We start from the raw sequence: 66,375 nt of genomic DNA on the forward strand, positions 1-66,375 counted from the left end.
ATGATTGAATCAACATTCTCTGTGTGTCATATTTAATTTTCCCCCTAACATACTGATGTTTACCATCCATTGAAGAAGTAGTAAACGTACACAGTTTGTGTTATTATGTTGATTTGATGGTAACACTTGATATGAAGGGTATCCATAAGGTATTCATAACATCTTTATAAAACCAGTCATGACACCTTTATGAATGTTGCAGTATCATTCATGCAACATTCATAGCACATTTATTAAACATAATTCATAAGCAGTCTTCAAAATAAAAAGTTCCTTTTCATTAGAGTACAACAACAAAAAACCTGGTTGATGGTGGTACAATAGATGGTGGCTAGGTTACTGACTAGGTGGGTTCAAGCTCAGGTCTTCTTTGTACCACAAGACTGTGTTAGCCTGCTGAGCTAGGGGCTAGGCATTCGTTTGTGGAGCTAATGCATGTCTTCAGGTCTCAGCTAAGGATGTATACTACCACATTACAATGGCAAATAATTGCTCTGTTGCCAACCAGACCTGGGTTCAAATGGTACTTGAAATCTTTCAAATACTTTGAGCGTTTGCTTGAGCCTGCCTGGATTGCCAGATGGGCGGGTGGGGTTTGCACTTTTGGGACTTATCAATTGATCCATTGTGCCAAGCAAGCTCAATCAAGCCCAACTAGCTTATGTATGTAAAAGATACTACACCCAGGGCTGGTGCCATTCCATACCACCATTGTGGCCTTGAGCAAGGAATTTAACACTTACACTGCTACAAGGGTTATGCTGTAAGGCCTACCCTGTGCTTCTCCCAGCCTGTCAAGAGGTTGGGTACTGTGACAGTAAATATACACATTTTTGTTGTACAAAGGATGAACACAATTTAATTAGAGGGAACTTAAAAATAAAAAAATATGAATGATGTTGAATAAATGTGTTGTGAAGGTTGTTATGAATGATACTGCAACACTCATAAAAGTGGTATGACAGGTATCATAAAGGTGTCATGTACAGTATACCCTTTTCATATAAAGTGTTACCAATTTGATATTGCGTAAAGATTTTTCCCTGAGGGATGTCTTTATGCTGCTGAAAATAGTGTCCATGTTGCCCTATTTGGTTTGATGTGAGAATACTTTAGGTGCATGATATATTTGGCCACTCCTGGGAGAAATGGAAGTCCTTCTTAATTAATAAAAATCATTATGTTGAGCTGAACCGTAAGTCAACAAGTCATCCGTCCAAGTGTTAAAACAGGATTTGATTTAGGGGTTTAACATATTCTGGTAGCCTACACGCAAACAAGAGAAGACATTTCAGAGATTCCACAGTGTGCTGAGAATTAAGCGCTTTCTGAAGCGTATGAATACAATTCTTGGTCAATAAAGGACCTCTAGTGTCCCTGCAGGATATTGCATTCCTTGCAGGATATTGCATCTACACTGAACAAAAATATAAATGCAAAATGTAAAGTGTTGGTCCCATGTTTCATGAGCTGAAATAAAAGATCCCAGAAATGTTCCATAAGCACAAAAAGCTTATTTCTCTAAAGTTTTGTGCACAAATTTGATTACATCCTTGTTAGTGAGCATTTTTTCCTTTGCCAAGATAATCCATCCACCTGACAGGTGTGGCAAATCAAGAAGCTGATTAATCAGCATGATCATTACACAGGTGCACCTTGTGCTGGGGACAATAAAAAGCCGCTCTAAGGTGCAGTTCTGTCACACAAAACAATGCCACAGATGTCTAATGTTTTGAGGGAGCGTGCAATTGGCATGCTGACTGCAGGAATGTCCACCAGAGCTATTGCCAGATAATTGAATGTTAATTTCTCTACCATAAGCCGCCTCCAACGTCGTTTTAGAACATTTGGCAGTACATACAACCGGCCTCACAACCGCAGACCACGTGTATGGCGTCGTGTGGACGAGCGGTTTGCTGATGTCAACGTTGTGAACAGAGTACCCCATGGTGGCGGTGGGGTTATGGTATGGGCAGGCATTTTATAAATGGCAATTTGAATGCACAAAAATACTGTGATGAGATCCTGAGGCCCATTGTGAGGTCCCTTTTTTAAAGGTATCTGTGACCAACAGATGCATATCTGTATTCCCAGTCATGTGAAATCCATAGATTAAGGCTTAATTCATTTATTTCAATTGACTGGTTTCCTCATATGAACTGTAACTCAGTAAAATCTTTGAAATTGTGGCGTTGCGTTTTATATTTTTGTTCAGTTTATTTCAAGGGCTTTTTTACATGCAGGCCAAAATGAGAGCAGACGGGGACGAACTGGGACCTGAAATCGGTCCAGACATTTCTAAGGGCATTTTCACACATAGTTCTGAGCTATAGTTCAAATCAGAGTTTGATTATTTGTTACATTGTATTGGTTTCACATTGCCAAAATGTCAAATGAACTAAAATGCCACGTGTTCATGCAACCCACTGGGCCCAGACGTCAGTTCAATTGGTTGAGATTACATTTGCTTGAGTTGTCAACTAACGTGAATTCAACGTGAAATCAACAAAAAAATGTCACCATGTCATTGGATTTAGGTTAAAGGTTGGGTGAAAAAAATACAAAATTCCCTTAGTTGATGACTTTTTTCAAATCCAATCGATTTTCCATTTTGATTAAATGTCATCACATTTACTTTTTTTGTTGAAATGACATGGAAATAACATTGATTCAACCAAAACCCCAACCCCACGCTACTTAGACACACAGGCAGTAATGCTACTGACACATAACATAGGCAGTACACTATAGTACAGCGTTTCTCAACTTTTACTGTACCAGTGACAGGTGAAACATAGCCCTCCTCCTTTTTTAACAACTTATTTTTAACCAGCTCCTGTTTAAGACAAATACAACAGGTAAAAACACAGCTGGAGATATAACTCACAACTATATCTGTGCCTCGGTTGCCTCCCTGTAGTGCAGTCTGTCTCTGCATCTTCTCTGCTGTCACTCTGTCTCGGTCTGTCTGTCTGTCTGTGCTTCTCCTTGTGTCACTCCTAAGTGTTCATTGCTAAGAGTGTGCCTCCACTGCACTCATCTCTGAGCTGTCTCTGCTAAGCCTAGCATCTTTTCCCACAGTACTGGTACCAGAAGACCAGGGACCACACTGCCTGTGCTGGGCCCAGCAAGATCCTAGTTGTGAATGAATAAACACATTTATTACATAAAGAAGAAAAAATACTGAATAAATGCCTAATAGATTACCATTGGCTCATAATACTGTATAAAAGCCTAACTACTTATTTTGCAAATACTGTATAAGTGCCTGGCTGTCATACATGTCTGTCTGTCGACAGCCTCAATTCGTCGGGGCATGGACTCTACAAGGTGTCGAAAGCGATCCACAGGGATGTGGCCCATTTTCACTCCAATGCTTCCGACAGTTATGTCAAGTTGGCTGGATGTCCTTTTGGTGGTGGACCTTTCTTGATACACACGGGAAACTGTTTAGCGTGAAAACCCCAACAATGTTGCAGTTCTTGACACAAACCGGTGGCACCTACTACCATACCCCGTTCAAAGGCACTTAAATATTTTTGTCTTGTCCATTCACCCTCTGAATGACACACATGCACAATCCATGTCTCAATTGTCTCAAGGCTTAAAAATACTTATTTAACCTGTCTCCTCCCCTTCATCTACACTGATTGAAGTGGATTTAGCAAGTGACATCAATAAGGGATCATAGCTTTCACCTAGATTCACCTGGTCAGTCTGTCATGGAATGAGCAGGTGTCCTTAATGTTTTGTATACTCAGTGTGTATTTCCTTAAACATCCTGTGTTGTGTGCTTATTCTTTTATCAGGTACTGCAGGAATGGCTACCAATGGCATGCCCATCTTTTTGTGAGAAATTAGACTGGTCACTCAAAATATTTATAAAGTATTTATAAAGTATAAATAGCACTCACTTTAGATTAGGGACTGCAAAAAGACTTACTAATCATTAGTAAATTGTTTATTAATGTGGGAGTAATGATTAATAAAAGGTGAACACACCTAAAATCCTTATAAATGGTTTATAACAGACCCTTAAAATAAAGTATTACCCATCCTAGTTAAGAATGAATAAACACATTGAAGAAAGAAGAACATCACTGAATGAATGGCTTATAGATGACTACTTGTTGTGTGTATGTACTGACATGTACAGTATGGGTAACTGATAGATGCACACACACACTACATGTTAATGTTTTTAAATGTATGTAAATTGTAAAGTATTTTGTCTGTAATGTATTTTTCGTTATATGTCGGACCCCAGTAAGACTAGCTGTCGCTAGTACATCAACATTTTGATGTCGCTAATACATCAAAATCACTGCCCACTTACAGTGCATTCGGAAAGTATTCAGACCCCTTGACTTTTTCCACATTGTGTTACGTTTTAGCCTTATTGTAAAATTGATTAAATTATTTTTTTCCCTCATAAATCTCCACACAATACCTTGTAATGACAAAGCGAAAACAGTTTTTTTGCAATGTTTGCAAATGTATTATAAATGAAAAACAGAAATACCTTATTTACATAAGTATTCAGACCCTTTACTCAGTACTTTGTTGAAGCACCTTTGGCAGCGACTTTCCAGCCTCCAGTTGCGGTGGAATGTAATGTAATCCGACACCAGACCGACTAAGACCTACTCGCTAGCTGAAGAGACAGATACAGAAGCAAATAAACATGGATACAAATTAAAATACACAGTCCCCGAATTTACCTTTAACAGAAGATAATTTAGTAATTATTCTGCATGAATTCAGTGTTTCATTGTACTAAACTATGACTTGTATTCAGTGGCGATTTTAGCATGTAAATCTTGTTGGGGCAAACTCCCCAAAAATGTTTTAGACGCATGCCAGCAAAGCCACTACACAACACTACACAACACTAAACAATACATTAACTGCACTATAACAGTGAAAAACGGTGCCCACAAACTGTTAGGGCCTACATAAAGCTGTCCCAACAGCAGAGCTTTCTTTTCAGCACCATGGAGTGAAGCCTTGTCTGGCAGCGAAACAGCTGATATGGCTGACTTGCTTAAACAAATGTGGGTTCTACTGACAACTGAGATGTACAAACTATGGCATAAGGGAACAACGAGCGGATAAGAGGCAATCCGTAATTTCAATTAAGACATTAATGAACGAGCTAGGACGGACGTAGGCAATATAACCATTTGTTCAGCACTTTTGAAATGTACAGCGACAGAATTCAGAACATGGGCCGTTCTTACAGTATTCTCCCAGTACACCAAGTCAGAACCATAGGATAAATAAAGGGGGCATATAAGCAGACAATGAACGCTCTTACAATACTCAATGATTACATTTCTCTGAAACAGGCTATAGGCTACATGTGCACCACCAAGTCAGAACAGTAGGCTAAGTTATGAGGGGGAAATGGACCAAATTATTAGGGTGAGGCACATGCCTACTAACAGCTTACTACATAACATACTGTACACTTAGTATTACTTCCTTAGCTACAGTATACATATCTCCCTGGCATATTACATCATTATGCAGCAGCATACAAGACATTTTTGGACTCACCTTGTTGTTCTGTGCTCACTTGAACGGGAAGGTGGCACGGCAGTCCTTCTTGTGGGTACACTTTGTCATCAAACTTTGTCATCAAAGTCTGGCATTCTCTGGATTTATGGTACTTTCAAGACAACTGGGAACTCTGAAAAAAACAAGGTTGAATCATGACGTCAGTGATCTTTAGGTCAGAGCTCTAGAAAGAGGCCCGAGTTCCCAGCTTGGAATTCCGAGTTGGATGGCCGTTCAAAACGTATTTTCCAAGTTGGAGCTAGTTTTTTTCAGAGTTCCCAGTTGTCTTGAACTCACTGAAGTCGGAGATTTCCCAGTTCTGAGTTTCCAGTTGTTTTGAACACGGCAGAAGTCATGCTGGATTGACAGCATGGCCAATGTATTCAACCTTTTCTGGCCCATGGTGTTGTATGTGAATGTTTATCCTTTTAAGCTTGGAAAAGAGACCCTTAAACCCAGACTTGGACCACACACCCACTCCACTGAATAGCAGGCTAGTGATTGCTTTGCAATGCTTGCAGTTAGCCACTGATTCATTCCAAACCACTCATTGTTGAATTTGCAACAATTTCCAACTTGTTGTGTAATGTTTATGTCCAACGGCCGATGAGCACTGATACATTTTATCTATAATTTCTCATCATATGACAAGGATTGAGAAGGATTTGCCAGTAGATTGTCGATTTGATTCATGATAATGACTGCTTGTCTAGCTTGCTAGCTACAATTTTGAATGTATGATGTTGACATGACCAGTCCAATCAAAGCTACGGTAGATATAACGTGATTTGACGTCATTTTATCTGTGGCCAATGACCTTGAGCCTTCTTGGATGGGCACTTCTAATATAAATCTATGGCAGCACCCAAGGGGCTGTAGATTTTGCAGTGACGTAGTGTCCCCATGAGTGACAGAACACTGACCCAATCACGGCGCAACTAGAGAACATTACCAACCCCTACGCTCCGTATTTTCCACTGGCTGCCCCACCACCACAGAAAGCACTGAGCTAGGCTGAAACACCTGCATTTTGGAGCTGCCTTACTCAAGAAGCAAAAAAAGAGACCATGTTTGTATTCGGCTTTATTAATTTTTTACATTGTTTGCAAACTGATATGTGAAACGTATTAATGCCAAAATAGCATGCAAAACAGGCAAAAAAAAACAGGTGGGGGCTCTGCCCCACCTGCCCTGAATGACGGGTCACCACTGCTTGTAGTTAAGAAAAAGCAGTAGCACTGTATTTAATGTCTCAAAGATGGCTATTGGTTTATGTGTTATAAAAGTAAATCTAACAACTTTTTAGGCTATTGCATGTTAGTGCCTGTCATATGTGTTCTCCCGAATCCCCTGTTCCCTAATTAGGCCTAAGTGTTAATTAGCCTACTATTTCATACAATATACAGCCAAAATATCAACTGGCAGCAGTAGGCTTAATCTGTGTCAGTGTGTGTGTCTTTCTCTGTTTTCTCCCTAGCAGCCACTGATCTGTCAGTGCTAAGCCTAGCATCATTTCTCAGCACAGACACAGTCACAGCACCTGGACCAGCAGAATCAGAACTTTTAGAAAATAAGTTGGTTAATTTCACACATTTAGCAGCGTTGGCCTCAAGATACTTTTTGTGTTCTCTCTAACTTTTTCAGCACCACCTTTCCGTGTTTTATGATCCATTATCTGGGCTGATGCGTGTTTGACTTTGAATGTGACTCAGCTCAGCCAATCAGAAAACCGAGCCAGCCCATCTTGGTAGAGGGGGCCGGCAGTTGCCCTCTGATCAGGCAAATGTTCAAAATATATATATATTATTATGACAGCAGAGAAAACCACTGAAAAATCATTTAAAAAATACCTTAACAGGCCTGTGTCCTCTTTTTGTTGTTTTTTGTCATTTTTTGCTAGAATTGCCAGATGGCCAATCCGCCCATGCAGTAGCCTATATCCCCGGTACAGTGCCCATCTCCCCTAATCTGCATCAGATGCGCTCATATATGCCCTGCTTGTTACAGTCTATGGCTGCTACTCACAGAACGTTTGGATGTCTATCCATGTCCCGAGGACGTCGGGAAATACCTTCAAAACCGGTCACTAGGGGCAACAGTGAGCGCAATTACCATCAAGTAGGCTTGACTCTGGATCTAAAGGTTGCATGTTCAATTCCACAGGTTGACACTTGTTTTTTTAGTTTTTTTAAACACTATCCAAAACCTTAACCCATAACCTTCTAAATTCGATGGTTGGAGCAACTTAAAAATTTGATGTTTGGAGAAACAGAATGATACTGAGAAGGAGTCAACCCACTGTGTTAAAAACACTTTGAGTTTCGACATTTGGAGCAACCTCGAAATTTCACATCCAATATATATATTTTTTCATTGAGACCACAATTATCAGCGAAATAATGATCAATCTGCGCAAAAACACCTATTTGGACATGCCCATTGTGCTAAAGATGGACCAGCCCATCCGGCATTTGCCCAAAATTCCAGTTTCTGAGATCAGTGAAAAGGGAAAACATAACATTTTAGTCATTTAGCAGACGCTCTTATCCAAAGCGACTTACAGTTAGTGAACACATACATATATATTTTTTTTTATACCGGCCCCCTGTGGGAATTGAACCCACAACCCTGGCGTTGCAAACACCATGCTCTATCAACTGAGCTACATCCCTGCCGGCCATTCCCTCCCCTACCCTGGACCAATTGTGCGCCGCCCATGAGTCTCCCGGTCGCGGCCGGCTGCAACAGAGCCTGGATTCGAACCAGGATCTCTAGTGGCACAGTTAGCACTGCGATGCAGTGCCTTAGACCACTGCGCCACTCAGGAGTACATAACGCATAAAACTGTGTAGTTTCCGCTTTTAATGACAGTTGAAATGAAGACTCAAGCTGCAAATGTCTGCTGAAGGCAAGGCACTGCCTGGTACTGTAACAATTACAATATTCATCCTTGTTTTTATTCTGGCTGGTGGCTTCCAGTCATTCATATAATTTAATTGACAAAAGGCTAGCGGGACACTTAAAACTTCTGCATACTAGGTTTGGTTTGCTCCTAGCCGAACTCAGCTAGGCGACGTGAACGTGTCACGCGCATACTCCATTAAAAGACCTTCGCTTGAAAAACGAGAAAGAAGCTGCAATGGTACTCTTTGTCCCTCGAGGCGCCGTAGCCAGTATACACTTCCTCAAAACTTTCTCAATCAATCTAAAATAACTAAAGAAATCTGGAATTATTTTTGCTGTTTTTGCCGAGGTCTTAGTCGCGCAATTTTACATCTAACTAAGATGTTTGTTGTAGTATTTCTCGTTTTTTTTTTTTGCATGAAAACGAGTTGTCTCTCGATGACTGACAACAAACACTTCATTGAAGAATCCCTACCATTAACCAATCGTAGATGAAGGGGCATAGACTTCGGTTACCGAACTTCAGCTTGCCTCAAGAAAAGACAATTGTGTGCATGAACAGCCGAAACAAACCTTGCCGAAGACCAAAATGTCACAAAATGTCGTCATAATATATGCACAAACTGTTTCGGACGGGAAGCATGCGGACAACTTAACATTTCATAAGACATCCATCTTTTTACACATCATAACTTGTTTTATTGAAAAATCCAAATTACAAAATAAATCCTTCAAGGCAGGCCTTAGAATCATATTGCTTCAAATGCCATATAATAAAAGATTTAGCAAAAGATTGATATGCAAAAAGAAACTCCTAATCATGGTAGCTACTAGTGTGCATGGCTATATGTCATAGCAGATACACTTGGTCTATAAAGAGTCATTCAGAGGTATGTGTCTCTCTGAAAAAGGAAAATGTGATATTCCAGCGCTTATTTCATATGGACTTAATAAAATCTTATGTAAAAGTAATACTGTACTATAGAAAGACAACAATCTCTCTAAATGCCTAAAATTAGAATAGAATAAAAAACAAAAATCTAATTACAGTTTGATGTTTTCTCTTCATTTGTGGAAAATAATTACAGTAAACGGTCCACTTCAAAAACAAACAAACCTACTCTGAAACAATGACACCTAAAATGTGGCCAACCATAACGTAACTAAAATTGCAGCTGTCCTGAATTGAGTTGTTTTGTTCATTTTTAGTTTAAAACAGTGTGAGGGATGAATCACTTAAAAATAACTTGTAAATTATAATCAATAAAAACACCTTCCTCCATCTATAACCAAAATTAAAAGGCTGGAAAAATGTATTATCAAATTTTATTCACTTTAAACCGTTCTTCTATAAAATATGTCCCTGATGCATCCACTTATTTCATAATTCTGAATTACATCACTTGTAATGTGATTTGTGCACCATTATTCATATACATTTTGCTGTACTTTGTTTTTGCTCTTTGATATGTATTATGGTCTTGTTTGGGTAAAAGGCACTGTAGCTTGTGTAAGGCAGATCTGCAGTCTAGAATGAATGGACCAAGTATGGCACCGCTGTGGGGGGCTATAGCAGTTGCAAACAAGATACATCACATACACTCAAACTCGTCTATACGCTGCTTGGTGTTGCCCGACCGAATCTGCCGGAGGGTCTTGTACTTGTCCCGTCCTGCTTTCACGTTATCTGCATGGATGATGTCATTTGCGGTTTTCTTGGTCTCATCCCGAGCGATTGCCAACTCCGAGCTCAAAGCCTGGTAGAGGAAACATAACATTACTGCCAAGTCCCACTACGGCTCACACAACAACACAGGCATAACAGGACATGTTTATAGGCCCCATTCTTGTAATCTCCACAATATCATAAACAGTGATGCAACCCCTATAAACAGCTGTTTCTCTAGTGCTGGAGGTGTTTGATGTGGACAGCAGCCACAGTCAGTCACTCACCAGCAGGTGTTGCTGCACGCGCTCATTCTTATCGGCTTCGGTCATGCGCTCCTCCTCGCTGCGGTCTTTGTAGGAGATGCCGCCCGTGAACTCAGCGCTGGCCTGGTCGCTGCTCTCGTCGTTTTCGTCATGCTCATTCTCGGCCTGCATAGGCTCCTGTATGTGGGACGCCATGATTTTGCTGTTCAGCTCCTCTTTGGTCTTCTCCAGGTCCTCCTGCACCATGCAGGCCTAAGGGGAATAGCCACTAATGTTAATGACTCATGGTATTTGTATTTATTATGGATCCCCAGCTAGCTTTATTATGGATCCCCATTTATTTTACTTTTCCTTTAAAAAACGGCATTGTTGGTTAAGGGCTTGTAAGGAAGCATTTCACTGTAATGTCTACACCTGTTGTATTCGGCGCATGTGGCAAATAAAAGGTGATTTGATTTGATTTGCTGCTAAGGCAGCAGCTACTCTTCCTGGGGTCCGGCAAAATTAAGGCAGATATACAATTTTAAAAACATTACAATACATTCATTACAGAATTCACAACACACTAAGTGTGTGCCCTCAGGCAGTATGAACTGATTCAGGAGAAGGAATTTTGTGTCACCACAGCACAGTATTAGCCAATCTTTCACCTGTCTGATTCTGTTGCCCCCTGGCAGAAGAAATATGACGTCCGTAAGATTCTACAGTCCTAATGGACCCAAAATATACATTCATTTCCTGGGTGACAGGTGCACCAATCAGTGACAGTCTAAGCTCATAAATCCATCGCATGAAAATGGGGGGTTTGTTCTAGACAGCACAATCACAGGACATTTGGGTCCTGCCATTTAGATTTGCATTCTTTCAAATGCTAAAATAGGGAAAATATCACAATGGGGTGAAAAAGATCATCCCAGGCAAACAGGATTTCCCTAGTGTAGACAGAGAAACCTCCCCTTACAGCCAGGCCCACAGCATGAGTCACCATGCCCACATGGGGGAGAGGAGGGGCCCTTCCTATGGAGCAATGCCCTGCACCAGAGGGAGTCTAAGTATGGCCTCTTAAAACAAACAGTGCCCAACTGCTATAACTTCAGAAAAAGCAAATCAGGGCTAAGCTTTAATGTTAGGCTATGGTTCATCCTATTTTTTTCTAATGGATGAATTACTGTAACATTGACTATAGTTTAATGACACATGGGACTAATCCATTTGAGAAGGTGGTGGAGGTCAGAGTAAATGAAGAGAGCAGTAGCTGAGACCACACCTTCTGTTGCCACTGCGTTGCCTCATCCTCCTTCCTCTGCTTGGCGTCCTCCAGTAGGGAGATCTTTGAGGTCAGCTCAGCCAGTTCCGTGGCCTGTGGAAACATATTTTTATTTTCACTTTCTTGCCATGAATTTGGATTTGAAAGGTTCAACAGATGTTTGCTTATTTTCATTTCCAAACCATGTGAAGACTACCACAGTTAGAAAACTTACAAAGTTAAACAATGATTTTCATACATTTATAGAATTTGAATATTAACTATCATGATAATACATGTTTCTGTACAATGAAAATAATAATTGATGTGTTATATTCCAATAAATGAACAACAGTAATTAACAAGCATCACTTTACTCAGTAGCTCATCACTCTGTAGCACAATACTACATGCTAATGCTGCATGTGCTGTTCATTAATGTGTGTAATGTGTGTGTGTAACTCACCAAGTGTTCCTGGTTCTTCATCTGGTTCTCAGACTGCTGGAGCAGGGCGGTCTTGGCCTCCTCAGCCATCCTGCGCTCCTTCTCCAGACGCTCCGCCTCCTCCTGAGCACGCTTCCTCTCCTGCTCCAACTCCAGGGCCCTCCGTGTCTGCTCCTCCAACTCTGCACACACAGGAATTATGATAATAGACAGAATGGATTACTTGTATTGTAGCTAGGGCTTTCATTAATCTCTCTTGCAAAACCTATTTTACCTCAACAAGACTAAGTTGCATAAATAAAGGTTAAATTAGGTCTGACAGTGCTTTACATTGTATGGGGTGAACACACACAACTTATGTGTATTTAGACAACAATCAATAATAAGCAATGAACAACCACACTTCTAAGACTCCCAGCTTTAAGAGTAAAGATAATAGATCGGTTTTCTCTTGTTTATTCATACTACAGAAATAGGGGTTTCCAACCTTGCTGAGCTTTTTTCGTCTGTTCCTCAATCTGTTTCAGTCTCTCCATAAGCTCCTCCTTTTCCTTTTCAATCTTTTCCTTTTCTTTTTCAGCAAGTTCCCTCTTCTTCTTTTCGTTCTCCAGCAGTGCCCTGGTTGACAGAGGCCGTAGAGTAAACAGGGAGATAGAAGGGAGGGAACATGGACAACTTCCTAACATTGTCAAGCCTTTATCAGACAATAGGCCAACCTAAACATTAGCTAAATAGATCTGTCATTGTTCTGATGGCTACTGAAGTTAGAGGGAATTTATTAAGAAAAATCCACTCATAACAAAGACCCTCATGTCTGGCCAGTGGCCACCAGTTGACACCCACAACAGTCTGCTGTGATGTTAATGTTAGAAATTATTAAATGCCCTTCATGTTCAGATTTCTTTTTGAGCATTGCTGTTGGGCCTGTACAAGGACGATACAAATACAGAGGCAGGAGTAGGTCTGATGTCTTGAAATAGACTCATGTTAGCAGTAGCTTGAGTGTGGTGGTGGTGACACTGACCTCTCCATCTTCTTGTGGTTCTTCTCCTCTCTGGCCTGGGCCTTCATCTGCTGTACCTCGATAGTGTCTGGTTTGCGGCGACGCATATACAGCTCATGGTTGCCCATGCAAAGTGCCAGGATGCGCTTATTGATACGCAGTCGTGGAGCATAGAATACAAAGTCCTAGGAGAGAAAGCATGTGTGACTACCCAACATGGTCTCAGAGCATTTCGTATTATTTTATACATAAATCTCCATTTAGTATGAAATGTTAAGTTTCGTATGGTATGTATTAAATTGTGGATGTCCATCATCCATTTTTTATAATATGAATTTCCAAAACGTACAATATGTTACAAATTTGCAAAACGTATGATATGTTAAGAATTCCAATTTGTTGTGGCCAATGTTAGCTAGGTGGCTAACACTAACATTAGCTAGGTCTAGGGGTTAGGGGTAGGAGTTAGGTTAAGGTTAGGGGAAGGGTTAGCTAAAAGGGTTAAGGTTAGGGTTAGGGAAGGTTTAGCTAAAAGGGTTAAGGTTAGGGGAATGGTTAGCTAACATGCTAAGTAGTTGTAAAGTAGCCAAAAAGTAGTAGCTAAGTAGTTGCAAAGTTGCTAATTAGTTAAAATGCTAAAGTTGTCTGTGATGAGATTCGAACATGCAACCTTTGAGTTGCTAAACATTCATTTTTGCCTCAAGTAACCTTCTATCTTATGTAACCATACCATATGTGACATATCATACTAATTTCAGTGTCCCAGATCTACATTTACTATGTTATGTCTAGTCTATGAGACCAGTCTATACCAGCAATCTCTCAAAAAATAATTATGGCAACAACAATTATTTTTCTCCCTAGGAGATACTGTATAACCTTATAAATTATGGATAAGTACAGAGAGGGCATTGGTGGTTACATACTGGAGCTTTCTTGTCAATGGGTTTGATGACAAACTTCTTGTCGTTGAAGGAAATATTCCTGATTTCACTCCATGGGAATCCAATTTTAGGTGTCATCCTGTTGAGGCAAAAATAAGATATCAACACAGTGATATTTGCACTCTTTTGCACTTAGTCACAATCAGAAAACAACCATTGGACCTGTGTTTGTACAGCATATGTTTAACACATTTCAGTCCCATATGTGTGAGTACCCCTGTGGTGTATATTTCGACATGAGTCACTCACTTATCATTCTGTTCGTAAATGTTGAGTCCCAGGGCGTCTACTCCTAACCACAGCTCTGATCCTTTCTTGTTCTTGATGCTGAAGTAGTTGACACCGTACATCTCCAGGTCCTGAGCGATCTTCAAGTACTCCATCATTGAATCCTCTCTGTGCAAGTATTACAAATTACATTAAATCCTTCTGTTTTTTTTCAATCACTTTGGTGCAATGTTCACAAGTATATGGTACATTTTCACAACTGTAAGCACAAAAATCAAAACAGATGTTTCAAAAATTCTGAGTACATTTTCAATTGACTGAGTACAAAAAAACTAAGTCACAAAGTAATTTGTTCACTGCACCAAATCACTCTTCCAATTTGCATACATATTACATCTAGGTATCTGCTTTTCAAAATGTAATATTCACATTACTTTAGATAACAATACATTTAACTATCCCTTAATCAAACAGTTCAAAACTGATAACTACTGAACCAAAATTATGTAGGGCCTAGTTTACATACATGTATATAGTTTGATAACTGCTAAACACTGTAAAATAAATGTATCAATTTGACATCAATTTATGTTGGAAGGTAAAACCAAATAATATATTGACGTGGCTGTAAATACTACATCATCAATTGTCACGGGACTCGTCTGAAGGTAAACGGTACCGGTTTTTAAAAAATGAATGGAAGTATAGTGCCTTCGGAAAGTATTCAGACCCCTTGACTTTTTCCACATTTTGTTACGTTACAGCCTTATTCTAAAATGGATTAAATTTAAAAAAATCCTCATCAATCTACACACAATACCCCATAATGACAAAGCAAAAACATGTTTTTAGAAATGTAGTGCAGATTTATATATAGATATATATTTAAAAAAAGAAATACCTAATTTACATAGGTATTTAGACCCTTTGCTATGAGACTCGAAATGGAGCTCAGGTGAATCCTGTTTCCATTGATCATCCTTGAGATGTTTCTACAACTTGATTTGAGTCCACCTGTGGTAAATTCAATTGATTGGAAATGATTTGGAAAGGCACACACCTGTCTATATAAGGTCCCACAGTTGATAGTGCATGTCAGAGCAAAAACCAAGCCATGAGGTCGAAGGAATTATCCGTAGAGTTCCGTGACAGGATTGTCTCGAGGCACAGATCTGGGGAAGGGTACCAAAAAATGTGTGCAGCATTGAATGTCCCCAAGAACACAGTGGCCTCCATCATTCTTAAATGTTGTTTTGTCGTGTTGTTTATTACTTTAATAAACATGTACGCATATCACACTGCGCCTTGGTCTGACCCGTCAATCAACGAGCGTGACAGAAGATCCCACCAAACAAGGACCAAGCAGCGTGCCGAGAAGGAGCAAACGCCTGGGACTCAACAGGAGGTTACGTTAGTAGATGTCCTCCTCGGTTGGGGGAGAATTACGGAGGAGGAGGCCGTCCGTTATCGGAGGGCGATGAAGGAGGATGCCCAGGTAGGAGAGGAGAAACGGCGCCAACAGTGCCGACGATGGAGACCCGAGAGGCAACCCCAAGAAAATGTTGGTGGGGGGCACACGGTGTGGACGACGAGGCAGCAGGAGGCCGTTAAAGGGCGGATCTGCAGGTTAGGAGAGGAGGCCACCATGTTACGGGGGCTATTGGTTCAGAGGGAGCAGGAGTTATTCGGTCAGAGGGAGGCGCTAAAGGAGGCTAAAAGGGAGAAGAAAAGAGTAGAGGCACGGCGAGAGGAGCTGGTTAGGCAGCAGAAGGAGCGGGGGTTAATAAAGGAACCCAGTCCTGCTCCTCGCACCAAGCCAGTGGTGCGCGTCGCCAATCCGGCCCGGCCTGTTCCTGCTCCTCGCACCAAGCAAGTGGTGCGTGTCGCCAGTCCAGCCCGGCCCGTTCCTGCTCCTCGCACCAAGCCAGTGGTGCGCGTCGCCAGTCCGGCCCGGCCCGTTCCTGCCCCTCGCACCAAGCCAGTGGTGCGCGTCGCCAGTCCGGCCCGGCCCGTTCCTGCCCCTCGCACCAAGCCAGTGGTGCGCGTCGCCAGTCCGGCCCGGCCCGTTCCTGCCCCTCGCACCAAGCCAGTGGTGCGCGTCGCCAGTCCGGCCCGGCCCGTTCCTGCCCCTCGCACCAAGCCAGTGGTGCGCGTCGCCAGTCCGGCCCGGCCCGTTCCTGCCCCTCGCACCAAGCCAGTGGTGCGCGTCGCCAGCCCGGCCCGTTCCTGCCCCTCGCACCAAGCCAGTGGTGCGCGTCGCCAGCCCGGCCCGTTCCTGCCCCTCGCACCAAGCCAGTGGTGTGCGTCACCAGCCCGGCCCGGCCCGTTCCTGCCCCTCGCACCAAGCCAGTGGTGCGCGTCGCCAGTCCGAGTGGGGAAGCAACGCGCCGAGGTCTAGACCAGACCAGGGGCGCAACAGGGAGGCGGAGAGTGAGAGGTCGTCACGCCCTGAGCCGGATCCGCCTCCGAGGCGGAATGCCCACCTGGCCCCTACCCTGTTATGTTTATGTTGTGCGGTCGGAGTCCGCACCTTTGGGGGGGGGGGGTACTGTCACGCCCTGACTCAGGGGACGCATATATGTTGAGTCAGGGTGTGTATATTTCTTGTTGTGCCTTTTCTATGTATAGGATCTAGTATGTCTAGTTCTATGTTGGCCGGTGTGGGTCCCAATCAGAGGCAGCTGTCGCTCGTTGTCTCTGATTGGGGACAATACTTAGGCAGCCTATTGGCACTGTCTTGTTGTGGGGATCTTGTTCCGTGTGAGGTATGTTGTGTGTTCTACCTTGGACTTCACGTTTCGTTTCCTTTGTTGTTTTGTCGTGTTGTTTAATACTTTAATAAACATGTACGCATATCACGCTGCGCCTTGGTCTGACCCGTCATTCAACGAGCGTGACACCAAGAACCCGATGGTCACTCGGACAGAGCTCCAGAGTTCCTCTATGGAGATGGGAGACCCTTCCAGAAGGACAACCATCTCTGCAGCACTCCACCAATTAAGCTTTTATGGTAGAGTGGCCAAACGGAAGCCACTCCTCAGTAAAAGGCACATAACAGCCCGCTTGGAGTTTGCCAAAAGGCACCTAAAGACTTTCAGACCATGAGAAACAAGGTTCTCTGGTCTGATCAAACCAAGATTGAACTCTTTGGCCTGAATGCCAAGCGTCACGTCTGGAGGAAACCTGGCACCATCCCTACGGTAAAGCATGGCGTGGCAGCATCATGCTGTGGGGACGTTTTTCAGCAGCAGGGACTGGAAGTCTAGTCTGGATCGAGGAAAAGATGAACGGTCCTTGATGAAAACCTGCTCCAGAGTGCTCAGGACCTCAGACTGCGGCGAAGGTTCACCTTCCAACAGGACAACGACCCTAAGCACACAGCCAAGACAGCGCATGAGTGGCTTCGGGACAAGTCTCTGAATGTCCTTGAGTGGCCCAGCCAGAGCCCGGACATGAACCCGATCGAACATCTCTGGAGAGACCTGGAAATAGCTGTGCAGCAACGCTCCCCATCCAACCTGACAGAGATTGAGAAGATCTGCAGTGAAAAATGGGAGAAACTCCCCAAATACAGGTGTGCCAAGCGTGTAGCGTCATACTCAAGAAGACTCGAGGCTGTAATCGCTGCCAAAGGTGCTTCAAAGTACTGAGTAAAGGGTCTGAATACTTCTGTAAATCTGATATTTCCGTTTTTTATTTTAAATAAATTAGCAAAAATTTCTAAATAACTATTTTTGTTTTGTCATTATGGGGTATTGTGTGTAGATTGAAGAGGACGAAAAAAACAATTAGAATAAGGCTGTAACCTAATAAAATTTGGAAAAAGTCAAGGGGTCTGAATACTTTCATTTAATCTTTAATTTCTATATGGATGAGAGGTTTAGAAAGCTCATCACCCATCCAAACTCCTTCTGTTTTTACCATAGCCAACTGCTTAACAATACCCCTAGTAGGATCATGAAACTGTATTGCTCAACATGCTCACAACCTGCCATTGGATACAAATTATTTTGCAAACAAATAAATGTGCATGTCAAGTTATGGTAAAATGTTCTCATGTTATTTCACTAAAAAAATCACGAAATACCTAGATTTTGCATGAATGACTCAGGGGTGAAAGATGTGTTAAACCCCAATGAATACACAATGAAATGTTCTGAACATAACATAGGGGGCATTACAAGTGTTATCAGTTTAGAGTAGTGATTGGACGATTGATACCAGAGCTTCGACGCGCCAATGCAGTTTTCAACGGACTACTGATTCGACACAATGTGGCGATGCTTGTTTCAAAGTAACAATACCACGTGATGATGGCGTTCTAAGCATCTGACAGGTGTCGGAACTGAGAGCACCGACCTCTGCTGGAAGCTTTTGTTTTTATCGAGATATTTCACCTTCTTAGGAGGTGGAAAGATAGCTCAGGGCGTAGAGCCACACGGCAGAGGAATCTATGCTGAAATTGTAGCACACTAGTATCAAACCTTGAGAGAGCTTCTGCAAAACATGACTTAGTACTTGGTGGCAAAATCCTTGTTGGCAATCACAGAGGTCAGACGTTTCTTGTAGTTGGCAACCAGGTTTGCACACATCTCAGGAGGGATTTTGTCCCACTCCTCTTTGCAGATCTTCTCCAAGTCATTAAGGTTTCGAGCCTGACGTTTGGCAACTCGAACCTTCAGCTCCCTCCACAGATTTTCTATGGGATTAAGGTCTGGAGACTGGCTAGGCCACTCCAGACCTTAATGTGCCTCTTCTTGAGCCACTCCTTTGTTGCCTTGGCAGTGTGTTTTGGGTCATTGTCATGCTGGAATACCCATCCACGACCCATTTTCAATGCCCTGGCTGAGGGAAGGAGGTTCTCACCCAAGATTTGACGGTACATGGCCCTGTCCATCGTCCCTTTGATGCGGTGAAGTTGTCATGTTCCCTTAGCAGAAAAACACCCCCAAAGCATAATGTTTCCACCTCCATGTTTGACGGTGGGGATGGTGTTCTTGGGGTCATAGGCAGCATTCCTCCTCCTCCAAACACGGCGAGTTGAGTTGATGCCAAAGAGCTCCATTTTGGTCTCATCTGACCTCACCCAGTTCTCCTCTGAATCATTCAGATGTTCATTGGCAAACTTCAGACGGGCCTGTATATGTGCTTTCTTGAGCAGCGGGACCTTGCGGGCGCTGCAGGATTTCAGTCCTTCACGGCGTAGTGTGTTACCAATTGTTTTCTTGGTGACTATGATCCCAGCTGCCTTGAGATCATTGACAAGATCCTCCCGTGTAGTTCTGGGCTGATTCCTCACCGTTCTCATGATCATTGCAACTCCACGAGGTGAGATCTTGCATGCAGCCCCAGGCAGAGGGAGATTGACAGTTATTTTGTGTTTCTTCCATTTGCGAATAATGGTCTTGTAGCACATTCCAGCCTTGTGTAGGTCTACAATCTTGTCCCTGACATCATTGGAGAGCTCTTTGGTCTTGGCCATGGTTGAGAGTTTGGAATCTGATTGATTGATTGCTTCTGTGGACAGGTGTCTTTTATACAGGTAACAAGCTGAGATTAGGAGCACTCCCTTTAAGAGTGTGCTCCTAATCTCAGCTCGTTACCTGTATAAAAGACACCTGGGAGCCAGAAATCTTTCTGATTGAGAGGGGGTCAAATACTTATTTCCCTCATTAAAATGCAAATCAATTTATAACATTTTTGACATGCGTTTTTCTGGATTTGTTTGTTGTTATTCTGTCTCTCACTGTTCAAATAAACCTACCATTAAAATTATAGACTGATCATTTCTTTGTCAGTGGGCAAACATACAAAATCAGCAGGGGATCAAATACTATTTTCCCTCACTGTAAAAGTGAGTTCAAACCCAAAGCAATGTTGACAAGCAGTTACCGCTTGATAAATTATGTACAAAGCTTTGTTTGATCCCTCAGTCAGTAGATCCCACTGTGGTTATCAAAACATCAACCTCTGCTAGACACTACATACAGACTTAGTCTAAATATTCTTCTCCATTTCTCACCTGACAGGTGAGTCTCTTGTCTTGTGGAGGCACAGCAAATCGCTGTATAGATAACTATTTTCAACAAAAAATGTTTCTTTAAAACACTGGCTACATTGTATTTCTAACAGCATAGGCTGTTCAGTTTTTTATTTAACATCTTAAATTATGCAATGGAGCCACCGTCTTTTGTAAATGTTTTTTTTTTGTAAAAAAAAAAAAACTAGGTTGCTCGTTTCAAAGCATAGACCAATGACGGATAGATTCAAAGTAACATTACCACATGATCAATGGTGTCCGAAGCTTCGTTTGATCACATGCTTTATTTTCTTCCGTATGTTGCAAAATGCGAGATCCCACTGATTTCACCGTGGTGCTGGTGCTTTCTTTGATGCAAAGTTGCTTTCAAACACGACCTCTACTGGACACCTTATTTACTTAGATGTTTTTCAGTTTATAGCACCTAAACGGTAGCTCAGCAGGTAGGGATGGGGATTTGGGATAAGACACCAGCATAGGCACAAGATCGAATCATGGCTATGGTTAAAAAAGTATTTCCTGTGAAACCAGACTATCTTCCCATTGTTGTTCAAATAATTGGTTTTATTTAGTGTAGCCTATGATCATCTTCTGTCTTCAGCATCGTAAATAATACCACGGATGCACAGTTTTGGAAAAAATAGTGTACTTGGAGGCAAAAAGGGTAAGTAGAATGTGCTACGCAAACCGCACATTCTAACAAAATGTTATTTACCAATGCTCACACCTATCCATTGCGGCACAAAGTTTTGATAGATGCAATGGGAAAAGAAGTCTATATAAACATTTTAAAAAGCTCATATTTATTCCTGTTCAGCAGATGTCAATAATTTGTTAAAAGATCAGTGTAATAAAACAATTGTCACCACAATTTGGTGAAAGCCCCAAAGGGTTTAGAAAGCCTTGGTTTCCCATCACTAGTTTAGATTTTTGTACTTAAAAGGTCCAATGCAGCCATTTCCATTCCAATGCACTCAATATCAAATAATTTCTGGGTAACAATTAAGTACATTGTTTTCAATTAAAATTGTAAAAATAACTAAATAAATCTGGGAGTGGTCTGAGCGGGGAGGGGAAAACTGAAATCTAACTGTTTTTGGCAGAGAGGTTTGGAACACTCTTTCTTATTGGTCTATTAACTAATTTACCTCCTGGTGATGTCACCAGGCAGGCCAAAACATCCCACCAAAACAAGCTGAAATTTCAGCTGGTCTTTTCAAACAGCTCTTACACTAAAGGGCATTATCATTATTTTCACAATTTCAGAACCTCATAGTGTGGAAATATACATAGAAATCAGGAAAATCACATTATTGACTGCACTGGGCCTTCAAGAGTTTTGAAAATATACCACTTACATCTAAGAAAAGCACCAAAGTGAATGAAAAAAACTGTAAGCACAGAAGGAACACAAGCAGTTAAGTTATTTGAAGACTACCAGCTAGGTAGCTGCCATAGTTGTCAATAATAGTTGATGGTCAAGATGCTTCAAAACATCACAGCATATGCTTTCACATAATCAAGCTCTCAGAGTGCAAATCTATTCACTCTATGAGAGAAGCTTAAGCAATTTTCACCATGATGTGGTATGTCCTACTGTGCAGAGATATTCAACTTTCAATTGAAACCAATAGAGATGTTTCTCAGGCCAGGGACAACAGAGCTAGGAGGGGTAAGTAAGTAATGTGTGTGTGTTTGTGTGTGATTCAGTACCTGAGCATGCCCTTGTGTTCCTCATGCCACACCTGGATTCTCTCCTCCCACTGCTCCTTGTTGAGCTTGTGCTGGTCCAGGACCCTAAAAACACAAAGACAACATTATATGACACCATAAAAACATGAGAATATTCAGAGGTGCAATCAAAAGGTGTTATGTAGACTCTAGAGATGGTGGCGGCCTCACCTCTGAGGGAGCAGTTTTTCACTGGACAGGTATCCTGGCAAGTGAATATCCTTGTTGTAGTCGGCGTACTTGGCCTGCACGGCGTAGGAGGCCAGCAGCACAGCCGTCTCCGGGGGGCAGTAGATGTCATCGTTGAGGATCCCCTCCTTTACCTGCAGGAAGAAAAGTCTCTGGGTGGCCTCCTGGATCAGCTCCTCTGACACATCCTCAGGGAAGAACTTGGCCCGGAACTTGAACAGCAGTGGGCTCTCCTTCCTTACATCCTGGGCTGTCACCTAGGGTCAGGGGTCATAAAGATGAGTGGAGGCGCCAGGAGCAGTTTCTCTTTTACTTAAGGTGGCATGTAAGATTTGTTCACTATATCCTTGTTTAAATGGAGGTGCTCACCTTCTTATTGAGCTTGAGCCATGTCGAGAAACCCTTTGTATCCTGGTACTGCAGACCGAAGAACCACACCTCCCGCAGTCCGATTGTCTTCACAACCTTAGGACACACAATTTTTAAAAATCTAATCCAACTCTTAACAGGAGTTAACTGTGTTAAATTGTTTGAGAAAACAGTGTTACATGACATTCTTGTTTCAGGTCAGGTTTTAATTTAGGTAACAGTGCATGATGGTTGAGTCATTAATTGAAAATAATCTGAAGATTTTTCTATACAGTTACAGTGGGGAGAACAAGTATTTAATACACTGCCGATTTTGCAGGTTTTCCTACTTACAAAGCATGTAGAGGTCTGTAATTTTTATCATAGGTACACTTCAACTGTGTGAGACGGAATCTAAAACAAAAATCCAGAAAATCACATTGTATTTTTTTAAAGTAATTAATTTGCATTTTATTGCATGACATAAGTATTTGATATATCAGAAAAGCAGAACTTAATATTTGGTACAGAAACCTTTGTTTGCAATTACAGAGATCATACGTTTCCTGTAGGTCTTGACCAGGTTTGCACACACTGCAGCAGGGATTTTGGCCCAGATCCTTCAGGTTTCGGGGCTGTCGCTGGGCAATACGGACTTTCAGCTCCCTCCAAAGATGTTCTATTGGGTTCAGGTCTGGAGACTGACTAGGCCACTCCAGGACCTTGAGATGCTTCTTACGGAGCCACTCCTTAGTTGCCCTGGCTGTGTGTTTCGGGTCGTTGTCATGCTGGAAGACCCAGCCACGACCCATCTTCAATGCTCTTACTGAGGGAAGGAGGTTGTTGGCCAAGATCTCGCGATACATGGCCCCATCCATCCTCCCCTCAATACAGTGCAGTCGTCCTGTCCCCTTTGCAGAAAAGCATCCCCAAAGAATGATGTTTCCACCTCCATGCTTCACGGTTGGGATGGTGTTCTTGGGGTTGTACTCATCCTTCTTCTTCCTCTAAACACGGCGAGTGGAGTTTAGACCAAAAAGCTATATTTTTGTCTCATCAGACCACATGACCTTCTCCCATTCCTCCTCTGGATCATCCAGATGGTCATTGGCAAACTTCAGACGGGCCTGGACATGCGCTGGCTTGAGCAGGGGGACCTTGCGTACGCTGCAGGATTTTAATCCATGATGGTGTAGTGTGTTACTAATGGTTTTCTTTGAGACTGTTGTCCCAGCTCTCTTCAGGTCATTGACCAGGTCCTGCCGTGTAGTTCTGGGCTGATCCCTCACCTTCCTCATGATCATTGATGCCCTACGAGGTGAGATCTTGCATGGAGCCCCAGACCGAGGGTGATTGACCGATGATTCTTCCATTTTCTACTAATTGCGCCAACAGTTGTTGCCTTCTCACCAAGCTGCTTGCCTATTGTCCTGTAGCCCATCCCAGCGTTGTGCAGGTCTACAATTTTATCCCTGATGTCCTTACACAGCTCTCTGGTCTTGGCCATTGTGGAGAGGTTGGAGTCTGTTTGATTGAGTGTGTGGACAGGTGTCTTTTATACAGGTAACGAGTTCAAACAGGTGCAGTTAATACAGGTAATGAGTGGAGAACAGGAGGGCTTCTTAAAGAAAAACTAACAGGTCTGTGAGAGCCGGAATTCTTACTGGTTGGTAGGTGATCAAATACTTATGTCATGCAATAAAATGCAAATTAATTACTTAAAAATCATACAATGTGATTTTCTGGATTTTTGTTTTAGTTTCCATTTCTCACAGTTGAAGTGTACCTATGATAAAAATTACAGACCTCTACATGCTTTGTAAGTAGGAAAACCTGCAAAATCGGCAGTGTATCAAATACTTGTTCTCCCCACTGTATATAAAATAACTTCTACTGAGCTATGAATACAGAAGCATCTTAGCTTAGTACTTAGATATTCTACATATCTTTTCAATGAATACCTTGCTTGATTTAATTTTCAGCTTCAAAATAATACTGTATCAAATACCCATTTCAAAGCTAAAACTATCGACAATGCTAAAATAGTAGGCTAACTGTTTGAATTTTTAAACACACTGAACTCATTCACAAAATTGGATATAAATGCATAAATGCTGGCCTGAGGGATAATGCAGTTGCCAGCCATTTCCTAAGAGTAATTGCTTGGACCTACATGGTGAACAGCAGTTTAAACTTGCTCAACATAACTTAACTCCTCATGTTCTACCCTAGACATTGGTATTCTTTTTTGTTATATCAGTAGATAATTTCTCTCTCTCACACACACAAACAAACAGAAGATTTGGATCCATTAGGCTAACTAGTGAAAGACACCCATTTTATGTATTATCAAAATGTTTACTACATTGAAATAAGAATTGAGTCACACGTTAAACTTTGTGCTCCAGCATTTCTGCCCCATACAGCTCTCTATCTGATTGCCTGAGTAAAAATACAGTGGAAACTCTTATCTAATGGCTGTGGAGGGAGTCATCCAGTCCCCTGCCCAGACTGCCCACTACACCAACTGCCACTTATAGGGAGAGGTCTGTGGGCCATCCTGACACAGATATGTCAGGACAGCAAAGTCTACACTTCGTTTAAAAATCGATCATAATAAAAGTAATAGAAACAAAAAATCAATGTGATTATAAGCATTAAGTGAAATAGGGATGACAGGACAGCCATAATAACATTGGTGATGGATGCCTTGGGGGTGATTCAAAGAGTGTCTGGCCCCTCTGCTAAAACAATAGAGACATTCTCTGAGGCCAGGCTGGCCTGCCATACAGCCATGACATATTTGTGTCTGAGAGAGCCACCGTAAAACTGGTGGGACCACAACCTCTCCTCTCCTCACACAAACAGGCATGGCAGAAAAGCTTACGACGGCTAGGGACTGATGACCACTCATGCATTAAATTCCTTGGAGAAGACACATCTGCTGTGTTTACATTGGCTGTGTAAACAGCCTTGGGGAGGTGCTGTTAGGGGTGTTTCCCATTAAGAAGACAGTGTTTAAACACACCACCACTGCCTGCACATCACACCATCACCAAACTTCAGTTAAGGCAGTTTAGAATCATGATGTACACTATATATACAAAAGTATGTGGACACCCCTTCAAATTAGTGGATTCGGCTATTTCAGCCACACCCGTTGCTGGAAGGTTTATAAAATCGAGCACAAAGCCATGCAATCTCCATAAACAAACACTGGCAGTAGAATGGCCTTACTGAAGAGCTCAGTGACTTTCAACGTGGCACCGTCATAGGATGCCACCTTTCCAAGTCAGTTCGTCTAATTTCTGCCCTGCTAGAGCTGCCCCGGTCAACTGTAAGTGCTGTTATTGTGAAGTAGAAACGTCTAGGAGCAACAACGGCTCAGCTGCGAAGTGGTAGGCCACACAAGCTTACAGAACGGGACCACTGAGTGCTGAAGCGCGTAAAAAATGTCTGTCCTCGGTTGCAACACTCACTACCAAGTTCCAAACTGCCTCTGGAAGCAACGTCAGCACAAGAACTGTTAGTCGGGAGCTTCATGAAATGGGTTACCATGGCTGAGCAGCCACACACAAGTCTAAGATCACCATGCGCAATGCCAAGCGTCGGCTAGAGTGGTGTAAAGCCCACCGCCTTTGGACTCTGGAGCAGTGGAAACGCATTCTCTGGAGTGATGAATCACGCTTCACCATCTGGCAGTCCGACGGACAAATCTGGGTTTGGCGGATGCCAGGAGAACGCTACCTGCCCCAATGCATAGTGCCAACTGTAAAGTTTGGTGGAGGAGGAATAAAGGTCTGGGGCTGTTTTCATGGTTCAGGCCCCTTAGTTCCAGTGAAGAGAAATCTTAACGCTAAAGCATACAATGACATTCTAGACGATTCTGTGCTTCCAACTTTGTGGCAACACTTTGGGGAAGGCCCTTTCCTGTTTCAGCATGACAATGCCCCCGTGCACAAAGCGAGGTCCATACAGAAATGGTTTGTCGAGATCGGTGCGGAAGAACTTGACTGGCCTGCACAGAGCCCTGACATCAACCCCATTGAATACCTTTGGGATGAATTGGAACGCCGACTGTGAGCCAGGCCTAATCGCCCAACAACAGTGCCTGACCTCACTAATGCTCTTGTGGCTCAAATGGAAGCAAGTCCTCGCAGCAACGTTCCAACGTATGTGGCAGGGTCTACAGACAATCACGGACTACAAAAGGAAAACCAGCCACGTCGCCGACACCGACGTCTCACTTCCAGACAAGCTAAACACCTTCTTCGCCCGCTTTGAGGATAACACAGTGCCACCGACGAGGCCCACTACCAAGGACTGCGGCCGACGTGAGTAAGACATTTAAGCATGTTAACACCCGCAAGGCTGCCAGCCCAGACGGCATCCCTAGCCGCATCCTCGGAGCATGCGCAGACCAGCTGGCTGGTGTGTTTATGGACATATTCAATCTCTCCCTTTCCCAGTCTGCTGTTCCCACATGCTTCAAGATGGCCACCATTGTTCCTGTACCCAAGAAAGCAAAGGTAACTGAACTAAATGACTATCTTCCCGTAGCACTCACCTCTGTCATCATGAAGTGCTTTGAGAGACTAGTCAAGGATCATATCACCTCTACCTTACCTGTCACCCTAGACCCACTTCAATTTGCTTACCGCCCCAATAGATCCACAGACAATGCAATCGCCATCACACTGCCCTATCCCATCTGGAGAAGAGGAATACCTATATAAGAATGCTGTTCCTTTTATTTCACCTTTATTTAACCAGGTAAGCCAGCATTTACAACTGCGACCTGGCCAAGATAGAGCAAAGCAGTGCGATAAAAACAGTGTGTGCAAATGTAGTAAGTTATGGAGGTAAGGCAATAAATAGGCCATCGTGCAAAATAATTACAATTTTGTATTAACACTGGAGTGATAGATGTGCAGAAGATGATGTGCAACTAGAGATACTGGGGTGAAAATGAGCAAAATAAATAACAATGTAAATAACAATATGGGGATTGTCACGATCGTTGTAAGAGGCAGACCAAGGCGCAGCGTGATAGGCGTACATCTTTTAATGAGTACTTTACACCAACAACAAAACAACAAAACGATACGTGAAGTCTAAAGGTTCACCAACACAAACCTAATCAGAACAAGATCCCACAATCAACTGTGCAAAACAGGCTGCCTAAGTATGGTTCCCAATCAGAGACAACGAGCTACAGCTGCCTCTGATTGGGAACCACCCTGGCCAACATAGATCTAAACGATCTAGAATAAACACATAGAACAACTAAACATAGGAACTAACACCCTGGCTCAACATTAAAGAGTCCCCAGAGCCAGGGCGTGACAGGGATGAGGTAGTTGGGTGAGCTAATTACAGATGGGCTGTGTACAGGTGCAGTGATCGGTAAGCTGCTCTGACAACTGATGCTAAAAGATAGTGAGGGAGATAAGTGTCTCCAGCTTCAGAGATTTTTGCAGTTCGTTCCAGTCATTTGCAGCAGAGAACTGGAAGTAATGGCGGCCAAAGGAGGTGTTGGCATTGGGGATGACCAGTGAGATATACCTGCTGGAACGCATACTACGGGTGGGTGTTGCTATGGTGACCAATGAGCTAAGATAAGGCGGGGATTTGCCTAGAAGTGATTTATAGATGACCTGGAGCCAGTGGGTTTGGTGACGAATATGTAGTGAGGGCCAGCCAACGAGAGCGTACAGGTCACAATGGTGGGTAGTATTTGGGGCTTTGGTGACAAAACGGATGGCACTATAGCTATAGCATTCAACACCATAGTACCCTCCAAGCTCATCATTAAGCTTGAGGCCCTGGGTCTGAACCCCGCCCTGTGCAACTGGGTCCTGGACTTCCTGACGGGCCGCCCACAGGTGGTGAAGGTAGGAAACAACATCTCCACTTCGCTGATCCTCAACACTGGGGCCCCACAAGGGTGCGTGCTCAGCCCCCTCCTGTACTCCCTGTTCACCCATGACTGCGTGGCCAAGCACGCCTCCAACTCAACCCTCAAGTTTACAGACGACACAACAGTAGTAGGCTTGATTACCAACAATGACGAGACCACCTACAGGGAGGAGGTGAGGGCTCTGGGAGTGTGGTGCCAGGAAAATAACCTCTCACTCAACGTCAACAAAACAAAGGAGATGATCGTGGACTTCAGGAAACAGCAGAGGGTGCACCCCCCTATCCACATCGACGGACCCGCAGTGGAGAAGGTGGAAAGCTTCAAGTTCCTTGGTGTACACATCACTGACAAACTGAAATGGTCCACCCACGCAGACAGTGTGGTGAAGAAGGCGCAACAGAGCCTCTTCTGTTATGATTTAACTGGATAGAACCCAAATGCAGACAAGTACACCAAGCCAGAGAAGTTTTAACAGGTTTATTATAATGTTCAATAGTCCAGGTTTCCAATAAATGGGGAAGAGCAAGTCCAGGTTACAGGGAGGGTACAGATCCAGGTCAGGGCAGGTGTGGTACCGTAATGTCCTAGTGTCCGTGGTGAGTCCAAAGGAGAGGCCCGATAGTGGAGAGCAGGATGGTGGTGGCAGGAGTGAAGCGGAGGCAGGAGTCAGGTTCCAAATATATGGTTGTCTTGACTATGATCTGACGATGAGTGGAAAGTTTGACCGGGTCTTAAAGGCTGAGGTGATTATGGTGAATGAGCTGCAGCTGGAACCCTGACTCCCGCACACCAGACTTCACTCCTGCAATCAAGGACAGACAGAGGGGAGGGGGAGAGCAGAGAGAGAGCTACCTAGCAGCAGTAGGCCTAACAGTACCCCCCTCTACGGACGCCACCTGGCGGCCGACAGGGTTTATCAGGATGTAACCTATGAAACTCACGAACCAGAGCAGGATCCACAATGAAGCTCCTGGGCACCCAGGAACGTTCCTCAGGACCATAACCCTCCCAATCCACCAGGTACTGGAAACCACGACCCCGGCGGCGAACATCCAGAAGTCGCCGGACAGAGTAGACCGGACCCCCACCCACGATCTTGGGCGGAGGAGGGGGGACGAGAGGCGGGCCCAAAGGGCTAACCGACACAGGCTTAATCTGGGAAACATGAAAGGTGGAATGAACCCGTAGGGGAGGCAGGAAGCTGTAGCTTAACCGCGCAGGGGTTAACAATAGACAGTATCTTGAACGGTCCTATAAAACGAGGCGCCATCTTCTTCGACTCCACCTTCAATGGAAGGTCCCGTGACTTCAGCCATACCTCTTGACCAGGAGAGTAACCGGGAGCCTGGGACCGGTGACGGTTGGCTTGCCTCTGCATGTACGCCGAAGCTCGGGACAGAGCTACCCTGGCCTTCCTCCAGACCTTGCAGCAGCGGCGCATGTGGGACTGCACCGAGGGTACCGCAAGTTCCCTCTCTTGGGAAGGGAACAGGGGAGGTTGATAACCCAGAGCACACAGAAAAGGAGACAAACCAGAGGAAGCGTTAGTCAAGGTGTTATGAGCATATTCCACCCAGGGGAGCATGGAGCTCCATGACCCAGGGTTAGACCCAGTGACACAGCGAAGTGCGGTCTCCATCTCCTGGTTCGCTCTCTCGGCTTGCCCGTTGGTCTGGGGGTGATATCCAGAGGACAGGCTGGATGTAATGCCCAAAGCTTTACAGAAAGCTTTCCACACCTGGGAGACAAACTGGGGACCCCTGTCAGAGACAATATCCGTGGGTAGACCATGAGAGCGGAACACATGTTCAACCAAAATATCAGCCGTCTCTCTGGCAGTGGGCAGTTTAGGTAGGGCCAAAAAATGAGCGAACTTAGAAAAACGATCAATCACCGTAAGAATGACAGTCTTACCAGATGAGGGGGGAAGTCCAGTGACAAAATCCATAGCGATATGCGACCAGGGCCGGCTGGGTATAGGTAGAGGTCGTAGATGACCAGCGCTGGCCTGGGTGGAGTTTTTACTCGTGCACATACCGTACAAGCAGCAATGAAGGCTCGAGTGTCCGCCTCCATCGTGGCCCACCAGAACTTCCGTCGCACAAAGTCAAGGGTCCGCGAAACTCCAGGGTGACAGGTAAGGGGAGACGAGTGAGCCCACTGAAGTACCTGGGAGCGAGCAGACTCAGGGACAAACATCCGGTTAGGAGGACCCCTCCCAGGGTCAGCTTGATGATGTTGAGCCTGTCTAACAATCCCCTCGATGTCACATGTGATGACTGCAATACTGCAGGTAGGAGGCAAAATGGGTTCAGGGTTACTACCAGTATCAACAGCCGAATGAACACGAGACAGGGCGTCAGGCTTGACGTTGCGTGACCCAGGACGGTAAGACAGAGAAAAATTGAATCTCCCAAAAAATAGTGCCCACCTGGCTTGACGGGGGGTTGAGCTGCTTCGCTGACTGGAGGTAAGCCAGATTCTTATGATCCGTCCAAACGATGAAGGGTTGTTCCGCCCCCTCCAACCAATGTCGCCACTCCTCGAGAGCCAGCTTAACGGCGAGCAGTTCACGATTTCCAACATCATAATTCCTCTCTGCCTGAGAAAGTTTCCTTGAGAGAAAAGCACAGGGATGCAGTTTGTTATCTTCAGGAGAACGTTGTGACAACACTGCACCTACCCCAGTGTCGGATGCATCCACCTCCACGACAAACTGGCGGTCGGGGTCCGGCTGCATCAGAATGGGAGCCGAGGCGAAGCGATGTTTCAGTTCTTCGAACGCTGATTCGGCCCCTTCATTCCAAGCGAACGGTCGTGAGATGGAGGTGAGAGCGGTGAGTGGCGCCGCAATGCGGCTGTAGTCCTTGATGAACCTCCTATAGAAGTTCGCAAACCCCAGGAATCGTTGAAGATGTTTGCGGGTAGAGGGAGCTGGCCAGTCCGTGACAGCAGAGATCTTAGCTGGGTCCATCCGCAGCTCCCCCTGAGCTATGATGTAACCCAAAAAAGAGGTCTCAGACACATGAAATTCACATTTCTCCATCTTCACAAACAGTTTGTTCTCCAACAACCTTTGCAACACCTGGCGCACATGCAGTTCATGTTCCTGGGAGGACTCAGAGAAAATCAAGATATCATCCAGATAGACAAAAACAAACCGATTCAACATGTCCCGAAGGACATCATTGACTAGTGCCTGAAAAACAGCAGGGGCATTAGACAACCCAAAAGGCATAACCCGATACTCAAAATGTCCCAAGGGTGTGTTGAAGGCAGTCTTCCATTCATCGCCCTTACGAATGCGCACCAGGTGATACGCATTTCGTAGATCCAGTTTCGTAAAGATGGTAGCACCATGAAGGAGGGGAAAAGCAGAATTAATCAAAGGCAGAGAATACTTGTTCTTAATGGTGATGTTGTTAAGTCCACGGTAATCAATACAGGGTCTGAGGGTCTTATCCTTCTTAGCAACAAAAAAGAATCCCGCTCCTACAGGTGACGAGGAAGGACGCATAATACCTGCCGCCAAGGAGTCCCGAATGTAGTTCTCCATAGCCTCCGTCTCCGGCCGGGAGAGATTGTACAGGCGACTGCTGGGGAGCGGGGCTCCTGGCTGGAGGTCAATGGCGCAGTCGTAAGGCCGGTGAGGAGGAAGAGAAGTAGCTCTGTGTTTGCAGAAAACGGATGCCAGGTCATGATACACGTCAGGAACAGCAGAAAGATCCATGGACTCCAGTGGAGGTTGAGGCACAGTACTGGCAGGAGTCTGAGCAGAACACAAACAATTCACATGACAAAATGTGCTCCATGAAACAATGCTACCTGTCACCCAATCAATGTGTGGATTGTGTTTTATGAGCCAGGGGATACCAAGGACCAGGGGAGTCTGTGGGCAGTCGATAATATGGAATTGAATGTTCTCCTGATGATTTCCCGACACTCTAAGACAAACAGGAACAGTCTGATGGGTAATGCGGGTCAACAATTGTCCATTTAGACCCTTAGCCTGCAGCGGACAGTCCATAGGAACAGTCTCCAAATCCATTTGTTGAGCCCACTCTCTATCCAAAAAGCTTTGCGTCGGCACCAGAGTCAATCAGCGCACTAACAGAGAAATTCTGGGACAGCCACTGGAGGGATGCCTGAAGCAGAATGCGGGGAGAAGAGGAAGAATCCGCTGCTCGGCTCACCAAAACTTCTCCCATAAATGATGAGCCGGCCCTTTTCCCCGGACGAACTGGGCAGGAAGGAACGAAATGACCAGCTTCTCCACAATACAGGCAGACCCGAGCCTGAATACGACGTGCACGCTCCTCTGAGGACAACCGTGCACGACCCACCTCCATTGCTTCGGGTTCAGTGCTCCTCGTATCGACTCGGGAAGACACGGCTCTCTCCGTAGGGACGATGCAGGGAGGAGTTTGTTGATGACAGACAGGTTGCTTGGAACTAACACTCCTCTCCCGGCGGCGCTCCCGAATCCGATTATCCAACCTGATAGTGAGTGAAATAAGATTATCCAGCGTAGGCGATTCATCATATGACACCAATTCATCTTTTAAAGTCTCAGACAAAGCATTGATGAACACCCCTTGTAATGCCTCGTCATTCCAACCACTCACTGCTGCTAAAGTCCGAAACTCCACTGCCATCTCCGCCACACTGCGAGCCCCCTGCCGAAGAGAAAACAACCGTTTCGCAGCCTCCTTGCCTCGTACGGGGTGGTCAAAAACCTTCCTCATCTCAGTGGTGAAGGCAACGTAAGCGTTGCAAATGTCCGACTGACTCTCCCAGACCGCGGATCCCCAGGCACGAGCGGAACCGCTAGTAGAGTTGATAAGGTAGGCAATACGGGCTCTTTCTGAGGCGTAGGTGAGGGGCTGTTGTTCAAACACTAACGAGCATTGAGTCAAAAAATCGCCACAGGTTCCCATGTTCCCGTCATAGCGCTCTGGAGCAGGAACAAAAGGCTCTCTGATCTGGGCTGAAGGGGTAGTAAGGGCAGACACTTGATTGGTGAGTAATTGAACCTGATTAAGCAGCACCTGACTGTCCTCAGCAATCGTCTTAAACAGGGTATCATGTTGGCCAAGTAGAATGCCCTGATTGGCTATGGCAGTCCAAATTTGAGTGCACTCTGGGGTGGTATCCGAGCTACTGTCTGCTGGGTTCATGTTGGTCAGATCATACTGTTATGATTTAACTGGATAGAACCCAAATGCAGACAAGTACACCAAGCCAGAGAAGTTTTAACAGGTTTATTATAATGTTCAATAGTCCAGGTTTCCAATAAATGGGGAAGAGCAAGTCCAGGTTACAGGGAGGGTACAGATCCAGGTCAGGGCAGGTGTGGTACCGTAATGTCCTAGTGTCCGTGGTGAGTCCAAAGGAGAGGCCCGATAGTGGAGAGCAGGATGGTGGTGGCAGGAGTGAAGCGGAGGCAGGAGTCAGGTTCCAAATATATGGTTGTCTTGACTATGATCTGACGATGAGTGGAAAGTTTGACCGGGTCTTAAAGGCTGAGGTGATTATGGTGAATGAGCTGCAGCTGGAACCCTGACTCCCGCACACCAGACTTCACTCCTGCAATCAAGGACAGACAGAGGGGAGGGGGAGAGCAGAGAGAGAGCTACCTAGCAGCAGTAGGCCTAACACTCTTCAACCTCAGGAGGCTGAAGAAATTTGGCTTGGCACCTAAAACCCTCACAAACTTTTACAGATGCACAATTGACAGCATCCTATCGGGCTATATCACCACTTGGTACGGCAACTGCACCGCCCGCAACCGCAGGGCTCTCTAGAGGGTGGTGCAGTCTGCCGAACGCATTACCGGGGACAAACTACCCACCCTCCAAGACACATACAGCACCCAATGTCACAGGAAGGCCAAAAAGATCATCAAGGACATCAACCACCCGAGCCACTGCCTGTTCACCCCGCTATCATCCAGAAGGCGAGGTCAGTACAGGTGCATCAAAGCTGGGACCGAGAGAATGAAAAACAGCTTCTATCTCAAGGCCATCAGACTGTTAAATAGCCATCACTAGCACATTAGAGGCTGCTGCTGCCTATTGAAATCACTGGCCACTTTAAGAAATGGAACACTAGTCACTTTAAAAATGTTTACATATCTTGCACTACTCATCTCATATGTATATACTGTAATCTATAATATTCTACTGTATCTTAGTCCATGCCGCTCTGTCATTGCTTATCCATATATGTATATATTATTAAATTCCCTTCCTTTATAGATTTGTGTGTATTGGGTATATGTTGTGAAATTGTTAGATATTACTTGTTAGATATTACTGCACTGTCGGCGCTAGAAGCACAAGCATTTCGCTACACCTGCAATAACATCTGCTAAACACGTGTATGTGACAAATACAATTTGATTTGATTTGATCTAGTGGAAAGCCTTCCCAGAAGATTGGAGGCTGTTATACCAGCAAAGAGGGGACCATATTAATGCCCATGATTTTGGAATGAGGTGTTCGACGAGCAGGTGTCCACATACTTTTGGTAATGTAGTCTATTTCTAATGGTGTAATGTCAACGAGCGAGCACATGTTCACCAGGGGAAATTACTCTGCCCACTTGGAAAGCAAGTGCAAATGAAAAGTTAGCAGGACAAAGCGTGCCTTTATTGTCTTGGAAATGGAGTTCCTTTGTGCTGCCAGTGGATTCTATGACTAACATTCTGTCTGCAGCTGAGGAGAGACTAGAGACTACGCCATAGAGCACAGCTTGACTCAATGAGGAGAACAGTGAGAGAGTGAGAGTTCCTCTTAAAATAGACCCTCCACTCCTGTCCCACAACTGGGCTTCCATTTCCCTGCTTGCAATTTACACTGGTTGGCATTGGAAGAAAGCACAGCAAGAACATGTCATTTGCCATGTTTCAGTAGAGCAAGCAAGGTTCTTACCTGGTCGAAGAGTTGCTTTCCCGTTGTGTTGGGCTGGATGGCAAACTCCAACTCTGCATCCATTGTGGTAACTCGCACACTAATCTGTTGAGGAAACCAAAATGATAGAGTTAGTACGCTGTGACTGACAACCAATTAATTCCATCGAAATAGAAGTTACATGTGATGGTATAACTGATTTACAACATATTTGCTAATCAAATTAGATGCCTCTGATTGAGAATTTGAGATTGATTTGAGATTGAGAATCAATCTACATTATAGAGACAGTTATAGAGTTACTTAGAGTGATTTATGCTAATACAAATGTAATTTTTGGATTGATCAATGGGGAATAGGCCTTATAGGCATTAGCATGAACCATGATCTGCCTATGACCCCAGGCAGTAGGGTTTCACAGCAGGTCAGGAGTGCACCTACAAGACAATACAGAGCCAGGCATATAAGCACACTAACTTCGCAAAAACTATTTTTGATTAAACATTTTGGCAGAGTAACTTATAAATCAGAAACATCTCTTGAAATATTTATAGTTATAGCAGGGTGGACACACATACCTTCAGAATAAATGGTGTCCAGAATATCACAGTGGTTTGTAAACTGATAACTACGGAACAGATTAACGAGCAGGCAGCCAATGCATCATAGTACATCAGTTAGGTTCCAAATACTCCTTCGACGGCGGTAACCAAAAGCCATAATACAACAATTTTGACTGATACTCAACCACGACTTTTATCAAAGCAGTGTGAAACATTGTCTTCATTTGAGATACTTTTTGCATGTTCATACTATTCCATTAAATAATCTTTGGCTATACTCCTTTGAGACATAATTAATTTGCATGTTCATTTAAACTCCGTTACTCACTAGAGAGGGGAGGGTGGGACAGACAATAACAGTGTTTCAAAGGCATAGGAGAGAGGTACAGGCAATTGCACAAGGGGAATAAAAATATTGATCAGCCTCAAACCCTGAAAAAATTTAAATTAAAATAATGGCAGGAAACCTAATGAGGGAGGTATTATCACCTTATATTAGAAAAAGAGGCACACTGACTTTACAGAAACCAAAGGGAAAATATTTTCTCTTCATGATGCAATAAAACTTGTCCACTAACAGAAATTTGATAACAGAACTTTGAACAGAATTTATTGGGAGAAGATTTTACACAGAAGTAAAAACTCTCTCTATATAGCTACTATACTGACACCATGTCAAATGAAAGAGTTTAGCAACTGGACAATAGTGATAAGAATGAGTATACCTCTCTGAAAGAGTAGCTGCAGCAGAAATACTTTTTTGGTTTTAGCGTACCAAGGGAACATGTTTTCCCCCAGCTCTCTTTCTCTACCGAGCTGCTCCACTACAGGAAGTAACCACATCCTCTGGTAGCTGGGCCTCGCAAGGCGAGGGTGAGCCACCCAACATGAAGCTCGCTGAGACTACATCCTGTAATTCATCACATTGCTGCTTGCCTGCCTGCCTGCCTCTCAGAGATCCCTTCTGCTCAGTGATTACACCAGCACAATTTCTCTTTTAGATTTTTTAACACCCACACACACGTACATGCATGCAAAGAGGATAGCTCTCTATCTCACGGTTCTGCCCTCATTCGACATTTACAGTAGGCTAATATGTGATTATGATAAAACATTGCTCTTATACCTGTGCAGTAACACAGTAAAAACATTACCATTTAATAATAGCAAGCTCTGCCATTTTTGTAATTACACAAGTGGTATAAGGAATAGTAGCCTATTTAAAGACTGTGTTTTTACCTCAGGAATGTTGAAACATGATTAAAGACTATCTACAGATTCATATACAGTGGAGAGAAAAAGTATTTGATACACTGCCGATTTTGCAGGTTTTCCTACTTACAAAGCATGTAGAGGGCTGTAATTTTTATCATAGGTACACTTCAACTGTGAGAAATGGAAACTAAAACAAAAATCCAGAAAATCACATTGTATGATTTTTAAGTAATTAATTTGCATTTTATTGCATGACATAAGTATTTGATCACCTACCAACCATTAAGAATTCCGTCTCTCACAGACCTGTTAGTTTTTCTTTAAGAAGCCCTCCTGTTCTCCACTCAATACCTGTATTAACTGCACCTGTTTGAACTCGTTACCTGTATAAAAGACACCTGTCCACACACTCAATCAAACAGACTCCAACCTCTCCACAATGGCCAAGACCAGAGAGCTGTGTAAGGACATCAGGGATAAAATTGTAGACCTGCACAAGGTTGGGATGGGCTACAGGACAATAGGCAAGCAGCTTGGTGAGAAGGCAACAACTGTTGGCGCAATTAGTAGAAAATGGAAGAAGTTCAAGATGACGGTCAATCACCCTCGGTCTGGGGCTCCATGCAAGATCTCACCTCGTGGGGAATCAATGATCATGAGGAAGGTGAGGGATCAGCCCAGAACTACACGGCAGGACCTGGTCAATGACCTGAAGAGAGCTGGGACCACAGTCTCAAAGAAAACCATTAGTAACACACTACGCCGTCATGGATTAAAATCCTGCAGTGCACGCAAGGTCCCCCTGCTCAAGCCAGCGCATGTCCAGGCCCGTCTGAAGTTTGCCAATGACCATCTGGATGATCCAGAGGAGGAATGGGAGAAGGTCATGTGGTCTGATGAGACAAAAATATAGCTTTTTGGTCTAAACTCCACTCGCCGTGTTTGGAGGAAGAAGAAGGATGAGTACAACCCCAAGAACACCATCCCAACCGTGAAGCATGGAGGTGGAAACATCATTCTTTGGGGATGCTTTTCTGCAAAGGGGACAGGACGACTGCACCGTATTGAGAGGAGGATGTATCGCGAGATCTTGGCCAACAACCTCCTTCCCTCAGTAAGAGCATTGAAGATGGGTCGTGGCTGGGTCTTCCAGCATGACAACGACCCGAAACACACAGCCAGGGCAACTAAGGAGTGGCTCCGTAAGAAGCATCTCAAGGTCCTGGAGTGGCCTAGCCAGTCTCCAGACCTGAACCCAATAGAAAATCTTTGGAGGGAGCTAAAAGTCTGTATTGCCCAGCGACAGCCCCGAAACCTGAAGGATCTGGAGAAGATCTGTATGAAGGAGTGGGCCAAAATCCCTACTGCAGTGTGTGCAAACCTGGTCAAGACCTACAGGAAACGTATGATCTCTGTAATTGCAAACAAAGGTTTCTGTACCAAATATTAAGTTCTGATTTTCTGATGTATCAAATACTTATGTCATGCAATAAAATGCAAAATAATTACTTAAAAATCATACAATGTGATTTTCTGGAATTTTGTTTTAGATTCCGTCTCTCACAGTTGAAGTGTACCTATGATAAAAATTACAGACCTCTACATGCTTTGTAAGTAGGAAAACCTGCAAAATCGGCAGTGTATCAAATACTTGTTCTCCCCACTGTAAATGAGCAAAGTAACTGTTCATGTACAGAAAAACACTTGCAATACTAGCTTTGGGTTATTCAACATATACTAGTATTGGGTTATCTTAATCGTGATACCAAAACTGGAATTTGAAAAATCAACAATATTTGACTATATTTCTAGAAATTATTTATATAACAGCAGGCATCCAAAACCTGATGAGCTAGCCATCATGGATACCTCCGTCTAGACTACTACAGTGCATTCGGAAAGTATTCAGACCCTTTGACTTTTCCCAAATTTTGTTACTTTACAGCCTTATTCTAAAATGGATCTACACACAATACCCCATAATGACAAAGCAAAGATAGTTGTTTTGACATATTGAAAAATCACATTTACATAAGAATTCAGACCCTTTACTCAGTACTTTGTTGAAGCACCTTTGGCATTGATTACAGCCTTGAGTCTTCTTGGGTATGACACTACAAGCTTGGCAAACTTGTATTTGGGGAGTTCCTCCCATTCTTCTCTGCAGATCCTCTCAAGCTCTGTCAGGTTGGATGGGGAGCGTCGCTGCACAGCTATTTTCAGGTCTCTCCAGAGATGTTAGATCGGGTTCAAGTCCGGGCTTTGGCTGGGCCACTCAGAGACATTCAGAGACTTGTCCCGAAGCCACTCCTGCATTGTCTCAGCTGTGTGCTTAGGGTCGTTGTCCTGTTGGAAGGTGAACCTTTGCCCCAGTCTGAGGTCCTGAGTGCTCTGGAGCAGGTTTTCATCAAGGATCTCTCTGTATTTGCTCCGTTCATCTTTCCTCGATCCTGACTAGTCTCCCAGTCCCTGCCGCTGAAAATCATCCCCACAGCATGATGCTGCCACCACCATGCTTCACCGTTGGGATGGTGCCAGGTTTCCTCCAGATGTGACGTTTGGCATTCAGGCCAAAGAGTTCAATCTTGGTTTCATCAGACCAGAGAATCTTGTTTCTCATGGTCTGAGAGTCCTTTAGGTGCCTTTTGGCAAACTCCAAGCGGGTTGTCATGTGCCTTTTACTGAGGAGTGGCCTCCGTCTGGCCACTCTACCATAAAGGCCTGATTGGTGGAGTGCTGCAGAGATGGTTGTCCTTCTGGAAGGTTCTCCCATCTCCACAGAGGAACTCTGGAGCTCTGTCAGAGTGACCATCGGGTTCTTGGTCACCTCCTTGACCAAGGCCCTTCTACCCCGATTTCTCAGTCTTGGTTGTTCCAAACATTTTCCATTTAAGAATGATGGAGGCCACTGTGTTCTTGGGGACCTTTAATGCTGCAGAAATTTTTTGGTACCCCTTCCCCAGAACTGTGCCTTGACACAATTCCTTCAACCTCATGGCTTGGTTTTTTCTCTGACTTGCACTGTCAACTGTGGGACCTTATATAGACAGGTGTGTGCCTTTCCAAAGCATGACCAATCAATTGAATTTACCAAAGGTGGACTCCAATCAAGTTGTAGAAACATCAAGGATGATCAATGGAAACAGGATGCACCTGAGCTCAATTTCGAGTCTCATAGCAAAGGGTCTGAATACTTATGTAAATAAGGTATTTCTGTTTTTATTTTTAATACATTTGCAAAAATGTCTAAAAACCTGTTTTTGCTTTGACATTATGGGGTATTGTGTGTAGATTGATGAGATTGTTTTATTTTATCCACTTACGGCTGTAACGTAACAAAATGTGGAAAAAGTCAAAGGGTCTGAATACTTCCCGAATGCACTGTACATCATGGCCCAACAATCACAGCAGTCTTATAGCCAGTATGAACATAAAAGGAATGCAACAAAAGTGTGTATGCTGCCTGTCTTATATACTGTATGTTTTATGGTATACAAGCTTTCTCCTGTTGTGTACCCTAAACATATGTTCATCCTACGCTGTGAGAGTGATTAATACAGCTATATTGACAAGGCTCCATGTTCTCTTTCCTCTCAAAACTGTAAATGCACAATCAGCCAGCCTGTGTTTCAGTGTGTGTGTGTGTGTGTGTGGGGGGGGTGTAACTGAGCAGAGCTGAGGCCCACGCCTGAGCTGAGCCACAATAGCATGCATTATGTTCCAGCTGTGTGGCTGATTAGGGCTGCGTTCTTTCCCCTCTGTGTCAGCAGGCCCCGATTCGCTGGTCAGGCCACTTGTCACCCTGTCACTTCCTGTCATCACCGGCGGGCCGGTGGGACAGGGCAGAGGGCTGGAGAGGGTAAAGCTTTAGCTGGAATGAGGCCTGGCGGCGGCACACAGAGAAGAGGGCTGTATAGTAGAGCTGTGACTGGGCCAAGGTCTGTAGGAGCAGGAACAAACTAGGACCCAGACACATTCAGCCATCTATCTACAAGTGAATGGTACAAACCTTCGACATTGTTGGTTCCCAAACAAATACAACTTAACTTCAACAGTGCATATTTTAATTCCTTGTTTTCTTGATTTAACAATATCTGGGACACATTTCTCATAAAGGTTTTTACCTAAGCAATTGTGTATTTCTGAAAAAGGTAGAGCCCAGTTTTCTATGGAGTGGTTAGCTGGATGATGTTTAATAATTTCCCCTATCCATGTTTTGGCAACATGAACATAAACATTTGCCAGTGAAATTAAGCGTTAAGTGCATTTGCAGAGCATTGGGAAAGATTTCACTATGATTAAGATACAAGGCTATTCCATGAGTGATAACTTATATTTGTATACAAGTTAGGGCCTATAACTGTCTATTACATAGCTATTTATTTTATGGTATAAACTATGCACTGAGCCACACCACAAATGTGAGTTGAATCTAACTTCAGTGACTCTTTGTACTTTGTAAATTGTCACTACAAGATCCAGTAAGACATTAATGCAAGTAGATTTGCATGTAAGGCCCACATTGTGTCTGTCACCATGTTAAAAATGGATTTGTATTAATGATTTGATTAATCACCTAAATCATACACTATACTGTATATTTTCCCAGCCAACCAGACAGACTGCTTAACATGACATAGCCTACAGATTAGACATAATTTAATTGTGTAGTTCAGGCCAACAGGTCCTTGGCCGCCAGTCGTTGTTAAGAAGTGACTTTCCTGGGTAAAAATAGTTCATCTCTCACATGAAAAAGGAACTAAGAATGTGCAGTTCTGCTTGGTAAGGGTGGGTCTCGCATGGCCAGAGCTCGGAAAACTTCTCACACACTATTATTAGAACAGCAGCAAAACATCACTCATCATAACAGGACCAAGGATACATGTTAATGTTTCCATTTTGCCTTCTGAACATTCAATGCTTTTTCTGTCTTGTAAAGGGAATTTGGTCATACTGAGCAGCAAACAAAGCTATAACAAATCTTAGCTATAGACTGTATTTCAGTAAAGTATGCACACTTTACGTCAGCAAATTATTATAAACTGGGACACCAATCACTAGGAAAAAAAGACTTTTTTCTTTCCAACATTTCGGAATGCCACCTCCTTTAACTGTAACCCCTCAAGACATCGGTCTTTTCAATACAACAAAGCCAAAAAGCCAAATCTTTCACTGATATAATGATTGAAATACAAACAAATAAACTTTGAAGGGGAAGTGATGGATAATCCCTATACAGTACTATGTGGTTAGATTCTTGGTCACATATACTTTTATCTGTTTTGGAGGTGAATTTTAACCATTCACAAGCAAATTCCCATATACAAATGGAATACAATCAATTAGAAAAGTAATTATAGAATGTTTGAAGGTCAATAACATGAACAGGAAGATTAGAGGCACAAGCACTAACATAGAAGCTAAAAGCTCTCTCTTAATTCCACGAAATTCTGAGATTTAGGTTAGCCTCAAACTATTACCTCTCTTCTCCATAGAGCCAACATGTTCTAAAGTACCACTAAAGTCTGTTTTACAGAATCAATACAAAATGTTCAATTATGTAGATATCTTTTCAGATTGAATGTGTGAGTCTTCTATTAGATTCAAGTTAGTTAAACTCGCTGTACTATGACTTACCCTTTTTTCAAAACAGGTTCATGAATCACAGATAATGCCTCCTCTGTGTTCAAACATCTTAAAGCAACTACTTCAGTACATATTGATAAGGTCATTATCAGAATCATTATTGTTCATTACTAAGTAATACTGCAGTGCTTTATGCTAACCTAGAGTGAGATCCTATGTAAAAAAAAATGTAGTTTTGTTTCTAACAAACCTAATCTAAATCAACTCAAAAACACACAAAAAAACAACAAAAGACAACTCACTGGTTGGTTTTCTGCAGCCAGGGAGAGATGTTTCAGACCTGCCGCACAGTTATCCTCCATTTACGGGCTGAAGCCCCCAAAGGTTTGCATAATTTCTGCCTTTCACACACTCTACCGCCTGTAGTTTAGTTTATTACAAATTGTTCATCTCAGCTCTGCATTTACAGAGCTGCTTAATCCCCTTCTTACATACCACTGGTCTTTCCAATTCACTTGTTTCTGTTTCTTGTTGTTTGTGAAGAACTAAGGCTTTTCAGCTAACACAATTATACTCAAGCCAATATACTAGTTCACTTTATGGACGTTAAGAAGTAGAAATGGCTCTTGATTAGAATATTATATTTCTGAAGGAAAGCAACCTCACAGAATACCAACACATTTCTCAGTGATGTGTATAGTTATAGAGTCTAAAGGTACATCAAAAGGAATGTTAACCAGAGTGCAAGTAACTTTCCATTGATGAAAGGGTCTTATGAATGTAATAAGATGTTTTATTTGATGTAAAATAGCATATTATAACATATGTACTATAACATTATCTGAGTAATCTGTTAACGAGACAGGAGTCAATTTGGTTTCTGACATGGGGAGACCTGTAGAAGTGCTTAAAAACCTCAAGGGTCGTTTCACCTCAAAGCACAAGAAAGAGGATTTTGACACCCACCATCTCAGATTGTGCTGAAATAATTTCTGTAGTTAGAGACAGATAAGATTAGCATTCCTGAAACATTATTTTGTTGAAATATAATTTGATCTCTGAGAAATTAAGCTAATTGATTTGCACCCAAATTGGCCCATTTAATTTATAGGATTCATTTCATCTTAAATAAATATAGTACCTAACATCCGATTTGGACCATAAGTCTTCCCAACAATGAGTAAGACTTGAGGAATCCAATAAAATTACCAAAAAACACCCATGGACCCCCCACACCCCATGCCAAACCCACCCCAACAACCAGTATACAGTATCAGTTCTCTATGTCTGACAAATAGTATGGAGCTGCGGCTTGGAGGATTGGTTCTTCAGTTTATGTAATGTATTCCCTGTGAATCTGGTGATGGTTTCATGGAGGAACTGAATTGCTTTCATGGAGGACTGGCTTGACTTGTGAGGATGACCACACAATGTATTTTCATCATGAGCAAAAGCTGTTGGTTTTCTACCCAAAGTTGCAAAGAAAATGTTGTGGTCAATTTAATAAACACAAAAGACCAGCAACATTGATAAAAGGATGTAGCAGGAACAGCGGCACCTAGTGGGCAAAAACGGGTACTTTCACACTAATTTATGGTAAATAATGCAAGTGACTTCAATGGCTAATTTCTCTTAGCAGGGGGAAAAAACAACACCAGATTCACAGGAAATACATTACATAGGATGAAGAAGTAATACTCCAAGCCGCAGCTCCATACTACTTGTCAGACATAGAGACCTGATACTGTATACTGGTTGTTGGGGTGGGATTGGCGTGGGGTGTGGGGGGTCTGTGGGTGGCTTTTGATCATTTTATTGGATTCCTCATGTCTTACTCAATAGTAGGAAGAAGTTTGGTCCAAATCGGATGTTGGGTACTATAATTATTAAATATTATGTGAATCCCAATGAATCCCACCGTCACGTGAGCGTGATTTAAGACGTCTAACCCCTTTTAAACATTGTGTGTTTGACCTACAGACTTATTGGTTGTACCATTGGATTTGTCTATTTCTTCTGTATCGGTTGAGCGCTGAGGTAGAGAGGTGTTTGTGAGACAACGGCAGATCACGAAGGGGCCCAGGGCTGGGTCTTTTTTTACAAAAACGTCTGTAGAGTCAGAATGGTTTGAGCTAAAAACTATTAAGCTATCTATGATAAGCTGAGACACTCACGAACACGCACGTGTAACGTTTGCTCTATGACGCTCACAAGCTACACAATAATTGTTACAAGGTAAGGGGTTCTTCTACATAGAAATCATAGGAAATCTCAGGGCATAGTGTCATAATACTGTAATAAGCTCACATAGATGCTGTCAAACTCCAAACACAATTGTCACTGACTAGTTGGATATTAATTTCCCACTGAGCAAACAATTTATGTACTTACAGCATTCATATAAATTACTTTTTATCCGGTTTTTGCTTTGGCAGACCATGACTGCAACTGTTTATGTCAAATTGTTTTGTGTTCTACTTGTAACCCTGGCTGTCCTAAAAAGAAAATTGTAAAACACTTAATTGTGAGGCTAAATATAAGCGCTGAACATGCAGATAAATGAAAAGCCTGGGTTTTTCTGGGGTCTCTGGACTGATACGGTTAAAAGGGGCCAATTTGGTGGTAATCAATTACCTTAAAGTTATGGTACATAATGCAATTATTTCAATAAATAATGTTGCAGGAATGCTAATCTTATCTGTTTCTAACTACAGAAGCAATTTCAGAACAATCTGAGTGGTGGGTGTCATGGCTTGCTGAAATGACATAAAAAGACTCTCAAGTGCTGAAACGATGGCTGAGGACCATGCAGTTGCAGTTGTGCAGGGTGGAGAAGGGGGAGTCTGTGCTGTGAAACACCAAATAAGGCTTTCAGTGGCAGTGTCAAGAGACTGCAAGCCAGGAAATGGCTAAAAAGGAACTGACGTAATCTCAGAAACCTTGAGTCACTAGATTACAGTTCCTTGGGAAACTGTAACAATGCCAAAAGAAGCAAAGCCTACACTAATGGTAGGGGGACACAAGGATGACTTGTGTGAAAAGACATGTTAATACATATACAAAGATAACAAATAAATACAACTAAAAACTATAATATTCTCATGAGTTAAACGTCTTAAAGCTAAATGTCACAATACCACACTTTATTTTACTGTCATTACCTGAGGCGCATTTGATCGCAATGATTTTTTATGATATGTCTTACTTTTCTGTCTTCTGAATCATGTAGTAGGCCTTTGCTATGATGCTATACAGAGTGGCATATTCAATGTTCCTAATTTGATGTAAATACTTGATAAAGATAATGTAGAAATCAAATCAATTACAGATGCAATGCAATATAACATCAATAGAACTGATTCAGTGGATTCTACATTGAACTAAATTTCCCTGGGCTGGGCTATGTAGGAAATATCTAATCACACAGGCCTGGTAAACTTAGCCAAGGTTTGCCATAGATCAAACTAAGTACTATTAGATCCTGTATCTCCTTGTATAGACTACATTTTGATAGAGCAGATTGCAAGTGACCTGACCTGCATCATTCAATAGTAATCCTATAGGACAGACTCCCATAGGAGTCCACTGTTGAAGAGAGCATCTGTCAGGCTAGCTGTTGTACTACGGGGTAACACAAAGACAAACAACGTCAACGAATGGGCCATGGGAACATCAGGTAAACCTACTGCCAACGAAATCCGAACTAATAGGCCGCATTTATATGAATAATAACGTTTAAAATGTCTGACGTAATTGTTCATAAATTGGGATCGAGTTGATCTTAACACAACGCAGGCCCATTCAACTTCTTTTAAAGTTCATTCGGAAGCCAATCACGTTCCAGGAAGGGGGGATTGTCGATAGCTCATAGGTTGACACAAAATAACGGTTCATTGAATTGACACAAACCTAGGGTAACAAAAAAGAACGTTGGGCAACATTGTAAGCTATCTATCAATTCATTGAAATCGTTAATAAAACAAGTTTTGGAGATGCTTGAGACAATAAACGTTTCATTCATTTGATGCGCGCGAAACCTTTTCTGAACCTATACCCATAGGCTACTGTAGGATACAAAGTCAGACAAATTCAGTAGCTTCATTTAGTTTATTGTTTGGAATAGATCCTTATGAAAAAATATAGGGTAGTCAATCCAAACATTTTACCTTCTCCTATCATAGGCTAAATTATCTTTCTCGACCTAACAAGACCGGAATACATTTTGACCAGAGATGGCGTTTTAAATAACGTCTATGTATATGTGAATATTAGAAATAAGCTGTTCCCACACACTAAAAAATGCTACTCACCGTCTTTGGCATTTTTGCAGTTCTCTGTCTTTAGTCACTGATGTCAGGAATTGGACGATAATAACAATGGAGTCAACTAAAACTTTTGTCCATTAGATAAAGTGCGCAATCTGAAAAATCGTCCGTCACGTTTAGTTAATCTTTGATTTCAAACTTTTCCCACAACCTAAAGAAGGCTACTCGTATTTTACTATGTTCTTTGTTTCGCCTCAAAGTCGTGGTCCAGAGCTTGATTTCCTGCTAATGGCACTGTGACTGAAAAACCACACCCAACGCAATGAAGACATACTAAAATGAGTTTTCAGCAGACTCCGCCTGTATTCTCAATGACCCGTTATGCCTTTGTAAAACTCCAGTTAAACGTGAGCAGTTGAACTATACTGAACAAAAATATAAGCGCAACTTGCAACAATTTCAACGATTTTACTGAGTTACAGTTCATATAAGGAAATAGGTCAATTGAAATAAATAAATTAGGCCCTAATCTATGGATTTCACATAACTGGGCAGGAGCACAGCCATGGGTGTGTCTGGGAGGGCATAGGCCCACCCACAGGGGAGCCAGGCCCAGCTAATCAGAATGAGTATTTCCCCACAAAAGGGCTTCATTACCGACAGAAATACTCCTCAGTTTCATCAGCTGTCCAGGTGGTTGGTCTCAGACAATCCTGCAGGTGAAGAAGCCGGATGTGGAGGTCCTGGGCTAGCGTGGTTACACATGGTCTGCCGGTTGGACATACTGCCAAATTCTCTAAAATGATGTTGGAGGTGGCATATGGTAGAGAAATAAACATTACATTCTCTGGCAACAGCTCTGGTGGACATTCCTGCAGTCAGCATGCCAATTGAACCCTCTCTCAACACTTGAGACATCTGCAGCATTGTGTTGTGTGACAAAACTGCACATTTTAGAGTGGACTTTTATTGTCCCCAGCACAGGGTGTGCCTGTGTAATGATCATGCTGTTTATTCAGCTTCTTGATATGCCACACCTGGTCAGCCGGATGGATTATCTTGGCAAAGGAGAAATGCTCACTAACAGGGATGTAAAAAAATGTGTGCACAAAATTTGAGAGAAATACGCTTTTTGTGCATATGGAAAAATTCAGGGATCTTTTATTTCAGCTCATGAAACATGAAACACTGTACATGTTGCGTTTATATTTTTGTTCAGTATAAATTCCTGGACTATAAATTAAAGCCAGGATATCCCACATAATTCTGATTTACATAATTTCCTGCATACCCTAAAACTAGGCAGCTAGGCTACTAGCAATAGCCATTTAATTTCACTCCAGTTTATCAAGCTATAATAATGCAATTTTTAAAGTCACCTAAGAGACACTGTTTCTGGGACAGGCACACCGGATATCTTATTTGATTAGAATCGCCATTGCCTTTTGCCTATTCTTTTCAACAAACACCTAGAGCTCTATTTCTATAATGGATTATTCAACCTCAGAGGAGTTTTGTCTTGTGACACATAATTAGGCCTACATATGTGTACCACCCATATGAAACACAGGCCTATTGAAGTCGACTTTCAAGCAATACAATCATCTGAATTTCATATGAAGTGAATTTTTGTGTATGCAAATACCTCATTGCCATCTATTGAAAATGAATCCAGCCTCATTCCACTTCCCCTGACCCATGGACAAATATGGACACCTACTGAAATAATTACAGAAATAGGATAGACCAAGGCCTAATATAAAGGCCTGTAACTACTCATACGAATATGGGCCAAATGTTGATACCAGTAAGATAGACTGTACTGTACAAAAGCTATAATAATAGTAGCCTAAAATATATTTGATTTCCTGCATAGGCCTATAATTCACAATGATTTAGGCTGTATAGCCTACATGCATGCGCAACAGCCAGCAGGCCTATGACAATAAATTACACCTCATTACTGTATGATTGAATAGAAGACTAGACATTACCTGTTATATTTGCTTATTATTTCTGGGGTTTTATTCAAATTTCAAGAAATATTAGAATCTGTTACGAACAAAGTGGACTACTTTTTGTAGACTTTACCCTTTGCCAAAGTTTTTTAAAAAATGGCCTTGTTTAGAAGGAGTGCAAAGGCAAATTGAGTTATTGCACAAGCGCACCTCACATAGTAGGCGTTCCCTAATGGAAATATGCAAATGTTTGCTAGAACGGGCCAATGGGATCTCGCTAGCTTGTGCTTGGCTCTGCCGACCTCCTTGCTTGTTGCGCCCACTATGACTATTGTGTTCCCATTGGAAACGACAGGCTGTGGACAACTTTTATTTAACTAGGCAAGTCAGTTAAGAACAAATTCTTATTTACAAAGACGGCCTACACCGGCCAAACCTGGACGACGCTGGGCCAATTGTGCGCCGCCCTATGGAACTCCCAATCACGGCCGGTTGTGATACAGCCTGGAATAAAACCAGGGGGTCTGTAGTGACGCCTCAAGCACTGAGATACAGTGGCTTAGACCGATACGCCACTCGGGAGCAGCGGTCTCGACTATCTTGGGTTAGTTATACAAAGCTTTGGTAAACTATGAAGATAAGCTAAAACTGATTCTCCAATAGAAATCCCTGATCACACTTGTAGGCGATGTCATGGCGACATTGGCTAGCAAAGCTCGTGTAGAAACACATCATGGGACTAACGGTTGTCTCGCGCCGAACTGCGCATGTGCAGGTCGTCAAATCAAAGGCACTCCTTAGATATTAAGTTGTTTTTGACGAAAATGAAAACGTGTAAGTTTGTCACTTTTACGAGGTTGGAGTAATAACATTTTCAACTACTTAAGACATTGGCTAGAATCTAGGTGGTGCCTTTAGATTTCGAGGACATTAACGACTAAGAAATACATTTTCCCTTCTCTCATTGACTTCTTAAACCCCAAACCCCGGCCTGATCTGTTTGGCAAGCGTTCCCGGAAGTCTTGCGATGTTGTGCCTCTGGGTTTAGAAACTCTGTGGTGTTAGCACAGAGATACCGAATATTTTTTATAACTAGCCCAAGATATACCACAGCCTGTCCTTTCCAATGGTAGCAAATTAAACATAGTGGGCAGAACAAGCAAGGAGGTGGGCAGAGCCAAGCACCAGTTAGCGAGAGCCTATTGGTGCGTTCTAGCATGTATTTACATATTTCCGTCAGGGAATGCCTACTCCTTCTAAACAACACAATTTTTGGAAATTTGGCAAATGGTAACGTCTACAAAACTTAGCACACTCTGTTCGTAACAGTCTCTAGTTTTGGAAACATAAAACTGTATTGAGATCAAATGTTTCATCGATGAGAACATTTTCAGAATGTCAGCCAAAATCCATCTCGCTCCTACTTCTCCCACTGCCGACCACTGGGCTTCCTCTCACCACCATAACGCCAACCGGGATGCTTCACATTTATACTTCCGATGAAATATCCGTCTCATTGTTCTATCAGTGGAGATACTTTTGAGGAGATGGGAAAATTCGGATTAACGTCCATTGTGTACGTTGCCTTGCTTCGTCAATGGGCCGCGCGGTGCATTCTGGGCGATTCTACAAAGAGTGAATCGGAGTCAATTGGGCGCTAGCTAAAAACTCAACATTAGTATGAATTTCGTCAACAAGAAGAACAACATCACAATTATTGTTCTCTGTAATATCGTATAGCTGTGGAATCGTGACATTACGTACCTTAGAGGAAAATATGCAGGTTTCTCGACACATACCCTGACTTCGAGAAGGTCATGCGTGACGATAGGCCCTTTTCACGTGACGTCAGACAACTTCCGTTCTGCCGCGATGCAGGTTATGTTTACATCCGGTGTCGCTTAGGAACGCTTAGCTAGTAGCACATCATTATGGAGTTCACCCAGTCCCTTTCACATCTGCCACCAATACGACTTAACGACGTAGAACGACTTGCTGACAAGTGGTCCCTTACTTCAAGATCGAAGCTTGATAAAGGCTACAAGTTCTTCGTTGAAGGTTACCTGTTTGATTATGAAGGTACGTGTTTATCTTTATTTAGCTTAAATTAGCCCTATGCTAGCGAAGGTTATGAGCTGACGAAGTTTCTGTTTTGCAGCCTCTTTTTAATATTACTGCTGTTTGTATCGACCGTAAGATAAGAGTCAGTAATGTATTAATGGCTAATGCTGCGCCCTTTCTCCCAATCACTGTATTGAAACAGTCTCAAGTGTAGTTAACGGTGAGGTGACAGTGAGAGGGCGATGTTACAGGTCCATGAAGAAAAATGAGGAGGCTCATCGGCTTCAGGTTTCTCAGATAAACAGTTCTCTAACATTATGATAAGATAGGTTAAGATAGATAAGTTTTCTTTTTGTTGTGTTTTGCTGCGGTTGCAGATTTAATAAGAATGATTCCACAAAGTTCCACTGTGGATCAGTTTGTTTCTCAGTCTGAGCTCTGATTTTGTATCATTAAACTTAATACACAACGAAATTCTTACAAACCGATGTGGGTTGTTGACGGCAATAAAGACTGGGAAAGATTCTGTGATAACTCAAAATGTTCAAATTTTCGATAAGTGTTGGCACTACTTGTCAAAGGTTTCAGAACAGCCAATTTTTCTTAATTAAAAAAAGAAATTGGGTTTTGAAAATTGTGTACAGTAGTTTATAATGAAACGCAGAAAAAATGTTTTGTAAGTACAGCACTAATTGTTATGTCTCTATGAACAGGTTACACTAGACTCTGCAGAGGTTCCTGTGGTACTCAATCACATGTCATGTTCCTGCTCTGCTGGGAAAGCACTATGTAATCACATAGTAGCACTTCTTTTTCAAAGTGCTCACTATGTTACCATGGGCTTTAAGACAGTGCCATTGCCTCTGTCATGCACCAGCGCACTGCAGACCTGGCACCGGCCTAGGACACAGGTCAGACATTATTTGTTACACTGATGCAGAACTTTGCAGTTTGTATTGACTTTTGACAATGTATTGTTCATCATTATTATATCACAGGGAATTGTACCAGAGGCCACCAATGATATGGCGGTGTGTAAACCAGCGGCTAAGAAAAAAACAAGTGTCAGAGCTGGTGTGAAGTGCACACTGTACCGAGCCTATGATGGTGAGTCTGAATGAGCCCCCGCCTGTACTAGAGCACAAAGACTTTAGTGCATTTCTAAAATAATACAAACATAAAAGTGATTATTATTTGTTACTTAGTATACAGACTTTCAGTAGCAGCTATATTGCATCAGGATTAAATTATTAAACATTTTGTACAAGTAATATATTATTGGATTACAGTAGTATTACGTTTAACGCTGTCTACCTATCCTTACCCCAATCATTCCAGTGGAATCTAGACGGCACTGATCCCTGTTTAATACGGATCCGTCCACTGGCAGATGTGTATCTATCCTCAGGGGGAAAGTGCTGACTGCAAACAAAGGTGCTCCCACGAAGAATCTTAAAACTTGGTCCCTCATCTCTCCTGATCGCCCTCACCCAACGGGCACGTATTTCTCCATCAACAGGGAAATCGTGAAAACTCAGATACGGGAATTTCTGTTTGTTGTTTGAACAAAATGGTACACTGCAATAGCATCTTCTCGAAGATTGTGCCATGCTTCGGTGTTGGATGGGATACTGTTGCGATACAGACACCGAGAGAAAAGAAACGGCTAAATTAACATTCAGCTTTGACCAGGAATCAATATTTATCTAGCTATCATGCACAACAGTATTTGAATAGGTGAGTTACTATACATTCATGAATAAACTAACTGCCTAACAAAGGGTTAGATAGCTAGCTAAGTAAACTTGTTACATTACAGCCAGGCAGCAATGTAACGCTACCTTTTAACGTTATCGGTATCTGGTACTAAGTTGTTGTTAGCTAACGTTAGCCCACTTTTAAGTAACTAAGGCAGTGAACAATTATGAATTAACAATAACGTTAGCAAGTTACAAACCATTGCATATACGTAAACATTATTACTCTTAACTTTACTAATTTAACTTAAACGTACCTTTTGGAATTTCTTCAAGTAGCTAGCTTGCTAGTTAGTGGTCAACAGTTGTATTTTCGTTGAGAAGTCTCAGGTTACGGGCGAACGGAAGTGAAGTTAACCTGCTACGCGGAAAGGCGGAAGTTAGATGACGTCATCGTGAAAAGGGCCTATTAGTTTAGCAACCGCGTGACGCAGCATGACAACGTCAACACAATTGGTCGACAGTCTGCTGGGTGAGTTGTTACACGTTCCTCCATTTATTACCAATGGGATTCCTATCTCCTCCTATCTCTAATATATCTGGTTAGCATACTGTTAGCAGGGGCTTATTCATTACACCGATTATCTTGCAAAACAATTCTTAAACAGAAGCAAACAGAACGAAACAGGGAGGGACCTACCTGAATTTGTCCAATAGAAACCTTCATTTTGCAACTGTTTAGACTAATGATTACACCCCAGGTTAGCATTGGATAATTCATTTTGGGTTAGCTACATGTTTTGTACTGTAAGTTAATTTGGTAAAAGCGTAATATTTATTGTCTTTAATGGTCTTCCTGATGTTTCTTTAGCTGGTAAATATGAAGAAAAAAACAACAGAGAAGAAGGGCCATGTAGTTGCATGGGTCAACAAAGCAGAATGGGACCAGGTGGTTGAGTACCTGTACTCAAAGGATTGTGCATTACAAAACTATGCATTACACAGAATATCAGAGTGGAAAGGCAGGTAGGTCCATCCGGCTGGCCAGACAGATAGGTCCGACCGGCACGCCAGACAGCTTGGTCCGGCCAGCAAGATAACTAGGTCCGGCCGGCCAGACCAATAGCTAGGTCGTGCCAGCCGGCCAGATAGCTAGGTCCGGCCGAGTAAGGGTTACACATATTTGATCTTCAGATAATGTTATCCTGTCGCAAAATGACTATTTTGTTAGATAATCACAGAATAGTTGATATGTGTTCGCTTAGCTTGTAGCTAGTTTGTGTTCAAGTGAGGTTGCACCGCTGTTTTCCGGTGAACAAACAGCGGTTCCTTGATGTGTTTTTACGCAAGTATTATCACATAATTTGGTTTATTTTGTCAGGTATGCCCACAACACTCCCATCGCTCAAGAAAGCACATCAGACCTGGTGAGATGTCAGATACTTGACCGATCAGGACAACTTCACACTAACGACCTGGTCTTCCTTTATGCAACAGCGTTCGTGAGGTAGGAATCGCCATAGTGTCTGTAGTGTATTAGGATTATGGAATGTTGTTTATCTTAGTTCAAATGTAGCAGTTGGAGGGTGACGCCCCAGGGGGGATAGGTGATTGGACGAAAAAGGGAGCAACCCATTTATTGCCATTGTTTATAAGTAGGACCTAGACAAAGAGCGGGCAGAGGCATTCAGATTAATTTGGGACGGTGCTTCTCCAGACACCGCGGGTCTGTAACTTATGCTGTAAACTTGTGATATTAATAAAAGCTTCTAATCACGGTGCAGCCTAAGCAGACTCTGTGTTTGACAGCAATAGCCACCAACATCCGACGGGACACGACATGTCCTAATTCTATGTGAATCGCTTTGTTAAAATGTTTATCTCACATGTCATGTTCAAATGTTACATTATCTCACATGATAGGTTGGCAGCTGTATTGTTTGCAAACGTTGTTACAAATAATACTCACACAATCAACAATGTAGGGTGATTGCAGGGCTGGAGCCAGAATGAATCAGCTGGATGGGCATTTGATTTCCATAAGGGGTCACGTTTTTTCACGGGACCTCCTATGTGTACAGTGCACAATGGAAATTAAAAATAAACTCGAACCGCTGGGCCTCGAGGGACCCCCCTTCAAGCTCATTCTAACAGTGTAATTAATACACGTAATATATGCTGTTTATGAAGGTCTTAGGTTTTTACGCAAATAACACAAAAGCATTTTCATTACTTTATGTTACTGTAAGATACGTAAAAACACAAATTCAAGTGTTCAATACATTTTAATCATGGGGTGTCTTTGTTACAACTATGAAATAGAAAGCATATGTGTTGGAACACCAACCACCAAGACGTATGGTCAGCAAGATGCTTAGACGAAAACATCAGTAGCCTAAACATCATTACAGTATAGGCGCCAAGTGTGCTTGATAAATAGTGAAAATCAGCACAAAAGCAATAATGGCATTATAATGAATATAAGTGTCAATATGACACGACAGTAGATACTGTCAGTTTGTGTGTCTTCACACAATGGTATCAATTGGAGCATGTCCATGTCACAAACAACGAAAGCTGGCGAGTGCGTTCCTGATGTTGTTTTTTTGCTTGAGATGTAGGGCCTGCTCTCTCTTTTGGATAAAAGTGTCTGCTAAATGGCGTATATTATTCAGTGATGACATTTTGTGCTGATAATCCTGATAATCCAAACGGTGCCACAGTTTCATTTGTTGGTGGCACAGGCAGTGCGCACCGTTCTGGCTTTTTTTGCGCTAAGGCCTCGGAGGTGTAGGTTCAGGCTGAGGCTCAGAATCAGAAGAAGAATCATCAGAGATATAATTATTAATTTCTTCCCCATCATCTGAGTCGTTTTCATTCAGATTTTGTAGCAATGCCAACGCAGCATGTGCATCCATTCGTCTTGGTCTTCTTACTATTGTAAATTACACACGCTCTTTGAAGTCCTAATCCAAGTAAACCAGAGTAGACTGATAAAACTGCTTGGATTCTGTGGACTGATTTAGGGTACATACCCTTTTGAGATAATATATAATTAGAATGGATCAATACAATAAAATTGCCCACCCTGTACTTCATTCACAATTGGTGATTACATAATTATGCATTATTCGCTTCCCCTCGCTCATCAATTCTCCAATTCTCCCCCTTTCTCCACCATCATACTTTACTTAATTTCTTTCATCTCTGTTGTTATGTCTGTGAAATTAGTTTCGGTATAGTTTCGGTTCAGTTTCGAGGCAATTATCGTGGTGATTATCAGCTGGGCACGGCACCTTCAACTATCGGGTGAAGGAATGTAGCAGGCTCTACTGTCGGGAGAAGAAACTACTACACTGTCTCTCAACGGAGAAAGCGTCCGAGAGAACGAAACAGCGCCCGTCTGTCTTACTATACAGTGCATTCGGAAAGTATTCAGACCACTTCCCTTTTTCCATACTTTGTTACGTTACAGCCTTATTCTAAAATTGATTAAATCATCAATCTACACACAATACCCCATAATGACAAAGCGAAAACAGGTTTTTAGAAATGTTTGCTAATGTATTAAAAATAAAAAACTGAAATACCTTATTTACAGAAGTATCCAAACCCATTACTATGAGCCTCTCAATTGAGCTCAGGTGCATCCTGTTTCCATTGATCATCCTTCAGATGTTTCTACAACTTGATTACCTGTGGTAAATTCAATTGATTGAACATGATTTGGAAAGGCACACACCTGTCTATATAAGGTCCCACAGTTGACAGTGCATGTCAGAGCAAAAACCAAGCCATGAGGTCAAAGGAATTGTCCGTAGAGCTCCGATACAGTATTGTGTCGAGGCACATATCTGGGGAAGTGTACCAAAATATTTCTGGAGCATTGAAGGTCCCCAAGAACACAGTGGCCTCCATCATTCTTAAATGGAAGAAGTTTGGAACCACCAAGACTCTTCCTAAAGCTGGCCGCCCAGCCAAACTGAGCAATCGGGGGAGAAGGGCCTTGGTCAGGGAGGTGACCAAGAACCGGATGGTCACTCTGACAGAGCTCCAGAGTTCCTCTGTGGAGATGGGAGAACCTTCCAGAAGGACAACCATCTATGCAGCACTCCACCAATCAGGCCTTTATGGTAGAGTGGCCAGACGGAAGCCACTCCTCAGTAAAAGGCACATGACAAACCGCTTGGAGTTTGCCAAAAGGCACCTAAATGACTCTCAGACCATGAGAAAGAAAATTATTTTGTCTGTTGAAACCAAGATTGAACTCTTTGGCCTGAATGCCAAGCGTCATGTCTGGAGGAAACCTGGCACCATCCCTACAGTGAAGCATGGTGGTGGCAGCATCATGCTGTGGGGATGTTTTTCAGCGGCAGGGACTGGGAGACTAGTCAGGATCGAGGGAAAGATGAACAGACTAAAGTACAGAGAGATCCTTGATGAAAACCTGCTCCAGAGCGCTCAGGACCTCAGACTGTAGCGAAGGTTCAACTTCCAGCAGGACAACGACCCTAAGCACACAGCCAAGACTACGCAGGAGTGGCTTCGGGACAAGTCTGAATGTCCTTGAGTGTCCCAGCCAGAGCCCGGACTTAAACCCGATCGAACATCTCTGGAGAGACCTGAAAATAGCTGTGCAGTGACACTCCCCATCCAACCTGACATAGCTAGAGAGGATCTGCAGAGAAGAATGGGAGAAACTCCACAAATATAGGTGTGCCGAGCTTGTAGTGTCATACCCAAGAAGATTCGAGGCTGTAATTGTAACCGGTGTGAAATGGCTAGCTAGTTAGCGGTGCGCGCTAGTAGCATTTCAATTGGTGACGTCACTCGCTCTGAGACCTTGAAGTAGTTGTTTCCCTTGCTCTGCAAGGGCCGCGGCTTTTGTGGAGCGACGGGTAACGGTGCTTCGAGGGTGACTGTTGTCGATGTGTGCAGAGGGTCCCTGGTTCGAGCCCAGGTAGGGGCGAGGAGAGGGACGGAAGCAACACTGTTACATAATCACTGCCAAAGGTACTTCAACAAAGTGCTGAGTAAAGGGTTTGAATACTTATGTAAATGTGATATTTCAGTTTTTTATTCAAAAAAAAATCTAAAAACCTGTTTTTGCTTTGTCATTATGGGGTATTGTGTGTAGATTGATGAGGGGAAAAAACTATTTAATCCATTTTAGTATAAGGCTGTAACATAACAAAATGTGGAAAAAGTCAAGGGGTCTGAATACTTTACGAATGCTCTGTATACAGTGCCTTCAGAAAGTATTCACACCTTTACTTTTTCCACATTTTGTTGTGTTACAGCCTGAGTTTAAAAATGTAGGTTTTGTGTCACTGATCTACACACAATACCCCATAATATCAAAGTGGATTTTTTTTATTAATAAACAATTCAAAGCTGAAATGTCTTGAGTCAATAAGTATTTAAATCCTTTGTTATGGCAAGCCTAAATAAATTCAGGAGTAAAAATGTGCTTAACAAAGTTGCATGGACTCATTCCATGTTCAATAATAGTGGTTAACATGATTTTTGAATGACTACCCCAACTCTATACCCCACACATACAAATATCTGTAAGGTCCCTCAATCGAATAGTGAATTTCAAGCACAAATTCAACCACAATGACCAGGAAGGTTTTTCAATGCCTCGCAAAGAAGGGTACTGATTGGTAGATGTGTAAAAATTAAAATAGGTTAATGCTGAATATCCCTTTGAGCATGGTGAAGTTATTAATTAGGCTTTGGATGGTGTATCAATACACCCAGTCACTACAAAGGTACAGGCATCCTTCCTAACTAATTTGCCGGAGAGGAAGGAAACTGCTAAGGGATTTCACCATGAGGCCAATGGGGATTTTAAAACAGTTATATAGTTTAATGGTTATGATATGATAACTGAGGATGGATCAACAACATTGTAGTTACTCCACAATACTAACCTAAATGACAGAGTGAAAAGGAAGCTTGTACAGAATGAAAATATTCCAAAACATGCATACTGTTTGCAACAAGGCACTTAATACTGGAAAATGTGGCAAGGAAATTAACTTTTTGTCCTGAATACAAAGCGTTATGTTTGGGGCAAATCCAACACAACACATCACTGAGTACCACGTCATATTTTCAAGCATGGTGGTGGCTGCATCATGTTATGTGTAGTCTTGTCATCGGCAAGGACTAGGGAGTTTTTTAGGATAAAAATAAATGGAATACAGCTGTAAGCACTGGCAAAAACCTAGAGGAAAACTTGGTTCAAGTCTGCTTTCCAACAGACACTGGGAGACGAATTCACCTTTCAGCAGGACAATAACCTACATAAGGCCAAATCTACATTGGAGTTGCTTACCAAGACGACATTGAATGTTCCTGAGTAGCCTAGTTATAGTTTTGACTTAAATTGGCTTTAAAATCTATGACAAGACTTGTAAATGGCTGTCTAGCAATGATCAACAATCAACTTGACAGAGCTTGAATAATTTTTTAAAATTATAATGGGCAAATATTGTACAATCCAGGTGTGCAAAGCTCTTAGAGACTTACCCAAAAAGACACTGCTGTAATCACCACCAAAGGTGCTTCTACTGAGTATTGATTCAGCGGTGTGAATACTTATGTAAATTAGATATTTCATTTTTAATACATTTGCTAACATTTCTAAAAACATGTTTTCACTTTGTCATTATGGGGTATTGTGTGTAGATGGATGAGAAACAATATATTTAATCCATTTTGAATTCAGGCTGTAACACAACAAGATGTGGAATATGTCAAGGGGTACGAATACTTTCTGAAGGCACACTATATTTATATTCCAGATTCTGACATTTCTCATTCTAATATTTCTAAATTCCTTTCCTTTTCTTTTTTTGCGTGTATTGTTTTGTATTGTTAGGTATTACTGCACTGTTGGAGCTAAGAACATAAGCATTTCACTACACCCGTGATTACATCTGCAAAATATGTGTACGCAACCAATAACATTTGATTTGATTTAATCATGTCATTTATAACCACATCATAACAATTTGCCTATATTAAGAGGGTCAAGACGTCCTGTCTGTTCTCTAGTCTGCACAGCATCTCCTCTCCCCTACCTATACATGAGGGCCTCTCAAGAGATACATTTTGTTATTAACATCACTCTAGAGTAATTTTTATAGCGTATGGTTGTGTACTCATCCCAGCCTTTCACTGTGATGCCATTACGTTGTGTTGAGGGGTAGGGTGGATGCAATCAACAGGTGGCATGTGTGTTTTTCGGTTGTGAGGCAATAGCACCCATAGCAATTATAGACTATATTTCTCTTTTCAATTATATGATCTGTATATTCGGTCCCAGAACATGAATTGTGAGCTTGGTCATCATTGCTGTGTTCGTTTGTTGTGTAGGATTTCTAGAGGAGGACAAACCGAAGATATTGTGGCCAGCACCTTCTGCAGACATGAGCTGGATCCTTGCCCAGATCAAGCACTTTGCACTAGAGTCTAGGTCAGTTAACACATTCATTGGTATTGTAGTGATTATGTCAATGCGACAAACTGCATCAGATTGTATTTAACAAATAATCATTTTATTGAAATGACAAAGCTCCAGGTCCTCATTGTTCTTTTTCCCACATAGTGAAATACTAATTAATGCATTGATGGAGGATGGAGTCATGGTTCCAACCATTGAACAGCTGGAGTCACTTGGTGTTGACCCCTTAGGTAAGACTGGGATTAGGTTGTTTTCCCCCAATAAAGTCCTTAAAATAAATATTTGTGTAAATTCCATGTTGATTTTATAGATTAACGGATGTTGTAGTAATACTGGGGACAAAAATACTGTAAGCCATACACACTTACCTTACTGAGAGAATAATGTATTTGTTTTTTAAGATAATGCCTACCCCACTGCTCCCGGCCTCCCTCGAGTCGTCCTGCATTTCTGGCTGCTTAAAGACAAAACAGTGCCAGATTTTCCTGATACCGTTATGAATCAAAAAGCCAAAGGAATGCCAGACTGGAGGACAAGATCTTCATGAATTGTATCCAGCTGAGGTGGCAGCAACTCCTTGCAGCATGTCTGAATGCTCCCTACGTGGCCATGCCTCACCTGCTCCAGCAGTAACTGACTTAATTATGTACACACATCACTTATTGTATTCTCTACTGAGCTGTACGAGCTTATGAAATACATTTTCTGCCATTATGTTTGAAAATGACTTAATGTTTGAACTTTTAGGATCCTGGTGGACATGGAGCACCTGATGCCTTTGGACACCCGACAGAAGCTACTCAGACTGAGTAGTATCTACACCCAGGGGGCGGACTCAGGCCACCCTAGCTGTATCTACACCCTGAAGATCCTGCATGAGAGTCTGCGGCTGCAGTCCAGACACCAGGTTCACACGAAGCGCCCAGGCACCGTGTCTGACCCATGCAAGGCCCAGCCAGAGAGGACGGAGGACGTCCAAGAGTATCTGAGCCCAGATGCCCTGTCCGAGAAGGCCGCGGAACTCAGGGGTTCTCCCTGGCAAGTTTGCACAGGTCAGTTCAGTTGTCATGGCAATTTGCAGAACATGAAAGTGATTGGGTATTCTGATTCCATGTTATTTCATTATATCTAAATAGATTTGTATTGATAAGCAAATATCAACTTACAATGCATTTTGTGTTTTCTCACCTGTTTAGACAAACTCCAGTGGAAGAACCCTAGGGAAAGTCCCAGGCCAGTCTGAGGACCCTTCCTGCCTGATGGTGAATTACTTCTCTACCATGACTGTGTTTGACCAGCAGGTTGAGATGGAGAATGCCAGTCAGCACAATGCACATGCAGGCTAAGAAACAACAAAACAATATCAGTTATACTGTAAATCAGTAGGCTTCCATAGAAATAGAACTATGAATATAGAGGGGTTGGTTGTTTAACAACCATGGGGCAAAACAGATGAAGTTGGCTTGCTTACATTGTTGACAACATTTAAGCTATATTTAGTCTCCACTGTTTATTGAAAACATAAATACATTTGCACAATGACCACTTGTTTCTCAAATACATCTTTACAGTTGTTGGTTCGCTAGCTAGCAAATTTTAGCATTGACATAAAATCACTCAAAACACCTCAAAACAAGACATGGTAATAATAACAAGATGAAACAAGCTGAAACGAGTCACTTACGATTCCACACATGGCAGTTTCTTGTCATTCTTGCTATCAATCTGGCCATTCATAATCACAACAACAGGCTGATTTCTGCCCAATGGAAGCACGCACATTGTTTTCAGCCAACCCATCTGAGTAAGCAATAGATCAACCATCACTAAAATTGTGCTTACTTTATCTGATCAGTAATGTTTCTGTTAATCTTTCTACAGGGTCTCAATGCCTCACTGAGTCTTCACTGATGGGCTTCTCTGGACACAAAATGATCTCAGCAAATTGAAAGCTGGTCTGCAACTGTTTTAAACAAATATGCCAATACTGTAAAATAAAGGCCTTCACGGTCACTGATGTTCATCTGCAAAAACATTGTATTGTTTTTACTCTGACATGCCAAAAGCAGGTTTTTGTTTTCAAATAAAAGTACTTTTGAGTACTGAAAACATTATCACTTTATTTAAAATATTCAATTCCTTGCAATAAAATACAAACATAAGGTGCCCCTCATCCCTTTTATGCCACTAATATGTATCAGAATTACAACTGACAAATTCTTATGAATTATAGTCAGTCAGAACACTGTTTTCAAAATCTAGTGGAACATAAATCAAAGTTAATTTGTCATATGTACAGGATACAGAGTAGAGTACACAGTACACTACTTTGCAGACATGAGCTGGATACTTGCAAGCTCTCCTCAGTGACTTCACAATGGTGACTATTTTCAGCAGCCATCCTGCACCCCTCTGCTGGCCCTTGGATGAGGGACTGCTGTACAATATCAAAATGCTGTTAGAAATCTGACATCTGAAAGAAGATTAAATGCTTGATAGGGCCAACAGAATAACACTGTATAAACATAGTTTTGCTTTATTTGAGGAAACAAACACACTTGGTCATTGAGACTTACATTTTGTTTGAGCCAACAGACCAAAGAGTTCAGTGTTTTTGTCTTTTGGTAATTGTTTTGTTACTTAAAACAATTTAAAAGCAATGTGTTTCATTCAACATAGAATAGAACAAACTACTGCAGCTCATAACACGACCTAGTTGTCAACTCACTCTTATAACCCTTTTACATTGCAAAACCACAATACAAGACAGTTCAATTTAGCTTTAGGACATGAGACCTGAACTAATTCACAAATCTGACTTTGTAAGCGCATTTATCGTTTATAATAATAGCACACATCAAGAATATTGTTTCTGAAGTAATTCGTAGTAAATCTCATAGTACCTGAGAATTGCTATTGTGGGTGAATATACAATTTCAGGTGAGCTGGTATATTTAGAACATTGATTCAAGGTTAATCTACACATTGAAAATATCTGTAGCTTTTCAAACCTCTACCTGCTTAGTTCAATTCCAACAATAAAATCAACCGCAAGCCTAATTGCTCAGACCACCAATATCATGATAAAGAAGACTGAAATCAGTCAGTCATCACAAACATAGGCCTATCTTTTAAATTTAAATGTAATTACAAATGCTCACGGCTAAAATAACATTTCTCATTTGAAACATATAACTAAAACCAATATACTCTCACATGCTTTAAAATACTTAAGGCTAGATCAAGTGCCATTGGTGAGAATGACAGATTTCCAAAGTAAACCATAAATCAATAAAGATATAATCTTGTCACCAAAAAAGAGGGTTATTCATCAAATCCCTTTCCACACTTTTACCCTTGTCCAATCAGAGGTAATACAAATTACCTGTCTCATAAATACTCACTTAATCATACTGACACACAGTCACTTGACTTTACTGTGTCAGTAGCCTAAGAATTAAATATAGTATTATGTGGGTCAAATCCATTTTTTCTTTATAGTATTTATTTAACAAATAACCCCCCAAGTGTCATAACCCAAGCAATTATGACTGTCATTGCAACCTATTCAGTTTTCTGTGCAGCAACTAAAATGTAACCAGATTTGGCATGTTTTTCAATGTCTACATGTCAATACATTTAAATACGGATGGTATCAATGCAGGAAAAGAGCAGATGTGGATCAAAAGTTATAGAGGGGTCTCATTGTTATTTTTTACCAAGCTGCTTGGGTTACAACACAGCAAAAAACTTTAATGCAACAAGTTTAATAGCACATTAAAACTGTACGTTGAGTGGTAATTTCAGTATACACACACACACACACACACACACACACACACACGAGGACACAATGCTTACAGCTACACACAGGGTATCTGTGCACTTCTATGTAGCACGTAAGTGTCCCTGTAAATAAACTACTGTGCCCAGTAAGAAATAGTACATACCAATGGGCTACTCCCAGTGACACACAGTGTCACAAACATTATGGCATTGTATTTTTTTCTTCTTAAATAAAACAATTTGTATAATATATTGTACATTTCATAAATATATTTTACAATCAAGAAATAGATACAATTTGTATCAACAAACAAATGTCATTTCTAGACATTTTAGGCTTTGTTGTTTGCGGCACTTCAAAAGGCGAGGGGGGGGGCTTTCTGCTCTCAACAAAAGTATGAAACATGCACATGCTATGTCAAAATAAACTAAATACTAATGTGCATTGGATATGGCCCAAGACCTTGATTTCAGTTCATTATATTTTACTCACTGAGAAAATAAACATGATTCCGTGAAAGTCTATAAAGATTACATTATAAACAACACATTTCACATCCATTTTACATTTCAGTAGTCTATTTCTACTTTTATGTCACTTAGTGTAAGAGTGTGTGTGTGTGTGTTATGAATAATTATAAAGCCTTTCAAACTTGAGAGAAAGTAGTGAGGGGTAAGGTAGGCACGCAAACTGTAAGCCAGATGCCCTGTCCGAGAAGGCCGCGGAACTCAGGGGTTCTCCCTGGCAAGTTTGCACAGGTCAGTTCAGTTGTCATGGCAATTTGCAGAACATGAAAGTGATTGGATATTCTGATTCCATGTTATTTCATTATATCTAAATAGATTTGTATTGATAAGCAATAATCAACTTACAATGCATGTTGTGTTTTCTCATCTGTTTAGACAAACTCCAGTGGAAGAACCCTAGGGAAAGTCTCAGGCCAGTCTGAGGACCCTTCCTGCCTGATGGTGAATTACTTCTCTACCATGACTGTGTTTGACCAGCAGGTTGAGATGGAGAATGCCAGTCAGCACAATGCACATGCAGGCTAAGAAACAACAAAACAATATCAGTTATACTGTAAATCAGTAGGCTTCCATAGAAATAGAACTATGAATATAGAGGGGTTGGTTGTTTAACAACCATGGGGCAAAACAGATGAAGTTGGCTTGCTTACATTGTTGACAACATTTAAGCTATATTTAGTCTCCACTGTTTATTGAAAACATAAATACATTTGCACAATGACCACTTGTTTCTCAAATACATCTTTACAGTTGTTGGTTCGCTAGCTAGCAAATTTTAGCATTGACATAAAATCACTCAAAACACCTCAAAACAAGACATGGTAATAATAACAAGATGAAACGAGCTGAAACGAGTCACTTACGATTCCACACATGGCAGTTTCTTGTCATTCTTGTTATCAATCTGGCCATTCATAATCACAACAACAGGCTGATTTCTGCCCAATGGAAGCACGCACATCGTTTTCAGCCAACCCATCTGAGTAAGCAATAGATCAACCATCACTAAAATTGTGCTTACTTTATCTGATCAGTAATGTTTCTGTTAATCTTTCTACAGGGTCTCAATGCCTCACCGAGTCTTCACTGATGGGCTTCTCTGGACACAAAATGATCTCAGCAAATTGAAAGCTGGTCTGCAACTGTTTTAAACAAATATGCCAATACTGTAAAATAAAGGCCTTCACTGTCACTGATGTTCATCTGCAAAAACATTGTATTGTTTTTACTCTGACATGCCAAAAGCAGGTTTTTGTTTTCAAATAAAAGTACTTTTGAGTACTGAAAACATTATCACTTTATTTAAAATATTCAATTCCTTGCAATAAAATACAAACATAAGGTTCCCCTCATCCCTTTTATGCCACTAATATGTATCAGAATTACAACTGACAAATTCTTATGAATTATAGTCAGTCAGAACACGGTTTTCAAAATCTAGTGGCACATAAATCAAAGTTAATTTGTCATATGTACAGGATACAGAGTAGAGTACACAGTACACTACTTTGCAGACATGAGCTGGATACTTGCAAGCTCTCCTCAGCCATCCTGCACCCCTCTGCTGGCCCTTGGATGAGGGACTGCTGTACAATATCAAAATGCTGTTAGAAATCTGACATCTGAAAGAAGATTAAATGCTTGATAGGGCCAACAGAATAACACTGTATAAACATAGTTTTGCTTTATTTGAGGAAACAAACACACTTGGTCATTGAGACTTACATTTTGTTTGAGCCAACAGACCCAAAGAGTTCAGTGTTTTTGTCTTTTGGTAATTGTTTTGTTACTTAAAACAATTTAAAAGCAATGTGTTTCATTCAACATAGAATAGAACAAACT

General features: G+C 42.2%; 1 protein-coding gene and 1 pseudogene across 1 annotated transcript; one reads left to right on the forward strand and one right to left on the reverse strand.

Annotated features, from left to right (window-relative positions):
• Positions 1-9,137: 9,137 nt before the first annotated feature.
• LOC121579939 (moesin) lies at positions 9,138-47,383 on the reverse strand. Its single transcript, XM_041894947.2, has 13 exons — positions 47,075-47,383; positions 35,422-35,505; positions 22,591-22,686; positions 22,204-22,478; positions 22,015-22,098; positions 14,283-14,429; positions 14,016-14,112; positions 13,111-13,274; positions 12,574-12,704; positions 12,108-12,268; positions 11,663-11,755; positions 10,417-10,647; positions 9,138-10,220 (listed from the first exon to the last, which is right to left on the reverse strand). The coding sequence occupies exons 1-13, from the start codon at positions 47,084-47,086 to the stop codon at positions 10,056-10,058; spliced, it is 1,740 nt and encodes a 579-aa protein (XP_041750881.2). The 5' UTR covers positions 47,087-47,383; the 3' UTR covers positions 9,138-10,055.
• A 13,002-nt stretch (positions 47,384-60,385) lies between these two features.
• On the forward strand, positions 60,386-62,170 carry LOC121578988 (annotated as a pseudogene).
• The last annotated feature ends 4,205 nt before the right edge of the window (positions 62,171-66,375 follow it).

This window comes from Coregonus clupeaformis, chromosome 13 (assembly GCF_020615455.1).
Source record: "Coregonus clupeaformis isolate EN_2021a chromosome 13, ASM2061545v1, whole genome shotgun sequence".
Lineage (NCBI taxonomy): Eukaryota > Metazoa > Chordata > Actinopteri > Salmoniformes > Salmonidae > Coregonus > Coregonus clupeaformis.

Excerpts from the sequence above, each read along its gene's own strand:
- LOC121579939 (XM_041894947.2), bottom strand. Across the intron at positions 14,430-22,014 it reads GAACACAAGGGCATGCTCAG|AGAGGATTCAATGATGGAGT; the intron begins GTACTGAATCAC and ends ATACTTGCACAG. Across the intron at positions 10,221-10,416 it reads GCGTGCAGCAACACCTGCTG|GCTTTGAGCTCGGAGTTGGC; the intron begins GTGAGTGACTGA and ends TTCCTCTACCAG.